This window comes from Oncorhynchus gorbuscha, unplaced genomic scaffold (assembly GCF_021184085.1).
Source record: "Oncorhynchus gorbuscha isolate QuinsamMale2020 ecotype Even-year unplaced genomic scaffold, OgorEven_v1.0 Un_scaffold_850, whole genome shotgun sequence".
In the NCBI taxonomy this organism is placed as follows: domain Eukaryota; kingdom Metazoa; phylum Chordata; class Actinopteri; order Salmoniformes; family Salmonidae; genus Oncorhynchus; species Oncorhynchus gorbuscha.
The window spans coordinates 107,919-160,418 of NW_025745840.1; the positions used below are offsets into that span (position 1 = coordinate 107,919).

General features: G+C 46.0%; 1 protein-coding gene and 1 pseudogene across 1 annotated transcript in view; one reads left to right on the forward strand and one right to left on the reverse strand.

Moving 5' to 3' along the window:
• Positions 1-982: 982 nt before the first annotated feature.
• Positions 983-31,588, reverse strand: LOC124020543 (annotated as a pseudogene).
• Positions 31,589-52,015: 20,427 nt separating this feature from the next.
• Positions 52,016-52,500, forward strand: part of LOC124020540 (collagen alpha-1(XI) chain-like) — a 108,443-nt gene continuing 107,958 nt past the window's right edge. The window contains exon 1 of the mRNA XM_046335778.1: positions 52,016-52,106. Coding sequence (XP_046191734.1) covers positions 52,016-52,106 — 91 coding nt within the window. The remainder of the gene's footprint in view (positions 52,107-52,500) is intronic.

Below are 52,500 nucleotides of genomic sequence, written 5' to 3' on the forward strand. Positions count from 1 at the left end.
AGAGCTTTTAATGTCAAAATAGAGCCGATCCATTATATTCAAAATTACATATATTACACACAAGATAGTGTCTATACATACATAGTCTATGTTAGACAGACAGAGAGGTTACATTTCACCTTCTGTAGGTCCTGCTTCTATCAAAACAAACAGTACAAAGTATGGCAGCTCACAGAGGGAGTAACACTTTAAAACTGCAGGGGGGTGTTTTGAGTTTATCTTTACAGTGTGTGTGTCTTGACCCTCGGTGTGAGTGTGTGTCTTGAATCTCTGTGTGAGTGTGTGTCTTGACTCTCCGTGTGAGTGTGTGTCTTGACCCTCCGTGTGAGTGTGTGTCTTGACCCTCCATGTGAGTGTGTGTCTTGACCCTCCGTGTGAGTGTGTGTCTTGACTCTCCGTGTGAGTGTGTGTCTTGACCCTCCGTGTGAGTGTGTGTCTTGACCCTCCGTGTGAGTGTGTGTCTTGACCCTCCGTGTGAGTGTGTGTCTTGACCCTCCGTGTGAGTGTGTGTCTTGACCCTCCGTGTGAGTGTGTGTCTTGACCCTCCATGTGAGTGTGTGTCTTGACCCTCCATGTGAGTGTGTGTCTTGACCCTCCGTGTGAGTGTGTGTCTTGACTCTCCGTGTGAGTGTGTGTCTTGACCCTCCGTGTGAGTGTGTGTCTTGACCCTCCGTGTGAGTGTGTGTCTTGACTCTCCGTGTGAGTGTGTGTCTTGACTCTCCGTGTGAGTGTGTGTCTTGACTCTCCGTGTGAGTGTGTGTCTTGACTCTCCGTGTGAGTGTGTGTCTTGACTCTCCGGGTGAGTGTGTGTCTTGACTCTCCGTGTGAGTGTGTGTCTTGACTCTCCGTGTGAGTGTGTCTTGACTCTCCGTGTGTGTTGGGTGAGATGGTTCTGGAGCGCAGACATCCACAGGTCAGGTACTGCATACTAGTGTGTGTGTGTCACTGTGTGCCTCCGTGTGCCTATGTGTGTGTTGTCTCTGCATGCTCGTGTGTCTCTCTGTGTGTGTGTGTGTCTCTGCGTGCCCGTGTGTGTGTGTGTCTCTGCATGCCGTGTGTGTGTGTGTCTAGTTTGGGGAGATGGTCCTGGAGCGTAGACATCCACAGGTCAGGTACTGCATAGCCTTCATGCTAACGTGCATCAGGGGCCCCAGGTTGAACAACATATGGTAGAAGGCGTGCACCGACAGGCCGCCCGTCTCGTCTGCATACTTCAGTGCCACGATGGGCGTGTACAGCGGGTTGGTAAGGTTCCGGAACCGTGCAGAACTGCCCTGCTCAATCACCTTCTTAGTACACTACAGGAGAGTGAGAGAGACTAGTTAGTGCACTACTGGGGGTGGAAGAGAAGGAGAGAGAGACAAGTTAGTGCACTGCTGGGGGAGGAAAGGGAGAGAAAGACATGTGGAGAGAGAGAGAGAGAAAAACGAGAGGGGGGGGGTAGAGAGGGAGTAGAGAGACAGAGGGAGTAGAGACAGAGGGAGGGAGAGAGAGTAGAGAGAGAGTAGAGAGTAGAGAGAGAAACAGAGAGAGTAGAGAGAGTAGTTAGTCCACTGCTGGGGGAGGAAGAGAAGGAGAGAGAGACAGGTGGCGAGAGAGAAAAAAGGGAGGGGGATAGAGAGAGTTTAGAGGAGAGATGGTAGAGGAGAGTAGAGCGAGAGGGGTCAGAGTAGAGAGTAGAGAGAGAGTAGAGAGACTAGAGCGAGAGGGAGAGAGAGTAGGGAGAGAATAGAGAGAGTAAAGAGAGAGTAGGCCACACACACTCAGGCAGGTGGACTAACCCTGGCGATGTCATCGGGGTCTGTCCTAGCGTCTCAAAGATGTCGACGGAGGAGGGCAGGTAGACGTTTTTAAAGTAGTTCTTAGTATCGGCATCGGAGAGTGAGAGAGACAGGGAACTCTTTCTGACGGACGTCCTGAATCATCTTCGATTCAAACTCTGTATGGGAGGCCTGGCTCTATCATAGACATACTAGGGGGAGGGAGGGGAGAGGGAGAGGAGAGGGAGAGGAGAGGAGAGGAGAGGGGAGAGGAGGGAGAGGAGAGGAGGGAGAGGGGAGGGAGAGGAGGGAGAGGAGGGAGAGGAGGGAGAGAGAGGAGGGAGAGGAGAGGAGGGAGAGGAGAGGAGGGAGAGGAGGGAGAGAGAGAGGAGAGGAGGGAGAGGAGGGAGAGGAGAGGGGAGAGAGAGGGAGAGGAGGGAGAGGAGGGAGAGGAGAGGGGAGGGGAGGGGAGAGGAGGGAGAGGAGAGGAGAGGAGAGGAGAGGAGAGGAGGGAGAGGAGAGGGGAGAGGAGGGAGAGGAGGGAGAGGAAAGGAGGGAGAGGAGAGAGAGGAGAGGGAAGAGGAGGGAGAGGAGGGAGTGGAGAGGAGGGAGAGGAGAGAGAGGAGAGGGGAGGGGAGAGAGGAGAGGGGAGAGGAGGGAGTGGAGAGGGAGGGAGAGGAGAGAGAGGAGAGGGGAGGGGAGAGAGGGGAGAGAGGAGAGGAGAGGGAGGGGATGGAGAGGAGGGAGAGGAGGGAGAGGAGAGAGAGGAGAGGAGGGAGAGGAGAGGAGGGAGAGGAGAGGAGGGAGGGAGAGGAGAGGAGAGGAGAGAGGAGAGGGGAGAGGAGGGAGAGGAGGGAGAGGAGGGAAGAGGAGAGGAGAGAGGGAGAGGAGGGAGGGAGAGGAGAGGGGAGAGGAGAGGAGGAGGGAGAGGAGGGAGGGAGAGGAGAGGAGAGGAGGGAGAGGGGATGGAGAGGAGGGAGAGGAGAGGAGGGAGAGGAGAGGAGGGAGAGGAGAGAGAGGAGAGGGGAGAGGAGAGGAGAGGAGAGAAAGAAAGAGAGAGAAAAGAAGAGAGAAAAGAAAGAGGGGGAGAAGGAGAGAGAGAAGAAGGAGAGAGAGAAGAAGGAGAGAGAGAAGAAAGAGGGGGGAGAAGGAGAGAGAGAAGAAGGAGAGAGAGAAGACAGAGGGGGAGAAGGAGAGAGAGAAGAAAGAGGGGGAGAAGGAGAGAGAGAAGAAGGAGAGAGAGAAGGAGGGGGAGAATGAGAGAGAAAAGACAGAGGGGGAGAAGGAGAGAGAAAAGACAGAGGGGGAGAAGGAGAGAGAAAAGAAAGAGGGGGAGAAGGAGACAGAAAAGAAAGGAGAGAAGAGAAATCATATTTTTAATCGTATGTTTTAATTGGTCCGTCCCCGACAAAATATACATTTTAAATTTAAAAAATAAAGACATTATTTTAGGAAAACATAGCTAGCTGTGTTAGAGAGACTCACGTGACGTTAAACTTGAGCAGTTGTACAGCCAGACACTCACAAAACCCTTCCATGGCAAACTTGGAGGCAGCATACACGTCATTAAACACGACACCTGAGATCAGAGAGCAGTATTTCATCAGGATCCCCCACTACTACCACATCTGTTGACAAGCATTATGTAAAAACAACATAAAGAAATGAGTTTCATCCCATTTTCAAATGAACAACAGACATAATATTCTACGAAACAGGAGATTTTACATTGAATTTCTTCACATGGCTTCACCATTACATAAAAGTCCACCATTATATCATTTTCTCAAACGTTTATGATGTTGTACACGGAACCATTGTCATCCTTCACCATCAAAACATAGATGTAGACATCACCTTTTCTGTGTATTCCTGTTTGGTTCAGCAGATAGGACAGGAAAACACACTGTCCGGCTGTGGCAGAATATAAAATGGCCGCCACGGCCGCCAGGAGGCGTTTTTGCAATGCCTCCATATCTGAAAATGTTCAGGGCCTCAAACTGTACAAGTGTACCGAGTTTCGTGCTTTTATTAAAAAGTGAACATATCACATTTGCCTCATATCGCTTAGACCACTATGATGTGTATCTCCTCCTCTTTTTCACATCAGCCAATCAATCAATCAATCAATCAATCAATCAACAAAGCATAGTTCCGTACCCTGTAGTCCCATGACACTGCTGACCACTATGATGTGTATCTCCTCCTCTTTTTCACATCAGCCAATCAATCAATCAATCAATCAATCAATCAATCAATCAATCAACAAAGCATAGTTCCGTACCCTGTAGTCCCATGACACTGCTGACCACTATGATGTGTATCTCCTCCTCTTTTTCACATCAGCCAATCAATCAATCAATCAATCAATCAATCAATCAATCAATCAACAAAGCATAGTTCCGTACCCTGTAGTCCCATGACACTGCTGACCACTATGATGTGTGTTCCGTACCCTGTAGTCCCATGACACTGCTGACCACTATGATGTGTGTTCCGTACCCTGTAGTCCCATGACACTGCTGACCACTATGATGTGTGTTCCGTACCCTGTAGTCCCATGACACTGCTGACCACTATGATGTGTGTTCCGTACCCTGTAGTCCCATGACACTGCTGACCACTATGATGTGTGTTCCGTACCCTGTAGTCCCATGACACTGCTGACCACTATGATGTGTGTTCCGTACCCTGTAGTCCCATGACACTGCTGACCACTATGATGTGTGTTCCACCCTGTAGTCCCATGACACTGCTGACCACTATGATGTGTGTTCCGTACCCTGTAGTCCCATGACACTGCTGACCACTATGATGTGTGTTCCGTACCCTGTAGTCCCATGACACTGCTGACCACTATGATGTGTGTTCCGTACCCTGTAGTCCCATGACACTGCTGACCACTATGATGTGTGTTCTGTAGTCCCATGACACTGCTGACCACTATGATGTGTGTTCTGTAGTCCCATGACACTGCTGACCACTATGATGTGTGTTCCGTACCCTGTAGTCCCATGACACTGCTGACCACTATGATGTGTGTTCCGTACCCTGTAGTCCCATGACACTGCTGACCACTATGATGTGTGTTCCGTACCCTGTAGTCCCATGACACTGCTGACCACTATGATGTGTGTTCCGTACCCTGTAGTCCCATGACACTGCTGACCACTATGATGTGTGTTCCGTACCCTGTAGTCCCATGACACTGCTGACCACTATGATGTGTGTTCCGTACCCTGTAGTCCCATGACACTGCTGACCACTATGATGTGTGTTCCACCCTGTAGTCCCATGACACTGCTGACCACTATGATGTGTGTTAACCCTGTAGTCCCATGACACTGCTGACCACTATGATGTGTGTTCCGTACCCTGTAGTCCCATGACACTGCTGACCACTATGATGTGTGTTCCAGGCTTTACCCTGTAGTCCCATGACACTGCTGACCACTATGATGTGTGTTCCGGCCCTGTAGTCCCATGACACTGCTGACCACTATGATGTGTGTTATAACCCTGTAGTCCCATGACACTGCTGACCACTATGATGTGTGTTCTGTAGTCCCAGGACACTGCTGACCACTATGATGTGTGTTCTGTAGTCCCATGACACTGCTGACCACTATGATGTGTGTTCCACCCTGTAGTCCCATGACACTGCTGACCACTATGATGTGTGTTCCGTACCCTGTAGTCCCATGACACTGCTGACCACTATGATGTGTGTTCCGTACCCTGTAGTCCCATGACACTGCTGACCACTATGATGTGTGTTCCGTACCCTGTAGTCCCATGACACTGCTGACCACTATGATGTGTGTTATACCCTGTAGTCCCATGACACTGCTGACCACTATGATGTGTCCTCCCTTCCTCTTCTTCATATCTGGCATCACCTCCTTGATCATCCGGATCACACCGAAGAAGTTGGTCTCAAACACACTCTTCATCTCAGCTATACTGATGCTTTCCACCGGTCCCACCAGACCTATACCTGCATTATTAACTAGAGAGAGAGAGAGAGGAGGGAGGAGAGGAGAGGTGGGAGGGAGGAGGATGGGAGAAGGAAGGGGAGAGAGAGGTGAGAGGTAGGAGGAGGAAAGGAGAGGTGGGAGGAAGGAAGGAAGGAGGAGGGAGAGGTGGAAGGAGGGAGAGAGAGGTGGGAGGGGGGAGGAGAGAGAGAAGAGGTAGAGAGAGGGAGGGAGAAGAGAGAGGAAGGAATAGGGAAACCAGAAGGAAAGAGTGACACCCCAGTTCACATAGGTGATCAGAGCACTCTCGTCTCTTCAGTTGTGTTCCAGTAGTCACCACTGGGTGGAAGTATAACCCAAGGCTTTATCCCGGCCTCTCACTACACTGAGTTATAACCAGGCTTTATCCCAGTCTCCCACTACACTGAGTTATAACCAGGCTTTATCCCAGTCTCCCACTACACTGAGTTATAACCAGGCTTTATCCCAGTCTCTCACTACACTGAGTTATAACCAGGCTTTATCCCAGTCTCCCACTACACTGAGTTATAACCAGGCTTTATCCCAGTCTCCCACTACACTGAGTTATAACCAGGCTTTATCCCAGTCTCTCACTACACTGAGTTATAACCAGGCTTTATCCCAGTCTCTCACTACACTGAGTTATAACCAGGCTTTAGCCCAGTCTCTGACCAGGGCCTGTATAGTACATATCAGCCATACTCAACTGGCGGACCGCGGTTCAGATCCGGATCCAGAAAGGGGTAAATACGGACCGCGGGTCCCTACTTTTTAGGAACTCAGTCGGGCTTTCAACTTACTGCTGTTGAGAGTTGTAATAGTAGAATGCCCCAGGCTGATGAATGACAATATCCCTTTCCCACCTAGGACCTTTGCCATCTAGGACCTTTGCCACCTAGGACCTTTGTCACCTAGGACCTTTGCCACCTAGGACCTTTCCCACCTAGGACCTTTGCCATCTAGGACCTTTCCCACCTAGGACCTTTGCCATCTAGGACCTTGGCCACCTAGGACCTTTGCCATCTAGGACCTTTGCCATCTAGGACCTTGGCCACCTAGGACCTTTCCCATCTAGGACCTTTGTCATCTAGGACCTTTGTCACCTAGGACCTTTGTCACCTAGGACCTTTCCCATCTAGGACCTTTGTCATCTAGGACCTTTGTCATCTAGGACCTTTGTCACCTAGGACCTTTGTCACCTAGGACCTTGGCCACCTAGGAAATGTGTGTGACCGGACCTTCTCAAATAGTAGTTGCAGTGGTGGATAAAGTACCCAGTTGTCATACTTGAGTAAAAGTAAAGATGCCTTAATAGAAAAGGACTCAAGTAAAAGTCACCTAGTAAAATACTACTGGAGTAAAAGTCTAAAAGTATTTGGTTTTAAATATACTTAAGTATCAAAAGTAAATGTAATTGTAAAAAAAAGTATAAAAAAAGTATAAATATAAATTATTTAAAAAAAAAGTATAAATCATTTCAAATTCCTTATTTTAAGCCAACCAGATGGCACCATTTATTTTTTCTTTATGGATAGCCAGGGGCCAGGGGCCAGGGGCCCACTCCAACACTCCAACACTCAAACATAACTTACAAACAAAACCGTGTGTTTAGTGAGTCAGCCAGATCAGAGGCAGTAGGGATGACCAGGCATGTTCTCTTGATAACTGGGTGAATTAGACCATTTTCCTGTCCTGCTAAGCATTCAACATGTAACGAGTACTTTTGGGTGTCAGTGAAAATGTATGGAGTAAAAAATACATTATTTTCTTTAGTAATGAAGTAAAAGTTGTCAAAATATGAATAGTAAAGTAGAGATACCCCCCAAAAACGACTTAAATAGTACTTTAAAGTATTTATACTGAAGTACTTTACACCACTGAGTAGTTGAGTACCCCTGGTATACATCAAGCATCTAAGGAGTGATGATCTAGGATACATGTTGCCTTCTAGAACACAATGAATAACACTACATTGACAGGAGGGGGACCTGATCCTAGATCAGCACTCCTAGTCTGAGACGCTTCATACATATGGCCCCTGAACTACTGAGGTCAGTTTTACTGTGGCCTCTCCAGTCTCCCAATGAACTATGATCTGAACTGAGGTCAGTTTTAATGTGGCCTCTCCAGTCTCCCAATGAACTATGATCTGAACTGAGGTCAGTTTTACTGTGGCCTCTCCAGTCTCCCAATGAACTATGATCTGAACTGAGGTCAGTTTTACTGTGGCCTCTCCAGTCTCCCAATGAACTATGATCTGAACTGAGGTCAGTTTTACTGTGGCCTCTCCAGTCTCCCAATGAACTATGATCTGAACTGAGGTCAGTTTTAATGTGGCCTCTCCAGTCTCCCAATGAACTATGATCTGAACTGAGGTCAGTTTTACTGTGGCCTCTCCAGTCTCCCAATGAACTATGATCTGAACTGAGGTCAGTTTTACTGTGGCCTCTCCAGTCTCCCAATGAACTATGATCTGAACTGAGGTCAGTTTTACTGTGGCCTCTCCAGTCTCCCAATGAACTATGATCTGAATTGAGGTCAGTTTTACTGTGGCCTCTCCAGTCTCTCAATTAACTATGATCTGAACTGAGGTCAGTTTTACTGTGGCCTCTCCAGTCTCCCAATGAACTATGATCTGAACTGAGGTCAGTTTTACTGTGGCCTCTCCAGTCTCCCAATGAACTATGATCTGAACTGAGGTCAGTTTTACTGTGGCCTCTCCAGTCTCCCAATGAACTATGATCTGAACTGAGGTCAGTTTTACTGTGGCCTCTCCAGTCTCCCAATTAACTATGATCTGAACTGAGGTCAGTTTTACTGTGACCTCTCCAGTCTCTCAATTAACTATGATCTGAACTGAGGTCAGTTTTACTGTGACCTCTCCAGTCTCTCAATTAACTATGATCTGAACTGAGGTCAGTTTTACTGTGGCCTCTCCAGTCTCTCAATTAACTATGATCTGAACTGAGGTCAGTTTTACTGTGACCTCTCCAGTCTCTCAATGAACTATGATCTGAACTGAGGTCAGTTTCACTGTGGCCTCTCCAGTCTCTCAATTAACTATGATCTGAACTGAGGTCAGTTTTGCATGGTTTATCCCTAATGGTTAAAGTCAGGATGGAGGGAGATGTGTGCTGTATAGTTGAGAACCTACAACAGTACATAGTATTTTAGACCTTGAATAGATGTGTGTAATAGTAGTATAGTTGAGAACCTACAACAGTACATAGTATTTTAGACCTTGACAGTGTCCTAGATGGCTCTGGTTTATAGATTTTTGTTTTGACAGAAGTGTTGCCTTGCGTCATAAAAACAAAGATTGTTTCATTCCTGAGTACATAGAGAATAGCGTGCCATTTGGGACGCCTTCAGAGAAGTCCATAGATCACACAGGTTGTTCCTTACTGAGTACTGTGTAATAGTAGCTTGTTCCTTACTGAGTACTGTGTAATAGTAGCTTGTTCCTTACTGAGTACTGTGTAATAGTAGCTTGTTCCTTACTGAGTACTGTGTAATAGTAGCTTGTTCCTTCCTGAGTACTGTGTAATAGTAGCTTGTTCCTTACTGAGTACTGTGTAATAGTAGCTTGTTCCTTACTGAGTATTGTGTAATAGTAGCTTGTTCCTTCCTGAGTATTGTGTAATAGTAGCTTGTTCCTTACTGAGTACTGTGTAATAGTAGCTTGTTCCTTACTGAGTACTGTGTAATAGTACCTTGTTCCTTACTGAGTACTGTGTAATAGTAGCTTGTTCCTTACTGAGTACTGTGTAATAGTAGCTTGTTCCTTACTGAGTACTGTGTAATAGTAGCTTGTTCCTTACTGAGTACTGTGTAATAGTAGCTTGCTCTTTACTGAGTACTGTGTAATAGTAGCTTGTTCCTTACTGAGTACTGTGTAATAGTAGCTTGTTCCTTACTGAGTACTGTGTAATAGTAGCTTGTTCCTTACTGAGTACTGTGTAATAGTAGCTTGTTCCTTACTGAGTACTGTGTAATAGTAGCTTGTTCCTTACTGAGTACTGTGTAATAGTAGCTTGTTCCTTACTGAGTACTGTGTAATAGTAGCGTGTTCCTTACTGAGTACTGTGTAATAGTAGCTTGTTCCTTACTGAGTACTGTGTAATAGTAGCTTGTTCCTTACTGAGTACTGTGTAATAGTAGCTTGTTCCTTCCTGAGTATTGTGTAATAGTAGCTTGTTCCTTACTGAGTACTGTGTAATAGTAGCTTGTTCCTTCCTGAGTATTGTGTAATAGTAGCTTGTTCCTTACTGAGTACTGTGTAATGGTAGCTTGTTCCTTACTGAGTACTGTGTAATAGTAGCTTGCTCTTTACTGAGTACTGTGTAATAGTAGCTTGTTCCTTACTGAGTACTGTGTAATAGTAGCTTGTTCCTTCCTGAGTATTGTGTAATAGTAGCTTGTTCCTTACTGAGTACTGTGTAATAGTAGCTTGTTCCTTCCTGAGTATTGTGTAATAGTAGCTTGTTCCTTACTGAGTACTGTGTAATGGTAGCTTGTTCCTTACTGAGTACTGTGTAATAGTAGCTTGCTCTTTACTGAGTACTGTGTAATAGTAGCTTGTTCCTTACTGAGTACTGTGTAATAGTAGCTTGTTCCTTACTGAGTACTGTGTAATAGTAGCTTGTTCCTTACTGAGTATTGTGTAATAGTAGCTTGTTCCTTACTGAGTATCGTGTAATAGTAGCTTGTTCCTTACTGAGTACTGTGTAATAGTAGCTTGTTCCTTACTGAGTATTGTGTAATAGTAGCTTGTTCCTTACTGAGTACTGTGTAATAGTAGCTTGTTCCTTCCTGAGTATTGTGTAATAATAGCTTGTTCCTTACTGAGTACTGTGTAATAGTAGCTTGTTCCTTCCTGAGTATTGTGTAATAGTAGCTTGTTCCTTACTGAGTACTGTGTAATGGTAGCTTGTTCCTTACTGAGTACTGTGTAATAGTAGCTTGTTCCTTACTGAGTATTGTGTAATAGTAGCTTGTTCCTTACTGAGTATTGTGTAATAGTAGCTTGTTCCTTACTGAGTACTGTGTAATAGTAGCTTGTTCCTTACTGAGTATTGTGTAATAGTAGCTTGTTCCTTACTGAGTACTGTGTAATAGTAGCTTGTTCCTTACAGAGTATTGTGTAATAGTAGCTTGTTCCTTACTGAGTACTGTGTAATAGTAGCTTGTTCCTTACTGAGTACTGTGTAATAGTAGCTTGTTCCTTACTGAGTATTGTGTAATAGTAGCTTGTTCCTTACTGAGTACTGTGTAATAGTACCTTGTTCCTTCCCGAGTACTGTGTAATAGTAGCTTGTTCCTTACTGAGTACTGTGTAATAGTAGCTTGTTCCTTACTGAGTACTGTGTAATAGTAGCTTGCTCTTTACTGAGTACTGTGTAATAGTAGCTTGTTCCTTACTGAGTACTGTGTAATAGTAGCTTGTTCCTTACTGAGTACTGTGTAATAGTAGCTTGTTCCTTACTGAGTACTGTGTAATAGTAGCTTGTCCCTTACTGAGTACTGTGTAATAGTAGCTTGTTCCTTACTGAGTACTGTGTAATAGTAGCTTGTTCCTTACTGAGTACTGTGTAATAGTAGCTTGTTCCTTACTGAGTACTGTGTAATAGTAGCTTGTTCCTTCCTGAGTATTGTGTAATAGTAGCTTGTTCCTTACTGAGTACTGTGTAATAGTAGCTTGTTCCTTCCTGAGTATTGTGTAATAGTAGCTTGTTCCTTACTGAGTACTGTGTAATGGTAGCTTGTTCCTTACTGAGTACTGTGTAATAGTAGCTTGCTCTTTACTGAGTACTGTGTAATAGTAGCTTGTTCCTTACTGAGTACTGTGTAATAGTAGCTTGTTCCTTCCTGAGTATTGTGTAATAGTAGCTTGTTCCTTACTGAGTACTGTGTAATAGTAGCTTGTTCCTTCCTGAGTATTGTGTAATAGTAGCTTGTTCCTTACTGAGTACTGTGTAATGGTAGCTTGTTCCTTACTGAGTACTGTGTAATAGTAGCTTGCTCTTTACTGAGTACTGTGTAATAGTAGCTTGTTCCTTACTGAGTACTGTGTAATAGTAGCTTGTTCCTTACTGAGTACTGTGTAATAGTAGCTTGTTCCTTACTGAGTATTGTGTAATAGTAGCTTGTTCCTTACTGAGTATCGTGTAATAGTAGCTTGTTCCTTACTGAGTACTGTGTAATAGTAGCTTGTTCCTTACTGAGTATTGTGTAATAGTAGCTTGTTCCTTACTGAGTACTGTGTAATAGTAGCTTGTTCCTTCCTGAGTATTGTGTAATAATAGCTTGTTCCTTACTGAGTACTGTGTAATAGTAGCTTGTTCCTTCCTGAGTATTGTGTAATAGTAGCTTGTTCCTTACTGAGTACTGTGTAATGGTAGCTTGTTCCTTACTGAGTACTGTGTAATAGTAGCTTGTTCCTTACTGAGTATTGTGTAATAGTAGCTTGTTCCTTACTGAGTATTGTGTAATAGTAGCTTGTTCCTTACTGAGTACTGTGTAATAGTAGCTTGTTCCTTACTGAGTATTGTGTAATAGTAGCTTGTTCCTTACTGAGTACTGTGTAATAGTAGCTTGTTCCTTACAGAGTATTGTGTAATAGTAGCTTGTTCCTTACTGAGTACTGTGTAATAGTAGCTTGTTCCTTACTGAGTACTGTGTAATAGTAGCTTGTTCCTTACTGAGTATTGTGTAATAGTAGCTTGTTCCTTACTGAGTACTGTGTAATAGTACCTTGTTCCTTCCCGAGTACTGTGTAATAGTAGCTTGTTCCTTACTGAGTACTGTGTAATAGTAGCTTGTTCCTTACTGAGTACTGTGTAATAGTAGCTTGCTCTTTACTGAGTACTGTGTAATAGTAGCTTGTTCCTTACTGAGTACTGTGTAATAGTAGCTTGTTCCTTACTGAGTACTGTGTAATAGTAGCTTGTTCCTTACTGAGTACTGTGTAATAGTAGCTTGTCCTTACTGAGTACTGTGTAATAGTAGCTTGTTCCTTACTGAGTACTGTGTAATAGTAGCTTGTTCCTTACTGAGTACTGTGTAATAGTAGCGTGTTCCTTACTGAGTACTGTGTAATAGTAGCTTGTTCCTTACTGAGTACTGTGTAATAGTAGCTTGTTCCTTACTGAGTACTGTGTAATAGTAGCTTGTTCCTTCCTGAGTATTGTGTAATAGTAGCTTGTTCCTTACTGAGTACTGTGTAATAGTAGCTTGTTCCTTCCTGAGTATTGTGTAATAGTAGCTTGTTCCTTACTGAGTACTGTGTAATGGTAGCTTGTTCCTTACTGAGTACTGTGTAATAGTAGCTTGCTCTTTACTGAGTACTGTGTAATAGTAGCTTGTTCCTTACTGAGTACTGTGTAATAGTAGCTTGTTCCTTCCTGAGTATTGTGTAATAGTAGCTTGTTCCTTACTGAGTACTGTGTAATAGTAGCTTGTTCCTTCCTGAGTATTGTGTAATAGTAGCTTGTTCCTTACTGAGTACTGTGTAATGGTAGCTTGTTCCTTACTGAGTACTGTGTAATAGTAGCTTGCTCTTTACTGAGTACTGTGTAATAGTAGCTTGTTCCTTACTGAGTACTGTGTAATAGTAGCTTGTTCCTTACTGAGTACTGTGTAATAGTAGATTGTTCCTTACTGAGTATTGTGTAATAGTAGCTTGTTCCTTACTGAGTATCGTGTAATAGTAGCTTGTTCCCTACTGAGTACTGTGTAATAGTAGCTTGTTCCTTACTGAGTATTGTGTAATAGTAGCTTGTTCCTTACTGAGTACTGTGTAATAGTAGCTTGTTCCTTCCTGAGTATTGTGTAATAATAGCTTGTTCCTTACTGAGTACTGTGTAATAGTAGCTTGTTCCTTCCTGAGTATTGTGTAATAGTAGCTTGTTCCTTACTGAGTACTGTGTAATGGTAGCTTGTTCCTTACTGAGTACTGTGTAATAGTAGCTTGCTCTTTACTGAGTACTGTGTAATAGTAGCTTGTTCCTTACTGAGTACTGTGTAATAGTAGCTTGTTCCTTACTGAGTACTGTGTAATAGTAGCTTGTTCCTTACTGAGTATTGTGTAATAGTAGCTTGTTCCTTACTGAGTACTGTGTAATAGTAGCTTGTTCCTTCCTGAGTACTGTGTAATAGTAGCTTGTCCCTTACTGAGTACTGTGTAATAGTAGCTTGTTCCTTCCTGAGTACTGTGTAATAGTAGCTTGTTCCTTCCTGAGTATTGTGTAATAGTAGCTTGTTCCTTACTGAGTACTGTGTAATAGTAGCTTGTTCCTTCCTGAGTACTGTGTAATAGTAGCTTGTTCCTTACTGAGTACTGTGTAATAGTAGCTTGTTCCTTACTGAGTACTGTGTAATAGTAGCTTGTTCCTTACTGAGTACTGTGTAATAGTAGCTTGTTCCTTCCTGAGTACTGTGTAATAGTAGCTTGTTCCTTCCTGAGTACTGTGTAATAGTAGCTTGTTCCTTCCTGAGTACTGTGTAATAGTAGCTTGTTCCTTCCTGAGTACTGTGTAATAGTAGCTTGTTCCTTACTGAGTACTGTGTAATAGTAGCTTGTTCCTTACTGAGTACTGTGTAATAGTAGCTGGTTCCTTCCTGAGTACTGTGTAATAGTAGCTGGTTCCTTACTGAGTACTGTGTAATAGTAGCTTGTTCCTTACTGAGTACCGTGTAATAGTAGCTTGTTCCTTACTGAGTACTGTGTAATAGTAGCTGGTTCCTTACTGAGTACTGTGTAATAGTAGCTGGTTCCTTACTGAGTACTGTGTAATAGTAGCTTGTTCCTTACTGAGTACTGTGTAATAGTAGCTTGTTCCTTACTGAGTACTGTGTAATAGTAGCTTGTTCCTTACTAAGTACTGTGTAATAGTAGCTGGTTCCTTACTGAGTACTGTGTAATAGTAGCTGGTTCCTTACTGAGTACGTCGACATGTCTGTCCTTGATTCCGTCGATACACTGTTTGACTGACTCGTCCGTACACACGTCCAACACCGCTAGAGAGAGGCTCTTCCCGTACGCATCACCTGCTGCCTCCACCAGCTTGTCTTTACGCTTCAGGTCTCGCATGGTGGCAATGACTGGAGAGGGAGGAGAGGGGAGAGGAGAGGGGGGGGGGGAGGAGAGGGGGTGTGGGAGAGAGAGAGGGGAGGGGGGAGAGGGGGGGAGGGAGAGGAGAGGGGGTGGGAGAGAGAGGAGAGGGGAGAGGGGGGTGGGAGAGAGAGAGAGAGGAGAGGGGAGAGGGGGTGGGAGAGAGAGAGAGAGAGGAGAGGGGAGAGGGGGGGTGGGGGAGAGAGAGAGAGAGAAGAGGGGAGAGGGGGGTGGGAGAGAGAGAGAGAGAGGAGAGGGAGAGGGGGGGGGGAGAGAGAGAGAGAGAGGAGAGGGGAGAGGGGGGGGGAGAGAGAGAGAGGGGAGAGGGGAGAGGGGGGTGAGAGAGAGAGGGGAGAGGGGAGAGGGGGGGGGAGAGAGAGAGGAGAGGGGAGAGGGGGGTGGGTGGGTGGGAGAGAGAGAGAGAGAGGGGGTGGGAGAGAGAGAGAGAGAGAGGAGAGAGGAGAGGGGAGGGTAGGAGAGAGAGAGGAGAGGGGGGTGGGAGAGAGAGAGGAGAGGGGAGAGTGGGAGAGAGGAGGGGAGAGGGGGTGGGGAGAGAGAGAGGAGAGGGGGATGGGAGAGAGAGAGGAGAGAGGAGAGGGGGTGGGAGAGAGAGAGGAGAGGGGAGAGGGGGTGGTTAGAGAGAGAGAGAGGAGAGGGGAGGGGGTGGGAGAGAGAGAGGAGGGGGAGAGGGGGTGGGGAGAGAGAGAGAGGAGAGGGGAGAGGGGGGTGGGAGAGAGAGAGGAGAGGGGGTGGGAGAGAGAGAGAGAGGAGAGAGGAGAGGGGAGGGTGGGAGAGAGAGAGAGAGGGGGTGGGAGAGAGAGGAGAGGGGAGAGTGGGGAGAGAGGAGAGGGGAGAGGGGGGGGAGAGAGAGAGGAGAGGTGGGAGAGAGAGAGGAGAGAGGAGAGGGGGTGGGGAGAGAGAGAGGAGAGGGGAGAGGGGGGTGGGAGAGAGAGAGGAGAGGGGAGAGGGGGGTGGGTGGGAGAGAGGAGAGGGGGTGGGAGAGAGAGAGAGGAGAGGGGGTGGGAGAGAGAGAGAGAGAGAGAGAGGAGAGAGGAGAGGGGAGGGTAGGGAGAGAGAGAGGAGGAGAGGGGGTGGGGGGAGAGAGAGGAGAGGGGAGAGTGGGAGAGAGGAGAGGGGAGAGGGGGTGGGAGGAGAGAGAGGAGGGGGTGGGAGAGAGAGAGGAGAGGGGAGAGGGGGTGGGAGAGAGAGAGAGAGAGGAGAGGGGGAGAGAGAGAGAGGGGAGAGGGGGGGGAGAGAGAGAGAGAGGGGAGAGGGGGTGAGAGAGAGAGAGGGGAGGGTGGGAGAGAGAGAGAGAGAGAGAGAGGGGAGAGGGGGTGGGAGAAAGAGGAGAGGGGAGAGGGGGTGGGAGAGAGAGGAGAGGGGAGAGGGGGGGTGGGGAGAGAGAGAGAGAGAGGAGAGGGGGTGGGAGAGAGAGAGGAGAGGGGAGAGGGGGTGGGAGAGAGAGAGGAGAGGGGAGAGGGGGTGGGAGAGAGAGAGGAGAGGGGGGGGGGGGAGAGGAGAGGGGAGAGGGGGTGGGAGAGATAGTAGGGGGTGGGAGAGAGAGAGGAGAGGGGAGAGGTGGGGGAGAGAGAGAGGAGAGGGGAGAGGGGGGTTGGAGAGAGAGAGGAGAGGGGAGAGAGGGGGTGGGAGAGAGAGGAGAGGGGAGAGGGGGTGGGAGAGAGAGAGAGGAGAGGGGAGAGGGGGTGGGAGAGAGAGAGGAGAGGGGAGAGGGGGTGGGGAGAGAGAGAGGAGAGGGGAGAGGGGGGTGGGAGAGAGAGAGGAGAGGGGGTGGGACAGAGAGGGGAGAGGGGGTGGGAGAGAGAGAGGAGAGGGAAGAGGAGGGGTGGGAGAGAGAGAGGAGAGGGGAGAGGGGGTGGGAGAGAGAGAGGAGAGGGTAGAGGGGGTGGGAGAGAGAGAGGAGAGAGAGGAGAGGGGAGAGAGAGAGAAGAGGAGGAGGGGGAGGGGGTGAGAGAGAGAGGAGGTGGGGGGGAGAGAGAGGGGAGAGAGAGAGGGGTGGGAGGGGTGAGCGGGGGTGGGAGAGAGAGGAGGAGGGGGAGGGGTGAGAGAGTGAGAGGAGGTGGGGGGGAGAGAGAGGGAGAGAGAGAGGGGTGGGAGGGGTGAGCGGGGGTGGGAGAGAGAGATTGGGAGGGAGAGAGAGAGGAGAGGGGAGAGAGAGAGATTGGGAGGGAGAGAAAGAGGAGCGGGGAGAGAGGGGTGGGAGGGGTGAGCGGGGGTGGGAGAGAGAGATTGGGAGGGAGAGAGAGAGGAGAGGGGAGAGAGAGAGATTGGGAGGGAGAGAAAGAGAGAGGGGAGAGAGGGGTGGGAGAGAGATTGGAAGGGAGAGAGAGAGGAGAGGGGTGAGAGAGATTAGAAGGGAGAGAGAGAGGAGAGGGGTGAGAGGGGGGTGGGGAGGGGAGAGAGAGAGGGGTGGGAGAGAGAGAGGAGGGGGTGGGAGAGAGAGAGAGGAGAGGGGTGGGAGAGAGAGAGGAGAGGGGTGAGAGGGGGTGGGAGAGAGAGAGGAGAGGGGTGGGAGGGGGTGGGAGAGAGAGAGGAGGGGGTGAGAGGGGGTGGGAGAGAGAGAGGAGAGGGGTGGGAGGGGGTGGGAGAGAGAGGAGAGGGGTGGGAGAGAGAGAAAGAGGAGAGGGGAGAGAGGGGGTGGGAGAGAGAGAGGAGAGAGATGTACAGAGTGAGAGAGAGGGCGAGAGAGAGAATAGGGTCAAACAGAGTTCACTGGATTAAACCAGATAATGAGTAAACAGAAATTACTGTGTGTGTGTGTGTGTGTGTGTGTGTGTGTGTGTGTGTGTGTGTGTGTGTGTGTGTGTGTGTGTGTGTGTGTGTGTGTGTGTGTGTGTGTGTGTGTGTGTGTGTGTGTGTGTGTGTGTGTGTGTGTGTGTGTGTGTGTGTGTGTGTGTGTGTGTGTGTGTGTGTGTGTGTTTGAGCACGTCAATGTGTGTGTAATACATTGGTGTTAGACAGAAGTTACAAACCCTGCATGTAAGTGCATGTTTGAGTATGGAATGTTTATATTATTTGTGTGAGTGTGGGTGGGGTTTTCTATTGTGTGTGTGGAATGTGTATATTATTTGTGTGAGTGTGGGTGGGGTTTTCTATTGTGTGTGTGGAATGTGTATATTATTTGTGTGAGTGTGGGTGGGGTTTTCTATTGTGTGTGTGGAATGTGTATATTATTTGTGTGAGTGTGGGTGGGGTTTTCTATTGTGTGTGTGGAATGTGTATATTATTTGTGTGAGTGTGGGTGGGGTTTTCTATTGTGTGTGTGGAATGTGTATATTATTTGTGTGAGTGTGGGTGGGGTTTTCTATTGTGTGTGTGGAATGTGTATATTATTTGTGTGAGTGTGGGTGGGGTTTTCTATTGTGTGTGTGGAATGTGTATATTATTTGTGTGAGTGTGGGTGGGGTTTTCTATTGTGTGTGTGGAATGTGTATATTATTTGTGTGAGTGTGGGTGGGGTTTTCTATTGTGTGTGTGGAATGTGTATATTATTTGTGTGAGTGTGGGTGGGGTTTTCTATTGTGTGTGTGGAATGTGTATATTATTTGTGTGAGTGTGGGTGGGGTTTTCTATTGTGTGTGTGGAATGTGTATATTATTTGTGTGAGTGTGGGTGGGGTTTTCTATTGTGTGTGTGGAATGTGTATATTATTTGTGTGAGTGTGGGTGGGGTTTTCTATTGTGTGTGTGGAATGTGTATATTATTTGTGTGAGTGTGGGTGGGGTTTTCTATTGTGTGTGTGGAATGTGTATATTATTTGTGTGAGTGTGGGTGGGGTTTTCTATTGTGTGTGTGGAATGTGTATATTATTTGTGTGAGTGTGGGTGGGGTTTTCTATTGTGTGTGTGGAATGTGTATATTATTTGTGTGAGTGTGGGTGGGGTTTTCTATTGTGTGTGTGGAATGTGTATATTATTTGTGTGAGTGTGGGTGGGGTTTTCTATTGTGTGTGTGGAATGTGTATATTATTTGTGTGAGTGTGGGTGGGGTTTTCTATTGTGTGTGTGGAATGTGTATATTATTTGTGTGAGTGTGGGTGGGGTTTTCTATTGTGTGTGTGGAATGTGTATATTATTTGTGTGAGTGTGGGTGGGGTTTTCTATTGTGTGTGTGGAATGTGTATATTATTTGTGTGAGTGTGGGTGGGGTTTTCTATTGTGTGTGTGGAATGTGTATATTATTTGTGTGAGTGTGGGTGGGGTTTTCTATTGTGTGTGTGGAATGTGTATATTATTTGTGTGAGTGTGGGTGGGGTTTTCTATTGTGTGTGTGGAATGTGTATATTATTTGTGTGAGTGTGGGTGGGGTTTTCTATTGTGTGTGTGGAATGTGTATATTATTTGTGTGAGTGTGGGTGGGGTTTTCTATTGTGTGTGTGGAATGTGTATATTATTTGTGTGAGTGTGGGTGGGGTTTTCTATTGTGTGTGTGGAATGTGTATATTATTTGTGTGAGTGTGGGTGGGGTTTTCTATTGTGTGTGTGGAATGTGTATATTATTTGTGTGAGTGTGGGTGGGGTTTTCTATTGTGTGTGTGGAATGTGTATATTATTTGTGTGAGTGTGGGTGGGGTTTTCTATTGTGTGTGTGGAATGTGTATATTATTTGTGTGAGTGTGGGTGGGGTTTTCTATTGTGTGTGTGGAATGTGTATATTATTTGTGTGAGTGTGGGTGGGGTTTTCTATTGTGTGTGTGGAATGTTGAGAGGTGAGGAGAGGAAAGAGCGGAGGGGAAGCCACATTCTATAAGACGTTATGATATTAATAATAATAATAATCATATTCCCAAAGGACTGAATTTACTTTCTAGCTGGCTATTGTTAATCTTTGTAGCTATTTCTCACCTCTCTCCCCTTTCCTTCCTTCTCCCTCCCCCTCTCCCCCTCTCCTTTGTGGAGACCTTTTCCCTCCCCCTCTCCCCCTCTCCTTTGTGGAGACCTTTTCCCTCCCCCTCTCCCCCTCTCCCCTCTCCTTTGTGGAGACCTTTTCCCTCCCCTCTCCCCCTCTCCCCCTCTCCTTTGTGGAGACATTTTCCCTCCCCCATCTCCCCCTCCTTCTTTATGGAGACCTTCTCCCTCCCCCTCTCCCCCTCTCCTTCTTAATGGAGACCTTCTCCCTCCCCTCTCCTTCTTTGTGGAGACCTTTTCCCTCCCCTCTCCTTCTTTACAGAGACCTTCTCCCTCCCCTCTCTTTCTTAATGGAGACCTTCCCCCTCCCCTCTCCTTCTTTATGGAGACCTTCTCCCTCCCCCTCCCTCTCTTTATGGAGGCCTTCTCCCTCCCCTCCCTCTCTTTATGGATACCTTCTCCCTCTCCTTCTTTATGGAGACCTTCTCTCTCTCCTTCTTTATGGAGACCTCTCTCTCCTTCTTCATGGAGACCTTCCCCCTCTCCTTCTTTATGGAGACCTTTTCCCTCCCCCTCTCCCCTCTCCTTCTTTATGGAGACCTTTTCCCTCCCCCTCTCCCCCTCTTCTTCTTTATGGAGACCTTCTCCCTCCCCCTCTTCCCCTCTCCTTCTTTATGGAGACCTTTTCCCTCCCCTCTCCCCCTCTCCTTCTTTATGGAGACCTTTTCCCTCCCCTCTCCCCCTCTTCTTCTTTATGGAGACCTTCTCCCTCCCCCTCTTCCCCTCTCCTTCTTAATGGAGACCTTTCCCTCCCCTCTCCTTCTTTATGGAGATCTTCTCCCTCCCCCTCTCCCCCTCTCATTCTTAATGGAGACCTTTCCCTCCCCCTCTCCTTCTTTATGGAGACTTTCTCCCTCTCCCTCTCCTTCTTTATGGAGACCTTCTCATCCCCCCTCCTTCTTTATGGAGACCTTCTCCCTTTCTTTCTTTATGGAGACCTTCTTCCTTTCCTTCTTTATGGAGACCTTCTCCCTCTTTATGGAGACCTTTTCCCTCTCCTTCTTTATGGAGACCTTCCCCCTCTCCTTCTTTATGGAGACCTTTTCCCTCTCCTTCTTTATGGAGACCTTCCCCCTCTCCTTCTTTATGGAGACCTTCCCCCTCTCCTTCTTTATGGAGACCTTCCCCCTCTCCTTCTTTATGGAGACCTTCCCCCTCTCCTTCTTTATGGAGACCTTTTCCCTCTCCTTCTTTATGGAGACCTTTTCCCTCTCCTTCTTTATGGAGACCTTCCCCTCTCTCCTTCTTTATGGAGACCTTCCCCCTCTCCTTCTTTATGGAGACCTTCCCCTCTCCTTCTTTATGGAGACCTTCCCCCTCTCCTTCTTTATGGAGACCTTTTCCCTCTCCTTCTTTATGGAGACCTCCCCCTCTCCTTCTTTATGGAGACCTTCCCCCTCTCCTTCTTTATGGAGACCTTCCCCCTCTCCTTCTTTATGGAGACCTTCCCCCTCTCATTCTTTATGGAGACCTTCTCCCTTTCCTTCTTTATGGAGACCTTCTCCCTTTCCTTCTTTATGAAGACCTTTCCCCTCTCCTTCTTTATGGAGACCTTCCCCCTCTCCTTCTTTATGGAGACCTTCCCCCTCTCCTTCTTTATGGAGACCCTCCCCCTCTCCTTCTTTATAGAGACCTTTTCCAGGTCGGTCTCTACTTGTAGCACATTATGCTGTTCATATGACAGTTCATTCAGGGAGAAGGTAATAGGCAGGTATCCTTAAGGTTAGAGAGAAGGAAGGAGGATGAGTTGATGTCCAAGGACTGTTTAGCTGCATCAAATTATGGCGATCCTTTTATTCACCATCTGTATACAAGGCCAAATGATCCCAACCCCTCTGAAAGACACAAAAAGATGTTACATTTTAATTTGACTAGTTTCTCACAGCAGGAAAACAATCCTGCAGTAACAGGACATTTGAATTATTATGTGGATTATGATTAATAGACATGTTTGTAGGGGTTGATACATTCAGAGATTTTACAGTGGAAATTACGAACTTTAGAAGCCCCCCCAAAAATATCAAATTAAGAATTTTCAGCTGTGCAGGAAAATTCTCTGCGAAAACAGAGTGATCAAATTAAGATAGGACACCTGTATACAGGTTGGAGAGGTTAGAGCAGGGGGCTGCCACACTGGGCGCCCGTGGAGCAGTTGTGGGGGTTTTAAGTGCCTTGCTCAGGGGCACAATGACAGGCAATGGCATCTGGGATTTGATTCCAGCAACTCCCGGGTCCCGTCAGACCCCGGGATTCGAACCGGCAGTACCTGCCGCCCCGTATAACTAAATCACTGTCAGTTAACTACCTGATGGACCGCTCAGTATCATCCCAGGGGCCGGCGCCAGTCCACGGACCACAGGTTGCGTACCGCTGGTCGACATCTAACTGTGTGAACCACATGGTTCTGAGTATCCTATAATATCCTATACTACTATATACATCCCTACCTTATACCACATGGTTCTGAGTATCCTATAATATCCTATACTACTATATACATCCCTACCTTATACCACATGGTTCTGAGTATCCTATAATATCCTATACTACTATATACATCCCTACCTTATACCACATGGTTCTGAGTATCCTATAATATCCTATACTACTATATACATACATTTACATTACATTTAAGTCATTTCCGCTCTTATAGCGACTTACAAATGTGCATTCACCTTATGACATCCAGTGGAACAACCACTTTACAATAGTGCATCTAAATATTTTAAGGGGGGTGAGAAGGATTACTTTATCCTATCCTAGGTATTCCTTAAAGAGGTGGGGTTTCAGGTGTCTCCGGAAGGTGGTGATTGACTCCGCTGTCCTCGTGAGGGAGTTTGTTCCACCATTGGGGGCCAGAGCAGCGAACAGTTTTGACTGAGCTGAGCGGGAACTGTACTTCCTCAGTGGTAGGGAGGCGAGCAGGCCAGAGGTGGATGAACGCAGTGCCCTTATTTGGGTGTAGGGCCTGATCAGAGCCTGGAGGTACTGAGGTGCCGTTCCCCTCACAGCTATAGGCAAGCACCATGGTCTTGTAGCGGATCCTTCAACTGGAAGCCAGTGGAGATAGCGGAGGAGCGGGGTGACGTGAGAGAACTTGGGAAGGTTGAACACTAGACGGGCTGCGGCGTTCTGGATGAGTTGTAGGGGTTTAATGGCACAGGCAGGGAGCCCAGCCCAGCGAGTTGCAGTAATCCAGACGGGAGATGACAAGTGCCTGGATTAGGACCTGCGCCGCTTCCTGTGTATTATTATTATGAATGAGATTTGGTTTGAGGGCATTTGGGGGGGGGGGGGTATAGTTTCTTCACAAAAGTTGTGCACTGAGCCTTTACTAGTCCTGTATTAGCAGACCGATATAGCTGTCTGTAGCATGAACAAACTTTATTTTTCAGCATCCCCTCCCCCACCCCCACCCAAACTACTTCAATCGGCTATGTTTAAGGGGATCTAGGGGACTGGAGGTTACCACAGCACAGCACAACACCAGACCCTCCTGTCAATCCCTTTCTATAACTCCCTGGCACCCTCCTCAGGCTCGGGGTAGGAAGCGCAGGTTGATGGGTTTGGATGGGATGAGCAGTGTTCTAGTCTTGGGCTCTGTGGTCGGGGCCCCATCCTCTGGCTGGATCTCATAATGCTGCATCAGCCTGGAGAGGGCAAACATCCCTACCTTATACCACATGGTTCTGAGTATCCTGTACTATCCTATACTACTATATACATAACAATTATCCCTGTACAGGTTAATATAAACCACATGGTTCTGAGTATCCTGTACTATCCTATACTACTCTATACATCTATATGTCCAGGTCCTGTACAGGTTAATATAAACCACATGGTTCTGAGTATCACCTGATTCCACTAATGGAAGGTTTAACGATGTGTTGATCAGCGGGATTCAACTGAATAGTGTTAATGATTAAAACATAAACATGTTGACCCTCAGAACCAGGAAACACTGTGTTATTACTGTTCTATAGACAGCAGCCAGACGGCCCTGAACTACCTATACCTCACGTGTCTGCTGTCTGATTGAGAAACACTGTGTTATTACTGTTCTATAGACAGCAGCCAGACGGCCCTGAACTACCTATACCTCACGTGTCTGCTGTCTGATTGAGAAACACTGTGTTATTACTGTTCTATAGACAGCAGCCAGACGGCCCTGAACTGCCTGTACCTCACGTGTCTGCTGTCTGATTGAGAAACACTGTGTTATTACTGTTCTATAGACAGCAGCCAGACGGCCCTGAACTGCCTGTACCTCATGTGTCTGCTGTCTGATTGAGAAACACTGTGTTATTACTGTTCTATAGACAGCAGCCAGACGGCCCTGAACTGCCTGTACCTCACGTGTCTGCTGTCTGATTGAGAAACACTGTGTTATTACTGTTCTATAGACAGCAGCCAGACGGCCCTGAACTACCTATACCTCACGTGTCTGCTGTCTGATTGAGAAACACTGTGTTATACTGTACTATAGACAGCAGCCAGACGGCCCTGAACTGCCTGTACCTCACGTGTCTGCTGTCTGATTGAGAAACACTGTGTTATTACTGTTCTATATACAGCAGCCAGACGGCCCTGAACTACCTGTACCTCACGTGTCTGCTGTCTGATTGAGAAACACTGTGCTATTACTGTTCTATAGATAGCAGCCAGACGGCCCTGAACCGCCTGTACCTCACGTGTCTGCTGTCTGATTTAGCCCTGGCACTGTGGGCTGGTCTTATTATGGGGCTAGCTTAGCGTTAGCACTCACCCGACAGCACCAAGAATACCCATCCCACGCCACCCTCTGGCTCGCCCGCGGCCCAGGATGAGGCCTCTAAGTGGGGCAGTAAGCGGCCCAGCCAGGGCCCCTCCTGGAGGTTTAGGTATTATCCACCAGGCATTAGGACACTGAGAGCAGTGGTAATGCTACTACTCTTACTGATTGGTCTCAGGTTAAGCAGGGATGAGACATAATAACCATGATGTGTAACTTACACACACACTCTTACGCACACACTCTTACGCACACACTCTTACGCACACACTCTTACCTACACAGAGTCTTACATAGCCCAGACTGCAGACACACTCTTACATACACACTCTTACGCACACACTCTTACATACACACTCTTACGCACACACTCTTACGCACACACTCTTACATACACACTCTTACGCACACACTCTTACGCACACACTCTTACGCACACACTCTTACGTACACACTCTTACGTACACAGAGCCTTACATAGCCCAGACTGCAGACAGACAATCATGTAACCATGCTATGTGTTATAACCTGCTATGTAAGTGATGTATGTTGTAGAGGTCGACCGATTAATCCGAATGGCCGATTAATTGGGGTAGTTTTGGACACCGATTTGGCCGTTTAAAAAAAATGTTAAAACCTTTATTTAACTAGGCAAGTCAGTTAAGAACAAATTCTGATTTACAATGATGGCCTAGGAACAGTGGGTTAACTGCCTTGTTCAGGGGCAGAACGACAGATATTTACCTTGTCAGCTCGGGGACTCAATCTTGCAACCTAGTCCAACGCTCTAACCACCTGCCTTACATTGCACTCCACGAGGAGACTGCCTGTTACGAGAATGCAGTAAGAAGCCAAGGTAAGTTGCTAGCTAACATTAAACTTATATTATAAAAAACAATCAATCAATCAATCATAATCACTAGTTAACTACTTGATGATATTACTAGTTTATCTAGCGTGTCCTGTGTTGCATATAATCGATGCGGAGGCATTTGCGACAAAGGACTGTCCTACGTGGACCTAACCAGAAACATCAAGGCCTTTCTTTATTTTTATTTATTTACTTATTTTACCTTTATTTAACTAGGCAAGTCAGTTAAGAACAAATTCTTATTTTCAATGACGGCCTAGGAACAGTGGGTTAACTGGTCTAGGAATAGTGGGTTAACTGGTCTAGGAATAGTGGGTTAACTGGTCTAGGAATAGTGGGTTAACTGGTCTAGGAATAGTGGGTTAACTGGTCTAGGAATAGTGGGTTAACTGGTCTAGGAATAGTGGGTTAACTGGTCTAGGAACAGTGGGTTAACTGGTCTAGGAACAGTGGGTTAACTGGTCTAGGAATAGTGGGTTAACTGGTCTAGGAATAGTGGGTTAACTGGTCTAGGAATAGTGGGTTAACTGGTCTAGGAACAGTGGGTTAACTGGCCTAGGAACAGTGGGTTAACTGCCTGTTCAGGGGCAGAACGACAGATATTGTACCTTGTCAGCTCGGGGATTTGAACTTGCAACCTTTCGGTTACTAGTTCAATGCTCTAACCACTAGGCTATCCTGCCGTCCCAGGGAATAGGGTGGACTATGTCGGGAATAGGGTGGACTATGTCGGGAATAGGGTGGACTATGTAGGGAATAGGGTGCACAGGTATATATATCTAAACCTGCATATTAAGCTAAAAGAAATCCAGGTTAGCAGGCAATATTAACCAGGTGAAATTGTGTCACTTCTCTTGCGTTCATTGCACGCAGAGTCAGGGTATATGCAGTTTGGGCAGTTTGGGCTGCCTGGCTCATTGCGAATTAATTGGCCAGAATTTTACGTAATTATGATATAACATTGAAGGTTATGCAATGTAACAGCAATATTTAGACTTAGGGATGCCAACCGTTCGATACAATACGGAACGGTTCCGTATTTCACTGAAAGAATAAACGTTTTGTTTTCGAGATGATAGTTTCCGGATTCGACCATATTAATGACCTAAGGCTCGTATTTCTGTGTGTTATTATGTTATAATTAAGTCTATGATTTGATAGAGCAGTCTGACTGAGCGATGGTAGGCACCAGCAGGCTCGTAAGCATTCATTCGAACAGCAATGTCATGCATTTTGCCAGCAGCTCCTCACAATGCTTCAAGCATTGCACTGTTTATAAATTCAAGCCTATCAACTCCCGAGATTAGCCTGATGTAACTGATGTGAAATAGCTAGCTAGTTAGTGGAGTGCGCGCTAATAGCGTTTCAATCGTCACTCGCTCTGAGACTTGGAGTAGTTGTTCCCCTTGCTCTGCAAGGGCCGCGGCTTTTGTGGAACGATGGGTAACGCTGCTTAGAGGGTGGCTGTTGTAGATGTGTTCCTGGTTCGAGCCTAGGTAGGGACGAGGAGAGGGACGGAAGCTATACTGTTACACTGGCAATACTGAAATGCCTATACGAACATCCAATAGTGAAAGGTATATGAAATACAAATTGTATCAAGAGAAATAGTCCTATAATTCCTATAATAACTACAACCTAAAACGTCTTACCTGGGAATATTGAAGACTCATGTTTAAAAGGAACCACCAGCTTTCATATGTTCTCATGTTCTGAGCAAGGAACTTAAACGTTAGCTTTCTTACATGGCACATATTGCACTTTTACTTTCTTCTCCAACACTTTGTTTTTGCATTATTTAAACCAAATTGAACATGTTTCATTATTTATTTGAGGCTAAATAGATTTTATTGATGTATTATATTAAGTTAAAATAAGTGTTCATTCAGTATTGTTCTAATTGTCATTATTACAAATAAATATTTTTTTAAAAATGGCTGATTTAATCGGTAGATGTAACGGCGTTCGTCTGTTGAAGGAGAAGCGGACCAAAATGCAGCGTGGTGGTTACTCATGTTCTTCAATGAAGAATAGCGATACATGAAATAACTATAATATACAAAAACAACAAACAACAAACGAAACGCGAAAACCTATTACAGCCTATCTGGTGAACACTACACAGAGACAGGAACAATCACCCACGAAATACACAGTGAAACCCAGGCTACCTAAATATGGTTCCCAATCAGAGACAACGAGAATCACCTGACTCTGATTGAGAACCGCCTCAGGCAGCCAAGCCTATGCTAGACACACCCCTAATCAGCCACAATCCCAATGCCTACAAAAAAAAACAATACGACAATACAATAACCCCATGTCACACCCTGGCCTGAACAAATAATTACAGAAAACACAAAATACTAAGACCAAGGCGTGACAGTAGAGGCTTGAATTGGTCCTCCAATAATCGGTATCGGTATCGGCGTTGAAAAATCATAATCGGTCGACCTCTAGTATGTTGTGTACCTGTGTTATAACCTGCTATGTAGTTCATGTGCATTGCATACCAGTGTTATAACCTGCTATGTAGTTGATGTATGTTGTGTATCAGTGTTATAACCTGCTATGTAGTTCATGTGCATTGCATACCAGTGTTATAACCTGCTATGTAAGTGATGTATGTTGTGTACCAGTGTTATAACCTGCTATGTAGTTCATGTGCATTGCATACCAGTGTTATAACCTGCTATGTAGTTGATGTATGTTGTGTATCAGTGTTATAACCTGCTATGTAGTTCATGTGCATTGCATACCAGTGTTATAACCTGCTATGTAAGTGATGTATGTTGTGTACCAGTGTTATAACCTGCTATGTAGTTGTTGTATGTTGTGTACCAGTGTTATAACCTGCTATGTAGTTGTTGTATGTTGTGTACCAGTGTTATAACCTGCTATGTAAGTGATGTATGTTGTGTACCAGTGTTATAACCTGCTATGTAAGTGATGTATGTTGTGTACCAGTGTTATAACCTGCTATGTAGTTGTTGTATGTTGTGTACCAATGTTATAACCTGCTATGTAGTTGTTGTATGTTGTGTACCAGTGTTATAACCTGCTATGTAAGTGATGTATGTTGTGTACCAGTGTTATAACCTGCTATGTAAGTGATGTATGTTGTGTACCAGTGTTATAACCTGCTATGTAGTTGTTGTATGTTGTGTACCAGTGTTATAACCTGCTATGTAAGTGATGTATGTTGTGTATCAGTGTTATAACCTGCTATGTAGTTCATGTGCATTGCATACCAGTGTTATAACCTGCTATGTAAGTGATGTATGTTGTGTACCAGTGTTATAACCTGCTATGTAGTTGTTGTATGTTGTGTACCAGTGTTATAACCTGCTATGTAGTTGTTGTATGTTGTGTACCAGTGTTATAACCTGCTATGTAAGTGATGTATGTTGTGTACCAGTGTTATAACCTGCTATGTAAGTGATGTATGTTGTGTACCAGTGTTATAACCTGCTATGTAGTTGTTGTATGTTGTGTACCAATGTTATAACCTGCTATGTAGTTGTTGTATGTTGTGTACCAGTGTTATAACCTGCTATGTAAGTGATGTATGTTGTGTACCAGTGTTATAACCTGCTATGTAAGTGATGTATGTTGTGTACCAGTGTTATAACCTGCTATGTAGTTGTTGTATGTTGTGTACCAGTGTTATAACCTGCTATGTAAGTTATGTATGTTGTGTACCAGTGTTATAACTTGCTATGTAAGTGATGTATGTTGTGTACCAGTGTTATAACCTGCTATGCAAGTGATGTATGTTGTGTACCAGTGTTATAACCTGCTATGTAGTTGTTGTATGTTGTGTACCAGTGTTATAACCTGCTATGTAAGTGATGTATGTTGTGTACCAGTGTTATAACCTGCACCCTATTCCCTACATAGTCCACTCTATTTCCTACATAGTGCACCCTATTCCCTACATAGTGTACCCTATTCCCTACATAGTGTACCCTATTCCCTACATAGTGTATCCTATTCCCTACATAGTGCACCCTATTCCCTTCATAGTCCAATCTATTCCCTACACAGTGTACCCTATTCCCTACATAGTGTACCCTATTCCCTACATAGTGTACCCTATTCCCTACATAGTGCACCATATTCCCTACATAGTGCACCATATTCCCTACATAGTGCACTACTTTTAACCATAAATCATGTTTTTATAGAGATAAATCATAGACTACAGGTTTATATAACCCAATATATTGGAGTATTTGGACTTAACCTACTAACAGCATCGTCACCATTAGGCTGCTGTACACCACACACACACACACACACACACCACACACACACACACACACACACACACACACACACACACACACACACACACACACACACACACACACACACACACACACACACACACACACACACACACACACACATTTTTCTGTGTTACAGCCTGAATTCAAAATGGGTTCAATCTTTTTTTTTTCTTTTTTCGGTCAACCATTTACACACAATATGCCATAGTCACAAAGTGAAAACATGTTTTGAGAAAAATGTTGCATATTTATCGAAAATTAAATACAGAAACATCTTATTTACATAATTATTCTCTCCACTGATCAACACTTTGTCGAAGCATCTTTGGCAGCGATTACAGCTCTCTGGGTAAATCTCTAAGAGCTTTCCATGCCTGGATTGTGCAACATTTCCACATTATTATTTTCTAAATTCTTCAAGGGCTGTCAAAGTGGTTTATGATCATTGCTAGGCAACCATTTTCAGGTTTTGCCATAGGTTTAAGTGTAAACTGTGATTCAGCCACTCAGCATCATTCCCTGTCTTCTTGGGAAACAAACCCAGCGTAGTGGCCTTGGCTATCGGTTATGGTCCTGCTGGAGGTGAGTTCATTTGTGGTTGAATCTGTAGGTTTTTGAAATTCACTGCTATTTCGACTGAGGCACTTTACAGGTAATGAGGGATTTATTTAAAAAAAATCATGTTAAACACAATTATTGCACACACAGTGAGTCCATGCAACTATGTGTCCATGCAATTATAATAATAATAATAATATATGCCATTTAGCAGACGCTTTTATCCAAAGCGACTTACAGTCATTATGTGACTTGTTAAGTACATGTTTACTCCTGAACTTATTTAGGGTTGATGTAACAAAGGGGCTGAACACTTATTGACCCAAAACACTTCATCTTTTCCCTTTTTTTGTATTAATTTGTAACAATTTAAAAATCCATAATTCCACTTTGACACTATGGGATGTTGTGTGTAGGCCAGTGACCAAACATCTAAACGGTATACATTTTAAATGCAGGCTGTAAACACAAAATGTGGAACAACTCCAAGGGTGTGTGAATACTTGCTGAAGGCTCTGGAGGTTACTCGCTTACCGTGATACTCTCTTACCGTGATAGCGCTGTTTCTCGTCCTTAGCGAGCATCACCGCCATCCTCAGTCCGATCCCGGAGGAGCAACCGGTGATTAGCACCACTTTTTGTCCTGGGTTCGCCATGGCTCTCCTAACGTTTTCCCCTTAACGGTTCAAACAACTAACGTCGCTTCTCTTCTCTCTCCAGTTGGCACATCGGGAATGAGCAAGCAGCAGCGCGAGCAAGATGACAGGGGCTTTGCGTTGAGAGCCCCTGTAAGCGGATAACACGCACACAAACACACACCGCGCTCCAGAGTCACATGGACAGCACAGACCTGCGCCAAGATTATCTAACGCGTAGGCTTCACTGTCGGTTGGTCACCTGGCGTGGCCTCCCCGCCTCATCTGTTGAACTCGGTAGAACAGTAATGACTAGGCCAGGGACGGGGACCTCCCCCGGGAACTCCCCTCCCGTCTGTTGTTTACGGTTGCGAGTTAGACTAGTGGGATACACAATATACAATTTCAAATTCGTTAGCACATTAGCAGTTTTTCTCGTTATTTTAATCACTGATAGCCACTCAGTTAGCCCTGTCAGCGAACATGTTTTAGCTTGGTAAATGAGTCTAGTAGCCAGCTATTTAAACTTAGTAATCATGGCCAAATTACCTCCTGGGGACTCCGCCATTGATTTTGTTAGTCAATTTCACTCAGATATTACAGTAACAACTGTAAACATGTCTCTCCATCCTATGGCAACATGTTTAGAATTTCTGCAAACTTGCTTTAAACTCACAGCATTTTCTCTACACCCCATTGCAAAATGGAATTACAACAAAAGAACTTGGGGGATGGGTGGGGGGTAATGGCGGGCCCTCATCATGAGTTCAGATTATTTGAGGCCAGCGCCATCAAAGTTGCCCATGTCTGGACAAGGCTAGTATCATGGGTAAGGGAAAACTAACGGTAAGGGGAAACTAACGGTAAGGGGAAACTAACGGTAAGGGGAAACTAACGGTAAGGGGAAACTAACGGTAAGGGAAAACTAACGGTAAGGGGAAACTAACGGTAAGGGGAAACTAACGGTAAGGGGAAACTAACGGTAAGGGGAAACTAACGGTAAGGGGAAATTAACGGTAAGGGGAAATTAACGGTAAGGGGAAATTAACGGTAAGGGGAAACTAACGGTAAGGGGAAACTAACGGTAAGGGAAAACTAACGGTAAGGGAAAACTAACGGTAAGGGGAAACTAACGGTAAGGGGAAACTAACGGTAAGGGGAAATTAACGGTAAGGGGAAACTAATGGAAAGGGGACACTAACGGTAAGGGGAAATTAACGGTAAGGGGAAACTAATGGAAAGGGGACACTAACGGTAAGGGAAAACTAACGGTAAGGGGAAACTAACGGTAAGGGGAAACTAACGGTAAGGGGAAACTAACGGTAAGGGGAAACTAACGGTAAGGGGAAACTAACGGTAAGGGGAAACTAACGGTAAGGGGAAACTAACGGTAAGGGGAAACTAACGGTAAGGGGAAACTAACGGTAAGGGAAAACTAACGGTAAGGGGAAACTAACGGTAAGGGGAAATTAACGGTAACGGGGGAAACTAACGGTAAGGGGAAACTAACGGTAAGGGAAATTAACGGTAAGGGGAATAAGGGGAAACTAACGGTAAGGGGAAACTAACGGTAAGGGGAAATTAACGGTAAGGGGAAACTAACGGTAAGGGGAAACTAACGGTAAGGGGAAAAACGGTAAGGGGAAACTAACGGTAAGGGGAAACTAACGGTAAGGGGAAACTAACGGTAAGGGAAACTAACGGTAAGGGGGGAAACTAACGGAAACCAAGGGGAAACTAACGGTAAGGGGAAACTAACGGTAAGGGGAAACTAACGGTAAGGGGAAAACTAACGGTAAGGGGAAACTAACGGTAAGGGGAAACTAACGGTAAGGGGAAACTAACGGTAAGGGGAAACTAACGGTCAGGGGAAACTAACGGTCAGGGGAAACTAACGGTCAGGGGAAACTAACGGTCAGGGGAAACTAACGGTCAGGGGAAACTAACAACAGGTGCTACTCTGGTGGATAAAGAACGAGTGTTTCTCATTATGTAACCACCCTGCTTCAAGCACATTGGAGAACAGAAGAGTCGACGTATGAGTCCCAATTAAAGTATATGAAACGGAGCACGGAGGGCGCTTCTCGAATGCATTCTCCGATTGTACATATTTTGAAGCATGCATGATGCAAGTTTTAACGGAAAGTACGACGCAAAATATGACGCAAACGTATAAAAAACAAAATGAAACATTTCATGAAATTAATGGCGGCCATTTATGTGAGCTGAAGCAAGTGAAATACACTCCGACTTCAGAATGAAATGTTGCCTCTTCACATCTCATAGGTTAGTTACCTTGTTATCTTGATAAGTTACTAAATACACGCTGTGTTCATTTTGGCATGTTTACCTGCATATGTACTGTAGATAGCAAGCCCATAATAAGTTAACAGTGATGTGAAGTACTTTTAACTAAGAAATACTTTAAAGTACTACTTAATAAGTCTTTTTTTTGTATCTGTACGTTACTTTACTATTTATATTATTGCCAACTTTGACTTTTAGTTCACTACATTCCTAAATAAAACAATGTACTTTTTACTCCACACATTTTCCCTGACACCCAAAAGTACTTGTTACATTTTGACAGGAAAATGGTCCAATTCACTCACTAAACAGAGAACATCTGTGGTCATCCCTACTGCCTCTGATCTGACGGACTCACTAAACAGAGAACATCTGTGGTCATCCCTACTGCCTCTGATCTGACGGACTCACTAAACAGAGAACATCTGTGGTCATCCCTACTGCCTCTGATCTGGTGGACTCACTAAACAGAGAACATCTGTGGTCATCCCTACTGCCTCTGATCTGGTGGACTCACTAAACAGAGAACATCTGTGGTCATCCCTACTGCCTCTGATCTGATGGACTCACTAAACAGAGAACATCTGTGGTCATCCCTACTGCCTCTGATCTGGTGGACTCACTAAACACAGAACATCTTGGTCATCCCTACTGCCTCTGATCTGGTGGACTCACTAAATTATGTCTGAGTGTTGATCTGACGGACTCACTAAACAGGAACATCTGTGGTATCCCTACTGTTGATCTGGAGGACTCACTAAACAGAGAAATTATGTCTGAGTGTTGGAGTGTACCCCTGGCTATCTGTAAATTATGTCTGAGTGGTGGACTGTAAACCATCTGTGCTATCTGTAAATGATGTCTGATCCCTACTGCCTCTGATCTGGACTGTTAGAGTGAACATCTGTCTATCTGTAAATGATGTCTGACTCACTAAACAGAGAACATCTGTGTTGGAGTGTACCCCTGGCTATCTGTAAATTATGTCTGAGTGTTGGAGTGTTGGAGTGTGCCCCTGGCTATCTGTAAATTATGTCTGAGTGTTGGAGTGTGCCGTTGGTTATCCGTCAATAAAAACAAAACATTGCAAATAAATGGTTGGTTTATGGGTTTAAGTCAGCATTTCACTGTAAGGTCTACACTTGTTGTATTCAGCATTTCACTGTAAGGTCTACTACACTTGTTGTATTCAGCATTTCACTGTGAGGTCTACACTTGTTGTATTCAGCATTTCACTGTAAGGTCTACTACACTTGTTGTATTCAGCATTTCACTGTAAGGTCTACACTTGTTGTATTCAGCATTTCACTGTAAGGTCTACTACACTTGTTGTATTCAGCATTTCACTGTAAGGTCTACACTTGTTGTATTCGGCGCACATGACAAATACAATTTGATTTGAAATGTGCCTTCTGGTTTGCTTAATATAAGGAATTTTAAATTATTCATACTTCTCCTTTTGATACTTAAGTCTATTTAAAAACAAATACTTTAACTTTTACTCCAGTAGTATTTTACTGGGTGACTTTTACTTGAGTCATTTTCTATTAAGGTATCTTTACTTCTACTCAAGTATGACAATTGAGTACTTTTTCTACCACTGTAAGTCAATAGGGCTAATTGGCTAGCTACTAGTACTGTTAGCTAGCCAGATAGCCACAAAGAATGGTTAGCTAGCCAGATAGCCACAAAGAATGGTTAGCTAGCCAGATAGCCACAAAGAATGGTTAGCTAGCCAGATAGCCACAAAGAATGGTTAGCTAGCCAGATAGCCACAAAGAATGGTTAGCTAGCCTACCCACAAAGAATGGTTAAATATATCTAGTATCATATTAGTAGCCACAAATGTTTAGGTAGCCATTGTTGCCCTGTTAGCTACCAGATGGTTTTAGTAGCCAGATAGCATGGCGCAAAGAATGGTTAAGCCAGATAGCCACAAAGTGGTTCTCAAAGATAGCCCAAAGAATGGTTACCAGCCAGATAGCCACAAAGAATGTTAGCTAGCCACACAAAGAACTGTAGTCGCAGATAGCCACAAAGATGGTTAGCTAGCCAAAGCACAAAGAATGGTTAGCTAAACGAAGCATGAAATATATCTAGTATCATTTAGTTTTAGGTATTGTTGCCTGTTTACCTAGCTGGCTAGCTAGATTATTACGATTCACACATCTAGCTGATAATTATGAAGTAAAATGTTTGCTTTGTTGCCTTTGTTTTGGCTGGAGGTTTCAGTGAATGAGGAGGGGAAGCACAAGGTAATACAGTAGGGGAGGTGCGAGTACTTCTCAAATGTTTTTCTTTATGCATTCCCCACACTCTCGTCCTCACAAGAACGTACTCAAGATCGGAGAATGCACACGTACTGTAGCATGAGAGTGTGATGTACGGTAGTATGCATATTGAGAAACACCCTGAGTTTACAGAACAGTATGCTGTCTACACTATGAAACACTGTTTTGTTTACAGAACAGTATGCTGCCTACACTATGAAACACCCTGAGTTTACAGAACAATATGCTGCCTACACTATGAAACACCCTGAGTTTACAGAACAGTATGCTGCCTACACTATGAAACACCCTGAGTTTACAGAACAGTATGCTGCCTACACTATGAAACACCATTTTGTTTACACAACAGTATGCTGCCTACACTATGAAACACCCTGAGTTTACAGAACAGTATGCTGTCTACACTATGAAACACCCTGAGTTTACGGAACAGTATGCTGCCTACACTATGAAACACCCTGAGTTTACAGAACAGTATGCTGCCTACACTATGAAACACCCTGAGTTAGTTTACAGAACAGTATGCTGCCTACACTATGAAACACCCTGAGTTAGTTTACAGAACAGTATGCTGCCTACACTATGAAACACCCTGAGTTTACAGAACAGTATGCTGCCTACACTATGAAACACCCTGAGTTTACAGAACAGTATGCTGCCTACACTATGAAACACCGTTTTGTTTACAGAACAGTATGCTGCCTACACTATGAAACACCATTTTGTTTACAGAACAGTATGCTGCCTACACTATGAAACACCCTGAGTTTACAGAACAGTATGCTGCCTACACTATGAAACACCCTGAGTTAGTTTACAGAACAATATGCTGCCTACACTATGAAACACCCTGAGTTAGTTTACAGAACAGTATGCTGCCTACACTATGAAACACCCTGAGTTAGTTTACAGAACAGTATGCTGCCTACACTATGAAACACCCTGAGTTAGTTTACAGAACAGTATGCTGCCTACACTATGAAACACCCTGAGTTAGTTTACAGAACAGTATGCTGCCTACACTATGAAACACCCTGAGTTAGTTTACAGAACAATATGCTGCCTACACTATGAAACACCCTGAGTTAGTTTACAGAACAATATGCTGCCTACACTATGAAACACCCTGAGTTAGTTTACAGAACAGTATGCTGCCTACACTATGAAACACCCTGAGTTAGTTTACAGAACAGTATGCTGCCTACACTATGAAACACCCTGAGTTAGTTTACAGAACAGTATGCTGCCTACACTATGAAACACCCTGAGTTAGTTTACAGAACAGTATGCTGCCTACACTATGAAACACCCTGAGTTAGTTTACAGAACAATATGCTGTCTACACTATGAAACACCCTGAGTTTACAGAACAGTATGCTGCCTACACTATGAAACACCCTGAGTTAGTTTACAGAACAGTATGCTGCCTACACTATGAAACACCCTGAGTTAGTTTACAGAACAGTATGCTGCCTACACTATGAAACACCCTGAGTTAGTTTACAGAACAGTATGCTGCCTACACTATGAAACACCCTGAGTTAGTTTACAGAACAGTATGCTGCCTACACTATGAAACATGGAAGAATGTAGGAGACACTGATTGCGAATACAATTATTCATATTTGTTTTTATTGTTACAACAAAGTAGTTTTACGTTTTTTAATTACAACCTTTTTAAATGAGTAATAATGCTGAAAACATAAACTTACCTAAATAAAATAAACCGTTATCTTTGAACAAATTGTGCTCATCTCTGCCTGGTTAGAATACCTATTAGGTTGCTCAGGCAGAGGTGCAACTTTTGTTGGAGACAGGGGGGGGGGGGGACATTGTATTTTTGTCCTCCCCAGTTTTATCATGGGAATGTGATACTGCCTCCGAGCAGTCGGGCAGGCTGTTTGGAGTGTTTTTCCGACTGGATAAATAATAATAAGAATAATTATGCCCCCTCCACACTTATAAAACCAAATTTGCGCCCCTGGGTTACTGTTTAATGATGTAATATATTAATATGTTGGCCTAGGTTGAACATTTAGGCATTGCTTTTCTGGCTGTTTTCTTTTTTTACCTGAATGTATCTTGTGTTTTTAATTAATTTTAACCTGGTACTTTTTCAGACCACTTTTATTAATCACTTTCAGATCTTTATATTAGATGAAAACTGCTCAGACACTTCTTACAGTATCTCCAGTTGATCCTTGTGGTGAAGCTGAGGTGAAAGGACTGATGTTTGGCGCCACCTTGTGGCCTAGGTATCTCATTACAGAGGAAAACAGAAAGTCAAAGTAAGACACTCAATAATGACTAGATGGTCTTGTCGCTGTCCTAACAATGGGAATTGTTGTCCCAAAGGTGGGAAGGCTGGCGATCTGCTTATCATGGATAGATTTTGACGAGAGTAAACCCCCTCGCTTTGCCTCTTCCTCTCTGTTTATGTCTAGAAAGATGTCAGAATTACAGATATGACGTCCTCGTTTTAGAACTAGGCCCACGGGACCACAGTTTTCAAAACAACCAATCAACACAATCAACTTTATCCCATTTATTTTTATATTGCCAGCGTCTTGGGATCATGTAGGCCTAAACTGTGCTCATGGAGATAATAGCTTATAACAAGATACGACTAATTTAGCAAACGAGACATGTCCTCCATTGATTTGGATTGATTCAATCGATTGAAATGTAGTTTAATTTTTATACATATTTCATTGACAAGACGCACACGCACGCACACGCACGCACACGCACGCACGCACGCACGCACGCACGCACACGCACACACACACACACACACACACACACACACACACACACACACACACACACACACACACACACACACACACACACACACACACACACTGAAAACGTCCTACCTGAGGGAGGAGGGCAGGGCACCTTGGAACTATAATATAAATATATAATATATATGCCATTTAGCAGACGCTTTTATCCAAAGCGACTTACAGTCATGTGTGCATACATTCTACGTATGGGTGGTCCCGGGGATCGCACCCACTACCCTGGCGTTACAAGCGCCATGCTCTACCAACTGTGCTACAGAAGGTAAAGGGGTAAAGTGTGTGTCACCTGGATACCTGCTGGGTCCTGGATACCTGCTGGGTCCTTCCTGGATACCTGCTGGGTCCTGGTACCTGCTGGGTCCTGGATACCTGCTGGGTCCTGGATACCTGCTGGGTCCGCTACACTCGCATGCATTTCGATACACTCTTAACATCTGCTAACCATGTGTATGTGACAAATAAAATTTGATTTGATTTGCTGGGTCCTGGATACCTGCTGGGTCCTGGATACCTGCTGGGTCCTGGGTACCTGCTGGGTCCTGGGTACCTGCTGGGTCCTGGGTACCTGCTGGGTCCTGGATACCTGCTGGGTCCTGGGTACCTGCTGGGTCCTGGGTACCTGCTGGGTCCTGGATACCTGCTGGGTCCTGGGTACCTGCTGGGTCCTGGGTACCTGCTGGGTCCTTCCTGGATACCTGCTGGGTCCTCACATCTCAACATGTTTATGTGGTTGTGTCCAAAATGGCACCCTATTCCCTGTGTAGTGCCCTACTTTAGACCAGGACCCAATGCACCCTATAATATAGTGTAGTGCACTACTTTTGACCAGGACCCAATACACCCTATAATTTAGTGTAGCGCACTACTTTAGACCAAGACCCTATGAGGGATAGGGCGCCATTTGGGACAGAAGCCCGTGGGTGTTAAAGTGTGAGTGAGAGGGAAAGAGGGAGGGAGAGAAATATCTAGACAGACAGACAGACAGACAGACAGACAGACAGACAGACAGACAGACAGACAGACAGACAGACAGACAGACAGACAGACAGACAGACAGACAGACAGACAGACAGACAGACAGACAGACAGACAGACAGACAGACAGACAGACAGACAGACAGACAGACAGACAGACAGACAGACAGACAGACAGACAGACAGACAGATATCTGCAGAGGAGGAAGAGAAAGAGAGAGTATTACATTTGATGATATGAGCTCCAAAACAGAATCAGTGTACATTTAGGAAAGCATTGAGAAACAATCAAAACCAACTCACAGGTCTCAATGTCAGCTTTAGCCAGTTTGCCAGCCTGGAAGTGAATCCTGAGTTAAGAACAGATGTGCCACATTATAGAGGTTATCTTGTTCCCATATAAGGGAACCCAAGTCTCCTGTAATCCACATGACTATGGAAGCACACAGAGTTAATGCCCTAGGCGTTAGAAGACTCAGTTCACCGAGTTTAAGCCAAGGCATTGACTAGCTCAAATCTTTAGGTATCTAACGTGTGGTTATTCATACTATTCACTAGCTCCGTTACAAGAGGAAGGAGAAAGACGGCCGAGGTGGAGGAGAGGAGGAAAACTAGAGGAGAGAGAGAGGGGAGGACAACTAGAGGAGAGAGAGAGGGATGAAAGGTAGGAGAGGAGAGAGAGAGAGAGAGAGAAGGAGATTAAAGGTAGGAGAGAGAGGGATGAAAGGTGGGAGAGAGAGGGAGAACAACTAGAGGAGAGAGAGAGGGATGAAAGGTAGAGAGAGAGAGAGAGAGGCCAGAGAGAGGAGAGCGAGAGAGAGAGAGAGAGAGAGAGAGAGAGAGAGAGAGAGAGAGAGAGAGAGAGAGGAGATTAAAGTAGGAGAGAGAGAGGGATGAAAGGTAGGAGAGAGAGAGGGAGAACAACTAGAGGAGAGAGAGAGGGATGAAAGGTAGAGAAGAGAGAGAGTAGGACAACTAGAGAGAGAGAGAGAGAGAAGGACAACTAGAGAGAGAGAGAGGGATGAAAGGTAGGAGAGAAAGAGGGAGAACAACTAGATGAGAGAGAGGGATGAAAGGTAGAGAGAGAGAGAGACAACTAGAGGACAAGAGAGAGAGAGAGAGAGAGAGAGAGAGAGAGAGAGAGAGAGAGAGAAGGACAACTAGAGGAGAGAGAGGACAACTAGAGGGAGAGAGAGAGAAGAGAGAGAGAGAGAGAGATGAAAGGTAGAGAGAGAGGGAGGACAACTGAGAGAGATGGAGATGAAGAGAGAGAGAGAGAGAGAGAGAGAGATGAAAGGTAGGAGAGAGAGAGAGGAGGACAACTAGAGCAGAGAGAGAGGGATGAAAGGTAGGAGAGAGAGAGGAGAACAACTAGAGGAGAGAGAGAGGGATGAAAGGTAGAGAGAGAGAAGGACAACTAGAGGAGAGAGAGAGGGTGAAAGGTAGAGAGAGAGAGAGGAGATGAGAAGGAGAGAGAGAGGAGAGAGAGAGAGAGAAGGACAACTAGAGGAGAGAGAGAGAGGGATGAAAGGTAGGAGAGAGAAAGAAGGAGATGAAAGGTAGGAGAGAGAGAGAAGGACAACTAGATGAGAGAGAGAGAGGGATGAAAGGTAGAAGGGAGAGAGAGAGTAGGAGATGAAAGGTAGGAGAGGGGGAGATGAAAGGTAGGAGAGAGAGGGAGAGAGAGAGATGAAAGGTATGAGAGAGAGAGAGAGAAGGAGATTAAAGGTAGGAGAGAGAGAGAGAGAAGGAGATGAAAGGTAGGAGAGAGAGATGGAGATGAAAGGTAGGAGAGAGAGCGGGAGGACAACTAGAGGAGAGAGAGAGGGATGAAAGGTAGGAGAGAGAGGGAGAAGGACAGCTAGAGGAGAGAGAGAGGGATGAAAGGTAGGAGAGAGAGAGATGGAGATGAACGGTAGGAGAGAGAGAGAGAAGGAGATGAAAGGTATGTGAGAGAGAGGGATGAAAGGTAGGAGAGAGAGAGAGGGATGAAAGGTAGGAGAGAGAGAGAAGGACAACTAGAGGAGAGAGAGAGGGGTGAAAGGTAGGAGAGAGAGATGGAGATGAAAGGTAGAAAGGTAGGAGAGAGAGAGAGGAAGGACAACTAGAGGAGAGAGAGAGGCATGACAGGTAGGAGAGAGAAAGAGATATGAAATTTAGGAGAGAGAGAGGGAGATGAAAGGTAAGAGAGAGAGAGATGAAAGGTAGGAGAGAGGCAGGACACCTAGAGGAGAGAGAGGAATGAAAGGTAGGAGAGAGAGAGGCAGGACACCTAGAGGAGAGAGAGGAATGAAAGGTAGGAGAGAGAGAGGCAGGACACCTAGAGGAGAGAGAGGAATGAAAGGTAGGAGAGAGAGAGGCAGGACACCTAGAGGAGAGAGAGGAATGAAAGGTAGGAGAGAGAGAGGCAGGACACCTAGAGGAGAGAGAGGAATGAAAGGTAGGAGAGAGAGATGAACGGCAGGAGAGAGAGAGAGACAGGAGGAATACTTTTTCTTCAGCGATTCGGACGGGAAGGATTTATTTCAGACGCCTGACAAGGCCCTCGTCCCCGTCATTCGCAAGAGAAAGAGACGGAGGCATCGTGGATGAAGGACCGGGTGCCTTGTAAGGATCCATAGCCGAGAGGGTAATCTACCTTTACCATCGGTCCTATTAGCCAACGTACAATCAATCAAAACTAAAGTCGACAAACTACGATCACGTATATCCTACCAAAACGGACAGTAAAAACTGTAATATCTTATGTTTCACCGAGTCGTGGCTGAACGACCACATAAATAACATACAGCTGGCGGCGGTTTTAAGCTTTTTCTTCAAGATAGATCAGCGGCCTCCGCTAAGACAAGGGTTGGCGGTCTATGTATATTTGTAAACAACAGCTGATGCACGAAATCTAAGGAAGTCTCAAGGATTTGCTCGCCTGAGGTAGAGTATCTCATCATAAGATGTAGACCACACTATTTACCTAGAGAGTTTTCATCTGTATTTTTCGTAGCTGTCTATATACCACCACCTTAGCGATGCTTAGCGATGCTGGCACTAGACAGCACTCAGTGAGCTGTATACGGCCATAAGCAAACAGGAAAACACTCAGTGAGCTGTATCCGGCCATAAGCAAACAGGAACATAGCTCATCCAGGGACTTTAATGAACCATGGATTACAGACAGCATCCGCACTGAGCTAAAGGGTAAGGCTGCCGCTTTCAAGGAGCGGGACTCTAACCCAGAAACTAATAAGAAATCCTGCTATGCCCTCAGACGACTCATCAAACAGGCAAAGCGTCAACACAGGACTAAGATTGAATCGTACAACACCGGCTCCGACGCTGGTCGGATGTGGCAGTGCTTGCAAACTATTACAGACTACAAAGCGAAGCACAGCCGCGGGCTGTTCAGTGACACGAGCCTATCAGACGAGCTAAATTACTTCTATAATCGCTTCGAGGCAAGTAACACTGAATGCATGAGAGCATCAGCTCTTCCGGACGATTGTATGATCACGCTCTCCGCAGCCGATGTGAGTAAGACCTTTAAAACCTCTCTGGGCTAGGTGGGGCGCTAGTCTCGACAACATCCGGTGAAATTGCAGAGCGCAAAATTCAAAATACAAAAATCGTAATATTAAACATTCATGAAAATAAAAGTGTCATACATCATTGAAAAGCTTAATTTCTTGTTAATTCAACCACTTTGTCAGATTTCAAAAAGGCTTTACGGCAAAAGCACACCATGCAATTATCTGAGGACAGCGCACCGCATACACCAGCATTAAAAACATTTTCCAAACCAGCAGAGGCGTTACAAAAATCAGAAATAGCGAAAAAATAAATCACTGACCTTTGAAGATCTTCCTATGCTTGCAATCCCAAGGGTCCCAGCTACACAACAAATGGTTGTTTTGTTCGATAAAGTTCTTCTTTATATCCCCCAACCCGTAGCACTCACGTCTGTAGCCATGAAGTGCTTTGAAAGGCTGGTCATGGCTCACATCAAAACCATTATCCCAGAAACCCTAAACCCACTCCAATTTACATATCGCTCCAACAGATCCACAGGTAATGCAATCTCTATTGCAGTCAACACTGCCCTTTCCCACCTGAACAAAAGGAACACCTATGTGAGAATGCTATTCATTGACTAGAGCTCAACGTTCAGCACCACAGTGCCCTCAAAGCTCATCACTAAGCTTAGGACCTTGGAACTAAACACCTCCCTCTGCAACTGGATCCTGGACTTCCTGATGGGCTGCCCCCAGGTGGTAAGGGTAGGTAACAACACATCCGCCACGCTGATCCTCAACACAGGAGCCCCTCAGGGGTGCGTGCTCAATCCCCTCCTGTACTCCCTGTACACTCATGACTGCACGACTCCAACACCATCATTAAGTTTGCCGATAACACAACAGTGGTAGGCCTGATCACCGACAACGATGTGACAGCCAATTGGGAGGAGGGCAGAGACCTGGTCATGTGGTGCCAGGACAACCACCTCTCCTTCAAGACAAAGGAGTTGATTGTGGACTACAGGACAAGGAGGACCGAACACGCCCCCATTCTCATCGACGGGGCTGTAGAGCATGTTGAGAGCTTCAAGTTCCTTGGTGTCCACATTACCAACAAAATACCATGGTCCAAGCACATCAACACAGTCCTGAAGAGGGCACGGAAAAGCCTAGTCCTCCTCAGGAGACTGGAAAGATTTGGCATGGGTCCTCAGATCCTTAAAAGGTTCTACAGCTGCACCATCGAGAGCATCCTGACTGGTTGTATCACTGCCTGGTATGGCAGCTGCTCGGCCTCCGACCGCAAGGCACTACAGAGGGTAGTGCATACGGTCCAGTACATCACTGGGGCTAAGCTTCCTGACATCCAGGACCTCTATACCAGGTGGTGTCAGAGGAAGGCCCTAAAAATTGTCAAAGACTCCATCCACCCTAGTCATAGACTGTTCTCTCTGCTACCGCACGACAAGCTGTACCGGAGCGCCACGTCTTGGTCCAAAAGCCTTCTCAATTAACAGCTTCTACCCCCAAGCCATAAGACTCCTGAACAGCTAACCAAGGGCTACCCGGACCCCTCGTTCACACTGCTGCTACTCTCTGTTTATTGTCTATGCATGGTCACTTGAATAACTCTACTGACATGTACATAATACCTCAATTACCTCAGCTAACACACACACACACACTCACACACGCACGCACACACACACACACACACACACACACACACACACACACACACACACACACACACACACACACACACACACACACACACACACACACACACACACACACACACACACACACACACACACACACAACACACACACACACACACACACACACACACACACACACTCCAATCTACTGGTCCATTGTTTTTCCACATTAAAGTGATGAAACATGAAGCTTGATTACAGCCCTTACTGGAAGCAGAATCCTCCTCTGAAATAGTGATCCTCAGGCAGTGTGTGTGTGTGTGTGTGTGTGTGTGTGTGTGTGTGTGTGTGTGTGTGTGTGTGTGTGTGTGTGTGTGTGTGTGTGTGTGTGTGTGTGTGTGTGTGTGTGTGTGTGTGTGTGTGTGTGTGTGTGTGTGTGTGTGTGTGTGTGTGTGTGTGTGTGTGTGCGTGCGTGTGTGCGTGCGTGCGTGCGTGCGTGCGTGCGTGCGTGTGTGTGTGTGTGTGTGTGTAAGCGGGTTGGGCAGAGACAGGCAGTGGAATTTGGAATCTGAAGGAGCATATTTGTATTAGCAGGGCAGCCCAGATGTCCTGTCCTAGCTTGCTTGTGTCTCTCTCTTTTTGTGTGTAGTAATTAAAACAAAAATATTTTTTGACACATTTCAACTTGTCATGATTACGTCACTGGTTCCACATCTTTTTATAGTGTATTCAACTTTTCGAGCAAAAAAAAAAAAAAGTGTTTCAACTGTGGCTCCAACTTGAGAAAACTGGCATTTTAAAATGACGTCAACTTGAGTCATATGTTCATTCAACTTTAAATGATACATTTGGGGATTTTAACATAAAAATGTCCTTTCAAATGGTTACACACACACACACACACACACACACACACACACACACACACACACACACACACACACACACACACACACACACACACACACACACACACACACACACACACACACACACACACACACACACACACACACACACACACACACACACACACACACACACACACACACACACACACACGCACACACGCACGCACGCACGCACGCACACACGCACGCATGCACGCACACACACACACACACAGTGCTTTTAACATACAATGCTTTCAATGTACATACTTGACACATGTTGATATTGTGATTTTCATTTAGTTATCATTTAACATGTCCTCTTCTGGATCACGACATTATGATCTTCAGCACCATGTCTGTGTCAGAACCATGTCTGTGTCAGCACCATGTCTGTGTCAGCACCATGTCTGTGTCAGCACCATGTCTGTGTCAGACAGCACCATGTCTGTGTCAGTCAGCACCATGTCTGTGTCAGCACCATGTCTGTGTCAGCACCATGTCTGTGTCAGACAGCACCATGTCTGTGTCAGACAGCACCATGTCTGTGTCAGTCAGCACCATGTCTGTGTCAGTCAGCACCATGTCTGTCAGCACCATGTCTGTGTCAGCACCATGTCTGTGTCAGACAGCACCATGTCTGTGTCAGACAGCACCATGTCTGTGTCAGACAGCACCATGTCTGTGTCAGTCAGCACCATGTCTGTGTCAGTCAGCACCATGTCTGTGTCAGACAGCACCATGTCTGTCAGCACCATGTCTGTGTCAGTCAGCACCATGTCTGTGTCAGACAGCACCATGTCTGTGTCAGTCAGCACCATGTCTGTGTCAGACAGCACCATGTCTGTGTCAGACAGCACCATGTCTGTGTCAGCACCATGTCTGTGTCAGCACCATGTCTGTGTCAGCACCATGTCTGTGTCAGTCAGCACCATGTCTGTGTCAGCACCATGTCTGTGTCAGCACCATGTCTGTGTCAGCACCATGTCTGTGTCAGACAGCACCATGTCTGTGTCAGTCAGCACCATGTCTGTGTGTCAGATGTCTGTGTCAGCACCATGTCTGTGTCAGTCAGCACCATGTCTGTGTCAGACAGCACCATGTCTGTGTCAGCACCATGTCTGTGTCAGTCAGCACCATGTCTGTGTCAGCACCATGTCTGTGTCAGTCAGCACCATGTCTGTGTCAGCACCATGTCTGTGTCAGTCAGCACCATGTCTGTGTCAGACAGCACCATGTCTGTGTCAGTCAGCACCATGTCTGTGTCAGTCAGCACCATGTCTGTGTCAGACAGCACCATGTCTGTGTCAGACAGCACCATGTCTGTGTCAGTCAGCACCATGTCTGTGTCAGCACCATGTCTGTGTCAGCACCATGTCTGTGTCAGACAGCACCATGTCTGTGTCAGCACCATGTCTGTGTCAGTCAGCACCATGTCTGTGTCAGACAGCACCATGTCTGTGTCCACCATGTCTGTGTCAGACAGCACCATGTCTGTGTCAGTCAGCACCATGTCTGTGTCAGCACCATGTCTGTGTCAGTCAGCACCATGTCTGTGTCAGCACCATGTCTGTGTCAGCACCATGTCTGTGTCAGCACCATGTCTGTGTCAGACAGAACCATGTCTGTGTCAGTCAGCACCATGTCTGTGTCAGCACCATGTCTGTGTCAGCACCATGTCTGTGTCAGACAGCACCATGTCTGTGTCAGTCAGCACCATGTCTGTGTCAGCACCATGTCTGTCAGCACCATGTCTGTGTCAGTCAGCACCATGTCTGTGTCAGTCAGCACCATGTCTGTGTCAGCACCATGTCTGTGTCAGCACCATGTCTGTGTCAGACAGCACCATGTCTGTGTCAGACAGCACCATGTCTGTGTCAGCACCATGTCTGTGTCAGCACCATGTCTGTGTCAGACAGCACCATGTCTGTGTCAGTCAGCACCATGTCTGTCAGCACCATGTCTGTGTCAGACAGCACCATGTCTGTGTCAGTCAGCACCATGTCTGTGTCAGCACCATGTCTGTGTCAGTCAGCACCATGTCTGAGTCAGCACCATGTCTGTGTCAGCACCATGTCTGTGTCAGTCAGCACCATGTCTGAGTCAGTCAGCACCATGTCTGTGTCAGACAGCACCATGTCTTTGTCAGCACCATGTCTGAGTCAGTCAGCACCATGTCTGTGTCAGACAGCACCATGTCTTTGTCAGCACCATGTCTGTGTCAGCACCATGTCTGTGTCAGTCAGCACCATGTCTGTGTCAGTCAGCACCATGTCTGTGTCAGACAGCACCATGTCTGTGTCAGTCAGCACCATGTCTGTGTCAGCACCATGTCTGAGTCAGACAGCACCATGTCTGTGTCAGTCAGCACCATGTCTGTGTCAGACAGCACCATGTCTGTGTCAGTCAGCACCATGTCTGAGTCAGCACCATGTCTGTGTCAGCACCATGTCTGTGTCAGTCAGCACCATGTCTTTGTCAGCACCATGTCTGTGTCAGCACCATGTCTGTGTCAGTCAGCACCATGTCTGTGTCAGTCAGCACCATGTCTGTGTCAGACAGCACCATGTCTGTGTCAGTCAGCACCATGTCTGTGTCAGCACCATGTCTGAGTCAGACAGCACCATGTCTGTGTCAGTCAGCACCATGTCTGTGTCAGACAGCACCATGTCTGTGTCAGTCAGCACCATGTCTGAGTGTCTGTGTCAGCACCATGTCTGTGTCAGACAGCACCATGTCTTTGTCAGCACCATGTCTGTGTCAGCACCATGTCTGTGTCAGTCAGCACCATGTCTGTGTCAGTCAGCACCATGTCTGTGTCAGACAGCACCATGTCTGTGTCAGTCAGCACCATGTCTGTGTCAGCACCATGTCTGAGTCAGACAGCACCATGTCTGTGTCAGTCAGCACCATGTCTGTGTCAGACAGCACCATGTCTGTGTCAGTCAGCACCATGTCTGAGTCAGCACCATGTCTGTGTCAGCACCATGTCTGTGTCAGTCAGCACCATGTCTGAGTCAGACAGCACCATGTCTGTGTCAGCACCATGTCTGTGTCAGCACCATGTCTGTGTCAGTCAGCACCATGTCTTTGTCAGCACCATGTCTGTGTCAGCACCATGTCTGAGTCAGACAGCACCATGTCTGTGTCAGTCAGCACCATGTCTGTGTCAGCACCATGTCTGTGTCAGTCAGCACCATGTCTGTGTCAGTCAGCACCATGTCTGTGTCAGACAGCACCATGTCTGTGTCAGACAGCACCATGTCTGTGTCAGCACCAGTCAGCACCATGTCTGTGTCAGTCAGCACCATGTCTGTGTCAGCACCATGTCTGTGTCAGCACCATGTCTGTGTCAGACAGCACCATGTCTGTGTCAGTCAGCACCATGTCTGTCAGCACCATGTCTGTGTCAGTCAGCACCATGTCTGAGTCAGACAGCACCATGTCTGTGTCAGTCAGCACCATGTCTGTGTCAGCACCATGTCTGTGTCAGACAGCACCATGTCTGTCAGCACCATGTCTGTGTCAGTCAGCACCATGTCTGTGTCAGTCAGCACCATGTCTGTGTCAGCACCATGTCTGTGTCAGCACCATGTCTGTGTCAGACAGCACCATGTCTGTGTCAGACAGCACCATGTCTGTGTCAGCACCATGTCTGTGTCAGCACCATGTCTGTGTCAGACAGCACCATGTCTGTGTCAGTCAGCACCATGTCTGTCAGCACCATGTCTGTGTCAGACAGCACCATGTCTGTGTCAGTCAGCACCATGTCTGTGTCAGCACCATGTCTGTGTCAGTCAGCACCATGTCTGAGTCAGCACCATGTCTGTGTCAGCACCATGTCTGTGTCAGACAGCACCATGTCTTTGTCAGCACCATGTCTGAGTCAGTCAGCACCATGTCTGTGTCAGACAGCACCATGTCTTTGTCAGCACCATGTCTGTGTCAGCACCATGTCTGTGTCAGTCAGCACCATGTCTGTGTCAGTCAGCACCATGTCTGTGTCAGACAGCACCATGTCTGTGTCAGTCAGCACCATGTCTGTGTCAGCACCATGTCTGAGTCAGACAGCACCATGTCTGTGTCAGTCAGCACCATGTCTGTGTCAGACAGCACCATGTCTGTGTCAGTCAGCACCATGTCTGAGTCAGCACCATGTCTGTGTCAGCACCATGTCTGTGTCAGTCAGCACCATGTCTGAGTCAGACAGCACCATGTCTGTGTCAGCACCATGTCTGTGTCAGCACCATGTCTGTGTCAGTCAGCACCATGTCTTTGTCAGCACCATGTCTGTGTCAGCACCATGTCTGAGTCAGACAGCACCATGTCTGTGTCAGTCAGCACCATGTCTGTGTCAGCACCATGTCTGTGTCAGTCAGCACCATGTCTGTGTCAGACAGCACCATGTCTGTGTCAGACAGCACCATGTCTGTGTCAGCACCATGTCTGTGTCAGTCAGCACCATGTCTGTGTCAGCACCATGTCTGTGTCAGCACCATGTCTGTGTCAGACAGCACCATGTCTGTGTCAGTCAGCACCATGTCTGTCAGCACCATGTCTGTGTCAGTCAGCACCATGTCTGAGTTGACAGCACCATGTCTGTGTCAGTTGCACCATGTCTGCTCAGCTAACGTTGTCTTTCCAAACAGGGATTCTGGCACCATGTCTGTGTCAGTCAGCACCATGTCTGTGTCAGTCAGCACCATAATGTGTCATTCAGCACCATGTCTGTTCAGACAGCACCATGTCTGGTCAGACAGCACCATGTCTGTGTCAGACAGCACCATGTCTGTCAGCACCATGTCTGTGTCAGACAGCGATCATTTGACTTCCCTTAAAGAGTATGAAATAATGGCCAATCAGTGCTGAGACAACAAAAAACTAAGCTCCACTGTGACAGAGTGATGGGCGTTTCACCCCAAAAAAGTGTCAAGGAAAACCAGCTTGAATTGTTGCATCTCGTTGTGTTGTTGTCTTCCGGTGTCTAGCAGCTAGCTAACGTTGGCCCTTTCCTAAATTAGGGAGGATGTGGTTTTCGTCTTTCACTGGCCAATGACTATAGGGTGAGTCACAACATGATTCATACATTGTGCCTCTGGCCTGAGAGGATGGAAGGAATGGCGTTTGAAGGGTTCCTCTTCAGGTAGGGTGAGTCACCATGACAACAAAAAATGGAAATGTATGCAGAGTGATGGGGTTCGTTTCTCTTCAGGTAGGGTGAGTCACCATGACAACGGAGGATGGCGTTGGGGTTCCTCTTCAGGTAGGGTGAGTCACCATGACAACGGGAGGATGGCGTTGGGGTTCCTCTTCAGGTAGGGTGAGTCACCATGACAACGGGAGGATGGCGTTGGGGTTCCTCTTCAGGTAGGGTGAGTCACCATGACAACGGGAGGATGGCGTTGGGGTTCCTCTTCAGGTAGGGTGAGTCACCATGACAACAGGAGGATGGCGTTGGGGTTCCTCTTCAGGTAGGGTGAGTCACCATGTTTTTTCTACTTGCATGAACTCATGCACACGCACATGCACACGCACACTCAAATCAGAACCATGGACAGCCACATCATATTAAGCTTTTGTTGATTGGACTCAATATTTTGTTGGTATCTTTTAGTTGTCACTGTGTTGGACGAAGCAGAGGGGATGTGGTGATGTTGAAGAGGTGCTGGAATAGTGGACGCTGCTCCTGTTTTCATGTAGCCATCGTGTGTTAAATATGTACGTTGAAAACATAGATGGTTAGTGTGTGTAACTAGTTCCCCAGCCTTCTTTAGGTAAAGACGCCCAAATAATCATTTCTAGTTGAGTGAACATATCAGACAATTTGACCAAACACATCATTTTAAGTTGACTGAATTCTCTGAAGTTGGAGATAAGTTTGGGCAAACACATGTTTAGTTCAACACCTAACACTTGAACTGAAAATTATAAACTTAATAATAATTAGTTGAAACAACTAGTTTGCAAGAGCTCGTTCCTAACAACCACTATGAGCCTTATCTTCAACAGGCACGAGACAACCGTTTGTTAACCGCAACAGCTCCGTTCCCTGCGCGAGACAATCTTCGGGAAGGGAGGGATCAATGGAAGAGAGAGAGAGAGACAGAGAGAGAGAGAGAGAGAGAGAGAGGAAAGTTTGAAGTTGGCTGGTTGCAGTGGGTGAACGAATATAGTTTTTTTTTCAGGAGGAAATGAATATAAGGAATTGCTTGCTATTTCTTTCTCCATCAGAAGGATATAATATAAGCAGATAACCAGATAAGAAAGAGAACGAAAAAGAAAGAGGGAAATAAAGTTTAAACGTTTTGATCGATTTGTTTCCCTTGTTTCAAACTGCACCTATTTCTTAACAGAAGTTGACTTCGAACCGGATAACAGTTATCGGGACAAACCAGTTCCAGTCTCTACCGTGTGCGCGCATGATATCATTACCCCATCAACCGGGTCACTGCGCGCTCCCAGACATGGACGCAGGTCCTCTCAGCAGCGGATAAGCACACGCGCTGTACCCGCGCAGTCTCGAGCCCCTAAGCACGGGTGTGTGAGCCCCGTGGAGCTAAACGGTGGAGCCGGGACGGGAGGTATCGGAGCCAACCGCACTGGACAGTTCCCGGTTTACCGCGAAAGACTTTGAGCAACGAGATGGACCGAATATGGAGCTCAACGCCCGGGGCATCGCCTCCCCTCCTCCTTCTCCTCACCCTCCTCTCCATCACTGTTTTTCACGAGGCGACAGCGGCACAGGCAGGTAGGTGATCTCATCAGCGTGTTTATTACCTTTATTAACAAATACATCCCACATAGACTCAGTAACAGCACGAGCTCTATTGACGGTCCCATAGAGTAGGGCTACTGATACTTTGACTTTTGTATAACACACACACACACACACACACACACACACACACACACACACACACACACACACACACACACACACACACACACACACACACACACACACACACACACACACACACACACACACACACACACACACACACACACACACACACACACACACACACACACACACACACACACACACCTGGTTTGGGCTTGTTCAGTTGCAGGGCATGCCCCTGGGGTAGGCACGTGCTCCATTCCAACCAACTATCCTGCTCAAATCCCTGGTATT